The sequence below is a fragment of the Lissotriton vulgaris genome, chromosome 10, assembly GCF_964263255.1.
Source record: "Lissotriton vulgaris chromosome 10, aLisVul1.2, whole genome shotgun sequence".
Classification (NCBI taxonomy): Eukaryota; Metazoa; Chordata; class Amphibia; order Caudata; family Salamandridae; genus Lissotriton; species Lissotriton vulgaris.
In genome coordinates, this window is record NC_141698.1 from 834,876,841 (window position 1) to 834,948,929 (window position 72,089).

Here is a 72,089-nt window from a genome sequence, read left to right on the forward strand (position 1 = left end):
GAAAGCCTCCAGCAACGAGCGTTAAGCCTAGCCCACGTGGGGCACCAGGGCATGGCTAAAACGAAAGCGCGCCTAAGGAGCAAGGTGTGGTTTCCAGCGATGGACAGCCAAGTGGAGGAGATGATACGATCCTGCCACGCCTGCACAATCACCGGGGGCGAACCCCTTCCAGCACCCGTAATCACCGAAGAAGCGCCTCGGGCTCCCTGGACTCAACTCAGTATAGACTTCGGCAGCTTCCCGGACGGAAGGCACATGTTGGTGCTGGTGGATTCCTTCTCGAAGTTCCCAGTAGTAGAAGTCATCGCATCCACAGCATTCCCCCAAGTCAAGAGGGTACTAAACCGCGTGTTCGCCACAATGGGACTCCCCGAGGAGATCAAGTCCGACAACGGACCCCCCTTTCAAGGGAGAGAATTCCAATCATACCTTGAGACCCTACGAATCAAACACAGAAAAGTCACCCCGTTGTGGCCTCAAGCCAATGGAGAAGTGGAGAGACTGATGCGAACAATAAATAGAGCCCTTCGGATAGCGGTGGACAACGGCGAAGACCTGGAGATGGCCCTGGACCAGTTCCTAGGGGCTTATCGACAGACACCACACTCGACGACCAAATGCGCCCCAGCACATGTACTGTTCAAGCGGGCCCCCAGAGATGGCATACCCACAGCGAGCACATGGATGCCGGAAGAGAGAGACGCCGAGGCTACCCAAGCAAGGAGGCGAGCCACCAACGTCAAAGCAAGCCTGCATCGCCATGCCAAAGAACCAGACATCAGAGTAGGGGATGCGGTGGTCGTCAAGGATCGCCATCCCGGATGGAAGTTTCGCACGCCATTTGAACCCGAAGTGTGGAGAGTAGAAAAGATTCAAGGGACAATGGTCACTGCAAAAAGAAACGGACAGACCGTGACACGAAATATCTCATGCTTCAAAAAAGCAACTGAAGCAGCCGCTGGACATCAGCGGGCGGAAGAAATGGAAGCGGAGGAGCTGGCGCTGGAAGATTCTGACTATCCCAGCTCCCCGAGCCCTCTACCCGGACCGCCACCAAGGGAGAGTCATCCGAGGCCAATGTCACCCTGCCTCGGTAGCGGGCCAAGTCAACCAAGGGCAGTAGGGGAGAGTACAGATCCAAGGACAACCCCGGCTGGGGTTGTTGAACCGTCAGGGACCCGGAGTCGTCGCTACAGCCTGAGGCCCAATCCGATACCCAGCCAACGGCTGAGAGACTTTGCATGGACATCTCCTTGAACTGTGGTTCGAGTGTCTGGGAGCAGAAAGGACTAAAACAAAGGAGGGATGTAGAGAGCCACTCGGGCTCTCCACTACAATGTATCTTTTTCCCCCACGCACGCACAACCCCGGGGCGGGCTCGCGCCGGGGTATAAATAAACATGCGGAAGACCGCTCGGGGTCTTTCCGGCTAACCCTCTACCAGAGTCATTGTCACTTATTTGCCGGCACATCCGTGCCACGTGGTAGGTCTCACCTGCAACTTTACACACACATTTCGGAAGTTAATCTCAAAGTAGAGGATTCAGTGAGGCGAAGTGGCATCTTTAACGGCTTCGGAACTTGCGTCCTCCCTGCCTGAAGTGTTGTTTGTCTCACATGCTCAGTTTCTTTAAGTGTTCGGTCTGCGTATAGCACTGGACATCTTTCTTCACACTGCAGTAGTGTTTATGGCTCGGAAAATTAAATAGTAATACAACCCTGCCATCTAGTGGCCATGTAGCTCTGATGCAGCATCTTCGAATTTCTAATTAAAACACTCGTTGGACTGCGGTACATTTCCTGCTTTGTTTTCAGCAGCACAAGCGGAGCCTACGACTGTGAGCACACAGGTGGATTTCATTTGAGGTTTTAAGTTCTTCTAACTGATGGTTTTCAGATCTGGTTTGTTTCTCCTCTAACTCCGTGTCAACGGGGAGATCGTCCCAACATTACTTGGTATTTTTTCCTATGCCTAACGGAGCTGATCATGGTTTCAGGCATTGTGGCACTTTGTGTTTGGTATGTTTTATTGCCTTACACCTGAAAGTTTAATTTCTCTTAGTTTGCTGGCAATCATGTTGCTTCATGTTCTTATTCATTGGAGCAGACGATTGTTACTCGGGTGAGTAGTCGCTCACCGGCTTGCATCACAGCTCTATATTGTTCATGGACTCTAGGTATACACCGTCAGGGTACACACCATAACTTGATCACTGTCTCTTGCATGCCACTGGTCTCCCAACACCGGGATCGCAATGGGTTTATGTCCCATCTGCTCACTGTGCACCGTTTCTCATGTGTATGGTTTGCCCTCTTACAGGGGGATCTATACGAGGTGTCGGTCCCTTTTGCATTCCTTACTCATCTCTTTTCAAAGATACGAGTCATGGGTTCCTACCCAGTCAGTTCTACCCTTTTACATCATGCAAAGGTTACAGTCCTTTTGCATTAGTGCAGGTTCTTACCCAAATATTCCTTTCATTGTTTGGAATAGGTCATGAGTACCTACTCATATGTGCCGTTTATCACAGTTACATTACTTCAGTGCACAACATATTTTTCCACACAAAGTTTGTCCTCATATTGAAATGTTTATGGGGAGTATTACCAGTTGTGTACAACACATCTATCCCAAGAGATTAGTCATGGACTTACACCCAAGCATTCTTCAAGTTTACATATTTAGCTTAAGTCTTTCCCCCATTTGAGTGCATTTCATGCTGTCATTGACAATTAAGTTCAGTTTATATTGCTATATTTGCACTGTTATCTTTGTATTACATTCTTGTAATTATAATGGCATTTTGATTAGGAATCATCTTATTTTTCCTCATCTTTCTTAAAGTCTTTTCTTTGAGGGTTTCTCCTCGTGTCTTTTGGATTCTGAGCTTTCCTCTGCTTTTGTCGTGTTTTCTTCCTATGCGTTCATCACAGCCGGTAGCCCTGTGTTTTGCTAGTTTTCAGCCTCCATTCTTTCCTGTTCTGGCCAGTGGGTGTGCTTTGGGACACTCTTGTGTTTCCTTTCCTTCTCCGACACTGTTGCTTTTTCTTCTTTTCTGTTGTGTATAGAAGGGAGGATGGCATCTATGTTTGGTTTCCTTTCATCGGCTTCTTGATTTCCCTCTTGTTGCTCTTCTTTCGATTGTTTTGCTCTTTTATGGTTGCTCACTGTTCTTTTTTACTTTTGTATAATCATTTTGCTTTCACTTGCTCAGGTTCTCCTCTTCTGTTTCTAGCTTTTTGTTTTCCTGTACAAGAAAGGGTGATCGGTTATATCCTGCTAATGTCAATGCAATTCTACCACCAGTGGCATGTGATGATGCTGTCAGAATGTTGGGGATGTGTCCAAGAAGTCAGTTGATTGGGCTGAGCTGCCTGCTCATGGTGGGATCTTGTCTACTTATGGTCTCCCTGTGAATTTGTACCATCTTCAACAAAACCTCCTTGAATCATCTGAACTGAATGGACTTGATCACTGCAGACTTAACCTCCAGACAGCTTCGGCAACAAAGCAGGTTTTATCAGGGAAGGAAAGACTTCTGCAATCCTAGAGATTCTCATGTCCATGAACTTCTTAACTCCTTTACCACAACTACATTTTATTAAGACCATGAATGAGCATTCCAACGGGATTTTGAACTCTTTGCAAAGAACCCCCCACCCAAATTTTAATATCAAACTGGCTTATCAAAGGGAGCCATTTAAAACACTGCATGTCTATGTTGGGACCATGATTTACTTCTGGGCCCACACCCAGAGGCCTGGTGCCCCCCCACCCTAGGGAACCCTCCCTCACTGACAACACATGCAACCTCTGAATCATCCTGGACTGCAAACTCAAAATGGACTGTCAAATAAACGCAGTCACCTCCGGTTTCCACACCCTCTGTCTCCTACAAAAGATCTTCAACTGGATTCCCCTGGAACACAGGAAAACCATCACCCACACCAGCAGCAGCCTGGACTACAGCAATGCACTCTACACAAACAAGAAACTCACCCACAAACTCCAGAACACCTCCCCCAGACAGGTCCTCAAACTACTGCGCCACTGCCACATCACCAAACACCTGCGGACACTATACTGGCTCCCCAATGAGAAGAGAATCATTATCCAACCTCAACCACTCCCACAAAGCCCTCCACAACACTGTACCCGCATACTTGAACCACCACCTCTCGTTCCATGCACCCCAAAGATCCCTACCCTCAGCCCAGCTGTCCCTTGCCACAGTACCACACATCAAGAAGACCAGAACAGGAGGTCTCTTTCCTTACGTATCCAAGGCATGGAACACCCTCCCTCCCCAAGTTCCTGAGGGACCTCAAGACCTGGATCTTTGATGAATCACCGGGAACATCCAGGAGCTGCGCACCCCCCCCCCCCCCCCCCTCAGCATCTTGAGACCCTTTGGTTGAGTCGTTGTGCTTTATAAACCATTGATTGAGGTCATACACAAGTCAATCATTCACTTCAAGGCAGTCATTAGGGCTTAGACTAATCACACAGCTACATCCTGGCACTTGTCATTCCATTATTCCTAAAAAACGTTCCCTACCACTGTAAAAAAGAAAATGTAACTGCTTGATTCTTGCAGGCTTCATCCACCCATTAGTGGTGTCATTAGGACCCCAGTCCCCACCCCCAGCTATGTGAAGTATCTTCCCCTGCTAGACCAGCAGTGATAAGTGCCTCCAAACTAGGCAGAAGAGCTTTTAAGAGGTAGAGGGGACCCCCCCCCCCCCCCGCCTCCACAGCCTTGCAAAAGGCCTAGCCAGAAGCAGATACATGTACATCTTTGTTTTTAGGGACTCTGCCTGTAAACACAGGCGAGCCACACCCCAGAGTTAACTTCCCAATAAAGACATCCAGGCTTTCAAGGAGCGCACACTACAAGGCATCAACGTCAAAGGACTAGACGGACCGGTTTTTAAAAACCATGCCTTCAACCACGAGGTAGCAGCCACTATGTTATGTCACCATCATGGAATCAAAGGAGACGTACACTAAATAGTTAACGTGAAAACTGGTGCATCATCGCTCGACATTAGCTTTATTGCAAGTTGACGGGTTGTATTGCTCTATACGTATGTAGGCTACTCCGCACGCTGACAGTTACAGCGTCATGACTTCCTGCCAACAGTCGAGGCACAATCCCCCACAGCTGTAAGCACTCACACCAAATGACCTTTCCACAGCTTTTCACTCATACCCATTTCCACTATGGACACAAATTCAAGACAAAAAAAATAACCAAGACTTTAAGAAAAGGTTTTACTTTGAACCTTATGAACATTTAGTTCTCAGAGCACCAATTAAGAGTATTTGTAGTGCAAGTGCTATAGATGCAGGCTGGTTAAGCAGCTTTTGTTTCATGCCAAGCCTGAATTACAGTGCTTCAGTCTGTCCCTCGGTGCTGCAAGTGTAGAATGTCTCCAGGTCTTTTATATGATTCCATCTTTGCCCTTCAGCAGGGGGCGGCTCTCGTTCTTCCGGTTTATGAAGACAGCCTTCATGTTGCTGAAATGCACCCCAAGGCCCTCACCGGGCATGTTGTCACCAGCACTTTCAATGGGTTTGTATTGTTTGTATCGCCTGCAAGTAGAAAGGCACTTTTATTACCACAAATTACCCAGAAACCACACTGCCAAACGCTGTGAACGTAGATAAGCAACACTAACTTGATCAGTAGGACAGCTACTACTGCAACCAGAACCACCAAGATGGCTAGAGTCAAGAGAGCAGCCGTCGCTGTTCGTGCGCTTCCAGACCCTGAGACAGAATTACATTAGACATTAGACATTAGTTCAATGCGGCAGTCACCCAGCTATTCCACTCTATACTATTCACTAATGAGGTTATTCAAGGAGGCAAAGCCCTTCTCAACCCCACCTCTCAATAAGGCTGCACCTTTCATCACATGGAAGCCCAGCCACCACCGCCCGCACTAGTCAAGAATACAATGAGATTGGTCATCTGGAGCACTCACCATCCTGCACAGACACCATTATACCTCCAAGGACCTGGCTCGCATCATCACTTAAGGTAACATTCACGCAGTAGGTTCCAGGTGCGCTGAATGACCGATGCAGAGTCAGCAGACACTCGTCGGTGGTGGGGGCTACCTGGTCACATACTGTTCCCTGAGGCACCATGCACGTGGAGTCCGAAATGACAGTGCAGGCATCCTTGGGAATGCTGAAAAAATATAAGCAAAAATTAAGCATTTGTAATGCAATAGGTCTCGCATTTGCGAGCGTTTAAGCGATTGGCATTGTAAGTGACAATGCCTTTTTATCCATTTTGCTAATCAACACAAATATAAAGCATTGTCATTTACAAAGCCAATAGCTCAAACTCTTGTAATAGCCATACCTATTGAAATAAGCAGCTGCCATTGTCCCAGGCTGCTCAGAAAGCATGTTATGCCTGCAGTAGGAGAAACTCATTAAAGAAATGAGTGCTTACAGACTAAGACATACCACGTAACAATTGGATTAAAAAGGGCAAGTCCTCATGGGAGGTTACAAATAGACGAGGAGGTACGAAGGAGGGACTAACAAGCTTATTAAGGAATCAGAAGCCAGCATTTACAAAGGTCCATGAGAAATATGGCTGGAGCCAAAACAACAAAAGTGTGCCTTCTTAAGAGAAGAGCAAGGATGAAGAATCAAATTTGATTCTTTAGAAAGCCCTCACTCACCAACCTGGTTGGTGACATGCTTCATCAGGCCCCACCAGGAAGGTTGAGTACCTCCCCATTGTGCTTCAACACCAGAATTACTGCGGAACTGATTGGTAATTGTCTGAGTGGCAAGTGCAAGTGACTGAAGGGAGTTTAAGTGTCTGGGTTGTGACCCAAAATAATTGTATTCGTCGGCCCACCAGGCACGGACAAAAACAATGTGAGCGATGTATGCACTGGATAGATTGTTCAGCAATGTCTCACTGAACAATCTATCCAGCACATACATCGCTCACTGTTTTTATCCGTGCCTGGTGGGCCGATGAATAAAATATTTTTTGGAGACAACCTAGACATTTTTAAGCTCACTTCAGTCACTTGCCACTCAGAATTACCAACCAGTTCTGCAGTAATTCTGGCGTCCAAAGCACACAGGGAGGTACTGGACCTTCCTGGTGGGACCTGATGATGAAGCATGTCACCGACCAAGTTGGTGAGTGAGGGCTTTCTAAAGAACCAAATTTGATTCTTCATCCTTGCTCTTCTCCTAAGGTACACTCTTGTTTTGACTACATCTGGGGGACCAAGAATGATCCTTAAAAAAGTCCCTCACTTGTTTATTTAAATATGGTTGGAGCTTTAATTCCATACTCCAATACAGCATGCAGCAGGCTGCCCAGGCTGGACCTAAATACAACCCTGAATTATAAGTGCTCACTATGTTCTCAATAGTTCTGAACGAGGAACCGCAATCTGCAACATACATCAGGATAAACACTCAGACATGCAGCCACACTGCCAAGTCACTCCATTAGCAACCAAAAAGGTACCTAAATGGGCCAGACCACCAGTCCAAGCAGGTGGCTAGTCTCTTGCCCAGGGCAGACGAGGCAGGATTAAGGTACAGGACTTTACCCAGAGCAGGTTTGAATCAGTACATACCTGCCTTGGCAGCGTACAATGAAGACAATATTAGAGTCAACCAGTGCTGTGGCCATCTCCGCTCCAGTACTTTGAAGGATATTCATCTCCAGAATTCCCTCTAAAAAAGAAACAAGACAGTCATGAGCCGACACTACGGGCAGCACTACCATGCATCAGAATTCCAGCACCCCTGAAGACAATCCTACAGATGCCTAAACAAGGCATGTGGTACAGTTTAATGCAAGCCACAGTAAGGCCAACATTGAAAGGACGATTGTAAGGTCAGGGTCTCTTGCTAAACAGAGGGAGGTACATCTCGGGTTGCATTGCTGATGGAGCCCCTTTGTTCGGGGAGGGGGGTATTGGGAACATGTGAAAAGAAAAAACCTAACTTCAGTGACAAGTCAAAACAGTGACTAACAGGGCAAACAAGGAGGTAATGAGGCAAAGAATGCTTTTAGTGGATGTGCATAGCCCACCTTTACCAAGGACACAAATATATCGTTCAGGCACTAGGCAATCTACTCCCCTTCAGGTCTCAATGGGAAAAGTCAGAATTTACCCTTACTCAGTTTACCAACCTAAAAAAGCTGTGGTTTGGATGGCTAATTGATAACTTCGGAGTATAAATTATTATTCCAGTAAACCTAGACTTAAGTTGAAGAAATTAAAGCAGTCAATACAACTTTAAATCTATCTTCCCAAGGTGCTAGAATGGTCCATCTAAGAGCCCAGTTTATATTCTATAGCCAATGAAAGACTAGTGACTGCTTAGGGCAGCTCTCCAAGGTTTAGTAGCATCATACCGGGCTTATGTAAACATATCTGAATACTCTTGCTTGCAGCAGCATGCAGCACTCCCCTAGTCTCAAAGTGCAACCATAACCCACAAGGTCCAGAAGTCGTACCTACAATGGTGATGTTGCTAGAATAATACCCATATCTGTAGATGACGCATTCAACAGCGGGAGCTGAAGGACTGGAGGTTCCAGCGGGTGCAATCTGGACTCTCTCGGGGTTGACCACTTCAAAGAGTTCTAAAATAAAGAACCAGAGCATGCTACCATCAACACAGGCAAGTGAGGCTCTTCCATAGGAAGCATGTATCAACAAAATCGCCAAATACCGCCTCCTGTATACAGATCTGAACATTCAATAGGAGATGTTTGCAAAACAACCCTCCAAAGTGCAAGGAAAGAAATTCCCCCTACAAAAAAGGTACCAGACACCCGAGATCGAAGTATAAGCAAATACTCACTCAAATGAGCATTAGCTTCCAAGAGGGTTCGGTTTATTCCCCAAGTGATCACCCCAGGACACCCAATCCCACCATCCGAGCCCCACCCACTGGTAGGCCTCAGTACAGGATAGCACAGCACTTACATTTCACTCAGTCCACTTTACTTCTAGAGGGCATGATATGTCCTTAAAGTCAGTTACAAGAACATAACACATACCCTTAAGAATGCGCTTTTGCCCAATGACAGACAAAGTGGTCGTCACCCCTGAACTGTATCCAGAGTCGCATTCACCTCTTCAAACTTCTAGCCGAGGGATGCCTGTCACCCGGAGCAACAGGTGAGCAGCCCATTTAAGTTACCAGTACTAGAGCTGTGTGGACCCACCAATGGCAATAGAGAAGCAAATCTCTGGTGCAACACAATGGTAGGCTATCAACAAAAGTCAAATGCCAATTATAGTGGCAGAACAAAGTACTATATTGGTAATCCACAGCATGACCCAGCAGCCACAAGTTCAATGCTTCGCTCCTAAGATACCGGTGTGGCTCTTTGAAGCTGGAATCTAACATTACAATGACACCAATCCGTAAACTAGGGACATACTTGCTAGAGAATGCACTACACTGCATGGATAGCAGCACCTACTGTTGGCAATGTAATAACACAGGGTACACAAACACTACTGTCCCTCAAATGTTACTGTAATAACACAGGGTACACAAACACTACTGTCCCTACACGTTACCCAGGCAAAAGCAGAACAATCTTGGATTGTTCTGCTTTTGCCTGGGTAATGTGTAGCAGCTTAGTAAAATTGTGGGCAGTTGTCACTGGGCTCAGTCACACCATGCAACAGAATCAGACACCTTGGTTAGATTGTTTTCTAGAGTGCAGCTAGGCAGTGGCATAGGAAGGGGGTGCGGTGGGGGAGGCCCACCCTGGATGTCAATGAGGGGGTGACATAATTCCATTCCCCCAGCTCTCACCTGTAGTCTTCAGTGTGGCACTGCCGCGGGGCAGCAATCAGCCCCCCCCCTCCCCCTTCAAGGAGTCCCGACGCAGGGCAGCAAACGCAGGTACCGCCCGGGCTGTCTTTGGTCTATCTACGCCACTGCAGCTAGGACAGACTATTGGCACCACTGAACCAAACAAACAGCTTACCACAACTGAGGAGATTTGTCCCAACTCCAGCTCACTCAAAGTGCTCCAAGTAATAAAGGTTTAACGAAATAAAGTGCAGCAGCTCACTCCTACATACAAACCACCTATATTGTGCAGTTAAATTGCATTCATGCTCAATATCAAGAAACCTTAGCATCAGGTCAGGTTGAAGGAAGTTTGCTATATAGAAAAGCTGGTTTTAACAGTTAAGACATGTACAGTGCTTGTGGATAACCTGTAAGTGTAGGAAAGTGCTCCTTTTTGTATAGTCACCCCCCACTTTTTGCTCCAAATGCTGTTATGACTGATAGTACACTGAATCTGCTGTCCAGACCCTTGTGCCCACCCCTAAAACTTGTATGAGGCGTTTTAATCTCCAAATTGGCAAAGACTTCACCCCCTTCTAAGTCCCTAGTATATGGTACCTGTGATACCCAAGGCTGCAGCACGGTTTTGTAACACCTTTGGTGACCAAAGCAAACTATTGTCAGCAGGCCTGTCATTGCAGACTGTTGGAGCAGTGCAAACAGAACTAGACTGGCTTTACTATGTGTGGTACATACACGGCCTTTAATATATGTAAGGAACCCTTAAGGCAGGGCTCCTCAGCCCAAGAGGCTGGATGCAGTACATTAAAGGGGATAACACAAGAGCAAGCCTATATGTCCCTGTAGCGGTGTCAACCATTTGAAACTACTGTAAGTGTTAGCGGTCCATTGAAATTGGGATGCCAATTGGTCACTTGATTGGCAGTTCTATTATGGCACCTCTAAAATAAGGTATTTCATACCAAGCAGGACATATCACTCCTGACAATTATGCCCTGGGTGACACCACCTTTGAAGTTGCCCACCTGGTTGTTCTCAGCTGTACTGTGCTCAGACAAATCAGCACGTGCTTTCCCACATCTGCTGTCAAGAAAGAATTCCGACCTCCTGCCAGGCAGTGCAATCACTCCCAGAAGTCAGACAAGACTTGGAAGGTTATACCTCCCTCCTCCCAAGCAGGCTAGTGGCACAACAAGGAAGTGATCTTCAAAGGCTGCACTGCCTCCGATATGCATCAGGGTGACCCCTCAGTGGAAGACTTAGCCTTCACCATGCCCCAGGTACATTTGCCCCTGGGCAAAGCTTGAAAGGAGCCATGGAGTCGTTGTATACCTCCAGGATGGCTGGCCACACCAAGGAGGGCAGCCTGTTCTATACACCTAAAATCGAATTCTGCCATCATTAGGAAGGATGAATTAGTGATTTCTGGGTAGAAAAGGTGACCTACACCACTGGATGTGGTCACCTCGGGCAGATTAGCTGCAGCTTCGCTCCTAGTTCCCACACCGCTAAATCTAGACAGGTGGTCAAGTGCATTGTGGAATCAGTCTTGCCTGCCTCAAAGTTTCAGGCCAATATGTTACTTCTCTGGACCCTGTGAAGTTTCAGAAAATTTGCTGTGCTTTTCACTAGCCATGACTTGTGGCCTGGTCCGGGGGCCTACCTCACTGTAACTCTAAGGGTTCCAAAAACCAGGATCTGCCAGTGACTGATTGTCACTCAGTAACATTGTGGCCGATGGCAAAATCAACTAGTCTAGGCGTTTCACAGCATTGATTGAATCCTGCTTCAAAAATCTACAATACCCGTTATATGTATGCTATTCTAGTGTTTAAAGAAGAACAACTATTTTTTATAAATGTGATAGAAATGGAGTTGTGCCAATTACTTCTATTCCAGTTGGTACTCTGAAATGCTTAACACATGTTACTCCCGTAAAGCCAGACTGCCTTTTGAAACTCTAATAAATCCTTAGCTCACTCCTAGGAATCAAAGGAGCATCTTTGGGGTATTGCAATATAACACAACAAGGCTACCTTGCCTTACCACTTTCCTACAGTAGCTTTGTGAACTCTACATATTTTCCTTGGTGTAAGCATCAGGCAGTGAGAAAAATAAGAAATCTCAAATGGCCATTAAATATTGAACCAGGTCAGCCTATATAGCCAAACTCATTACTCCCCAGATTAACGCTTTGTGATGTGAGTTGTAATGCTCGTGTTTAGAAAAAGAAAAAAAAAATCAAGTGGAAGTTTTGGCTGACAATATACATAATAAAAAAATTATGGAATATTTGTTATGGCCTCCGTTTCCATCCGAGTAGTAAACGGTCCATAATTAAAAATTTCGACCCCCCCCAAAAATGCATTTATGCACAGTCCTCATCAAGAGTAGGGTCAATGGACACTAACAGAGCACCCTATACCAGCCGCATCCGATTCCTGAGGAATAAATAGATTGTAGCAGTTTCTACAGGTTTATTGGCCAACCAGGGTCAAAGGACAAACTAGCTTGAAAGGTTTATGGTATAGATCGGAATCTGGCATGGTGGAAATGCCAATGAAAGCAGCACCACAAATTGACACTTCAAACCACCAGCTCCACTAATCACTTGTTTGAACATACTACCATCCATCACCCCTCCAGGCCCTATTCTCAGTTTAGCAATGTGTCAACTAGAGGATAACCAGGGCTAACTTTGTTCCAGTCTGTACAAGGAACAGAGACCAGGGGTTGAAAGGCAGGGTCCCTGGTATCAGCTGCACCAGCTGGAAAAGTGGTTACACAGGGAGTGGGCTAGTAGTTATAGCAAGATGGTTCATTAGCTACTTACACAGGGTTTCTGGATCCTGTGGCAATTCTGAACAGTAAAAATATATCTAGCAGGGGGGAAGTACAAGGACAATACTTCGTAGCAGGGGGGGGGGGGGGGTCAGTAGTGGCTGCTATGTAGTGGGCGGTGGTAAATGAAGAAAAAACCTAACTTCCCAATACGGTCTGCTTCCTCTCCATCCTCTGGTGGAGTCCAGGAGCAGGAAGGAAGTAGGAACTAGGAAGCACCCAGAATCTTAGCCAAACAATGCTGTGCTACAGCAGCATTGTGATTGGTCTGAGCCCAGTGGTTCAGGAGGCTGGGAATGTTCTCCACCCAGGTTATGTATTACAGCTGGTGGAGAACATGCGAATGGTGCCGGATTGTTTGGCCAACCCAGAACGCCTGTCATGCGCAGTTAAGAGTGGCACCACTCCTCCCCCTGTTCCCATGACGTCCAGCCCCATCAGCCCAACCAGGATCAGAAGATGATAATGTTATTGCATTTCCTTTTTGAACTGCACAGACGAGTGGGGCGGCTGTCCCACACCTTTGTGGAGGGGAGGGGGGAGGGGTGCAAGGACAACCCTTCTTAGAAAAATTGGATGTGGTAGAGAGGCAAGTTGGACATTCTACGACTTTCTCAAACTAAAGGAGGGGTTATGTGACCACACATGGAAATTTTATTCATGAAAGGTAGACCACATGCGGTTATGCGGACACATTCTTTGTGGCTTCATAGCAACCGCCTTCCTTCTCCTCAAACTTAATTTCATGGTGAGGTGGAAAGGAGGATAGGGCATACAGCCAACAGAAAATGGTGGAAGCATTTGAAATCAGCAGGCTGTGCTGTAATTGGGGGGGGGGGGGGGTGCTAATCAACATAGCAGGGGTAGAGATGGAGTTAGAGAAAGATAATTGAATAGATCACCGACAGAAATCAGCTGGAAGAGAAGACTAGTTCAAGTAGGTGTTAAGTAAATTGTAGGCCTCTACATTAAGAGAGACTTTATTAGCGGATGTTCCCGATTTATGCACAAAACAAATCATTCATTATTGGGTGGACCGCACGCAAATATCCTCAAAGAGAAGGGCCAGCATGCCATGTAAGTAGCAGCACAGATAACCTGGCATGGTGCATGTCACATTCAGGACAGCTACACGAGCTGCTATCTAAATCTAAATAGACGTCCTGCTCCTGGAATGCTATACAGCGCACACCTTCATGGACAAACATCGGACACCCCTGGACTTGCAGCAAACCGGATGAGGACTAAAATAAGAGGATGTATCATGACTGTAAAGAATTACCCTGGGCAAGTCACATCTCTTCACACCTGCAACAAGTGGGAGCTCAAGTTGCACGGGGGCTGTCTTGACTAACTGCAGGAAGTAATAACTGTTCAAAATTAATTCCTTTTTCTGTAAAACCCTGCACAAATAACATTTAAGCTGAAATTACATTTGGCGACGCTGAATTCTGTGAATACAACCTACCTTCCAGCTCTAGGGAGGATATATTGACAGTGGATGGCACAGGCCCAGAAGTGGTTAATGGAGGCCCAGTAGTGGTTGGCATAGCAGTGGTTGGTGGTGGCCCAGTAGTGGTTGTCGCAGTAGTGGTTGGTGGTGGCCCAGTAGTGGTTGTCGCAGTAGTGGTTAACGGTGGCCCAGTAGTGGTTGGAGGTGGCGCAGTAGTGGTTAATGGTGGCCCAGTAGTGGTTGGCATAGCAGTGGTTGGTGGTGGCCCAGTAGTGGTTGTCGCAGTAGTGGTTGGAGGCGGCACAGTAGTGGTAGTCACAGGCACACATGGTCCTGGAACAGCAGCTTTGATGGTCAAGTTAAGGCTGAAATTCCCTGGAAGGGTGTAGGTGTGCATTGTAAGAGGACTATTGGAATCAAATGTCCCACTGCCATCTCCAAAGTTCCAGTCATAAGAGATAGCCGAAGCATTCAGGTAATGGCTCGGGTCATTAATGTTCACAGTGAATGATATCGGCGAGTCCTTAATAAATATGTTGTCTGTTGCATTACGATCATTCTTCTGAGAGAGACTCACATGGAAAGGAATTTTGTCTGTAACAGAAGAAAACAATGACAAAGTTTGGTTTGATCCAGAGCTAACTTGAAGTAGCAGTTAACTAGCATGGATTAGGAATTAAAACCAAGCACAACTACTAGCAAAACCCGTGGCAGGCCGTTTCAGATTGTTTCACTGCAAGCATTAGCCACATAAAACGCGAACAAATTAGCCGTTGAATTTACATTGTAAAAGGGAACTTTGCTAGTGCTTTCTGTGAAGCAGACAAGCTTAGAAAATGTAGAGGCCTATTAATACAGCTATCACACTAAAATAGTACTACTATTGGCTACGACTCAATTTGCTTTCTGCATTGCCCTGGTGTAGTACTAGAGTTGTGCAAACCTCTGAGTTTCCTCCCTGAATCCATTGAAGACACTTACCTTCCACATTACGAAACTAGTGAGCTTGACCAGACAAGTTACAAAGTCGGGGAAAAAACCCTCTAGTCAATCACACAGTGGTGGCAGCCACAAAGAAAGCGGTGGGACGGGTGAAGGGAGCATGGGTGTTTACATTTATTTAATAAGGATCTTACCTTAAGCTGCCAGCCACCTCCCACCTCGGCGTTCTTCCTGGTCCCATCAGGCACTGGGGCAGACTCCCTATGCAATCCCCACGCTGCTCTCAAGCAAGGTTGACGCGCTGCTCAGGACAGAGTCAACGTTTCTACAACCCAGCTGTTCAATACAGCCCAGTTGGAGAAACCTAAATGGGCATGTGTGTTGCGCGAAAAAAAAAAAGAAAAAAAAAAAAAAAAAAAAAAAACACACACAAACCAGTCCTCCCTCCTCCCATGGTCCTGGCCCTCCCTCTGCATGCTGGCTCAGCCAGTGAAAATTAAACTGATGTTAGAACAGGTTTTTTTACCTGCTGGCTTAAGCCAGTGGGCGATGCTCCTCAGCCATTGCGGAGGAGGCACCCCTATAATCCCATTTTTCAAAAATGGAAAAAATTACCAACATGGCCCATGCATCATAGCTTTAAGTTTTAAGCAGCAGAACTCTACAAGTCCTAATACTTTAAAGCCCAATAAGCAACTTTTAATGCTAGTACCTCAAAAACTACTGAATGGATGGTTTACTCTCAAATAAAAGCAAGACCCTAGTAAGGATCTACTTTCATGCAAAGTTTAGTGTAAATACTTTTAGCAGTTTGGATTTTAGGAGAATTATATTTCCCATGGAAGCCAAAAATTAGATCATTTCAACCCTTCACACACCTTTAACTCCCCCACCCCTCCCAATTATTTTCCCCAAAATAATGGACTTTTGATAAACCAAGTTATACATAATTAGAACAAAATACATTCCAGTTTTTACCCACACTGCAATTAAAAAATTCTACCTAAAGAACGTATATACAGCAAAATCAACCCATAGTGTTCACCACGTGCTCCAAATTCAATTGTTTCTGCAGGGACAACCCCATGTCCGATAGATTGGTGGTTCCAATTTTTGACCACCATCTACTCTCACTGGCCATTCTGATAATGTAGGTGGGACCAAAGTCATCCATGGCAATGCATCTTCAGGTGTACAGCGAGGCACTTGGTTGAGGTATCAGACAAGCTCTGCAAAGGTGGTAAGGCGTGTAGAAAGCCCCAGTTTCAGGGGTCCAATCCATCACTCCCATTTCGGAATTGGGTGCACTGGCTTTGAAGGTGTGTACAAGCATATTTAGATAATATGCAAAACCTCCTTCAGGGTAGAGATGCAGATTTTATCCTATGGACCAAAACCTTCCAGTCGCGCCATTGTGTTTGATGCAACTCACCCTATGACCAAGGAGATCGCTCTAGTCTATGAAGTGAAGGGCCATTCACCTATATGAGGACTGCTTTAGTGACATTGGTTCACCATAGAGAAGGCGAGTTACGGTCTAGGAGCGCGAGTTCTAGTTGTTATGCTGGGTCACCCCATGACAGCTTAATTGGACAGCCCAGTAGTGCAACCATTTGTTGGCCATGCCCAATCTTCCATCGTTAGTTTGTCAGAATTTGTTCCAGGCAACACTGAGGGAGTAACATCCTGGCCACAAAGCAGATGGCAGAAATTAAGAAATTATCAGGGAGGGGGGGATTGGGGGGGGGGGGGACTAGTCTGGGATGAAAGTTTGTAGTTCTGTCTAGTAGTTTCCTGGAAGGTTATCCATAGTTCGAAAAATCTCTCATTTTGGCAATAAGGTGGGCCAAGACTCCATGTAAAGTCAGGTATATTGGTTTGAAAGGCGGTAACCTCATTGTATCCCCACATCTGGTCATGAGGGGTATTGTGCAATAGGCCCTGTACAGGTAATAGGCACCTGGTGTCAGAGGAACTAGCCTGATTACCACAGCCCTGGGGAAGGGGGCTCCGAAACAGACAGCATGAGCAGCCAGTGAGGCAATCTGGGCATATCACTGGTAAACCAACTCCAAGGCTGGTCAAGCAAGATTGATGAACTGTGTTGCCAGTTAGCCCCTCCCTCCCAATCTTTATCATACAGCGGCAGACCAGGACTCTACTTCCCTTGGTCCAGCCGGCCTTTAAACTCCAGCAGCCTAAAGCTAGCCCTGTAGCTTGTTGGACCTCTTCTCAGAGGTGGCCCACCAGCCGTTGGATAGGATCACGAAGGTAGCAGATCCGTTGACGTATCTGGGATCGCAACACTGCTTGTTCCACTGTCCAATAGGTGGACTTCAAAACCCTGGGTCTGGAGAAACAGGGGGCTGCCTCTGCTGCGGGCCCATGGTTTGGTGTTGACATGTCTCAATGTCAACTGGCCTAGTCAATATAGGGGCCACTCACCACAGCTGCGCAAGTCTTTGCTGCAAAGCAGGGCAGAGGGTATAGCTGCAATACAGCAGGCAGCTTAGGCGACAGGATGAGCTGATAAGTGCTGCCACAGCATTGGCCACTCATGCCAGGTCCCTCCCGTATATTGATTTTAGTGTAGTCATATCACTATCCAGTTATGCATCGATTTGCACAGGGTTAAAACAAACACAAGTCTGCATTATTCAATACAGTTACAGGAGAGTAGCGGACTCCATGTTTAATGAAAGCCCATAAACATGCAATTAGAACCAAGGTCATTGGGGCGGGTGGGCAGAGAATTTTTAGCAGGTTTATTTGGTCCAGTACAGATACCAAATTGGAGTATCATAAGGTCTAGCTCTACAAGAATACAAATTCCCCTTGGCAGCCCAGCACAGGGGAGCATAGGTGAGATTATGCGAGTGTGTGTGGGGTGGTGGGGTGGGGTGGGGGAGGGGGGGGGGGGAAGAGTGCAAGGACCTGGCACAGCAATCTAGCCAAGACAGCCCTTCAAGGAAGACGATCAGGAGAGGACACCGCTTTCTGGGCTTGTACGAGGGTGTCCTAAAAGGTGAAAAGGTCAGACTGGAATACAGTGAAGGCTGCGCTTCTCATGTGCAGGGAGCAGTCTTCAACCTGCGCCAGGACAGCAGAGATGGGGCGCAGAAGATGGCCAGCCTCAGGTAATAGTTCAGCACACCAGCTGGAGTGGTCCAGGAACCTAGTAGTGAGTTTTGACCTTTCGGGTCGGGGTTTCTCCCCTTCAAAAAGGAAAAATCAAGAAGTCTCTGCCTGGCCATTCAGCGAAAGCAGACCAGAGCGGTCACAAAGTTAAGCATTCCCAGACCGTAGGAGTCAGATGTGCTGTGGTGGCATGGCGACAAGGGCACTCTGGGAAAGATTTTTATTTTCAGAGGAGTAAATTATGCCCTTTGCAGAATGAAAGTTGGTAAAAAAAAAAAGGTTAAACTGGTTTTGCGTGGAATCCGAGGTCTATTAAAGCATGACCTGTCATTCTTGGCCAAAGACAGTTTGGAGTGCCATCTCAAGGTACGTTTAGGGACGTGCAAGTAAACCCCGCATGGACCCTGGAGCCCTTTATTTAGCAAATTGATGACAGTAGGAAATTGGAGTGTAAAGCAGCAGGCGTAGGAGGTGCTTTAGGTGGAGCCAGTCAGGTCTGCTGGAGTGCAAGCTGAAACTTTCATAAGAAATTCAAACTGATCACACAAGGCCAAGAAGTCTTAAAAAAAGCCTTTCTCAAGCAGAAAGCATTTCAGCAGTCTCCCACTGGGTCAGATCCTCTAGTGCCAAACGTCAGACTAATTTGGCCAACGGGTCAAAAGTTTTAAAACGCCCTTTCAAAAGTGCTACTAAATCATACCTACAGTGGTGAGCCTTTTGCAATACACAAGTACATTATAAAGGTTAGATATGTTAAAATTAAGTTACCAAATCAGATTGTATCCATCAAGGTGCTCCTCATATATCAGTAGGCATCACAAGAGTTCAGCTCTGGGTGCTTTTCGTAACCTCGCCTCCAGATACCTTTCACAAGAGCTTATTGTTCACCTTCCATGTGGGCACTCAGACCCTTTTTGATCACTAGGGCTGCCAAACTGGACCACATGCACTTTAATCGTAAATATTTCAATTTGTTTTATCTGACTGCATATTCATTAAGGGCAATCAGCTTTAGGTGTAAACCTAAAAAGTACGCCACAAGTCTCACCACACGCATGTGGAACCCATGAACCTTTACGCGGACACCAAGACATACCCCAATGGTGTCAAATTAACTGGTTTTACATTGATCTATATCCAATTAGCTATAATCGTGCAATGTTGCATCAAGCTTTAGCTGCTGAAATTTCAGATTTATAAACGTGCATACCGATTGTTTCAAATCATGCCTTTCTCAACAAGCTAAATGCTCCCTAGGACCTTTGAAATGCTCCTCCAGCTATTGTGCTTCCTCGCGCCTCCCTCAGTTTCAAGCTTCCATTACGTTGGTCATGATCAGCACTTGTGGCCTTCTGTTACCGTATCTGCCTCTGGTTCGTGGCAGACGAAAATGTGATATCTTGATTTGCGCTTCAAAATGGTAGGTGTAAATGGGACAATTCATAGTTCAAACTTAAACAGGGCAAACAAAGTTGTCCAAATAATTAAATTTTCATTCAAGCATGGCATTTTAAGTTAATCATGGATTTTCAGGTAGTTTACATAAAAAGGTAGTAATCCGTCCCCTTGGAGAGTCTTAGTAAGATTGATAATTAAATCCAGGGGAAACTATCCTACTCTTGAAAATTTGATTGGTGAGATGTTTAACTACATGTGTTAGTCAAAAGGTGTTACTGGACAGAACTAAGGAGTTAAAAAATCTCGCAATTAAAAAAAGTGGAATAGCGTGGTATAATAGGTTAATAAAAAAGGTAAACTGCAAAAAGAGATAATTTAAATTGTGGTCAAATGCATACAAAGAATGTACAATGCAAAAAAAAAAAAAAAAGAAGTTAAGGATAAACAAAGAAAGGGGATGATAGTCTAAACGATATACTGTGAATTGACGACAATACAAGTCTATTACTCAAAAAGGTAAAAGCCCAAATGCAAAAATCTAACTGGGAACAAATGCTATTTTTAATAAAAAATGCACTGGATTTTTAATTAGTCTCGCATGACTAGCGGTACCACTACTTTCTCACATTGCATGGTTACTGAATTGCCTGTGGATAGGTTATTTGAAAGAACTCTAGTCAAACAATGGTCTGGCCCCTCAAGACAATCTTTACAAGTGTGAAAGATGCTCTTTTTACCGTAACTTTAAAATATTCTGTTCCCTTAATCAAGAGCAGCAGCTACAGACCATCTACCTGCAATAATGAAAGCAAAATCCTGAGTGGTGGAATAGAATATTTGTTTAGCCATATCGTACTATTTCCCAAACTTGGCAAAATCTGGGAAGCTGGAATTGTGCAATAAATAAGCCGATCCATAAAGAGATAACTACTCCAGTCTGAAACATTTAGTGAATTATTCTAGTAAATATACGAGCCAATGTTCAACCTGAATCAAGCTTTGAACTGGCTTGAGAATCATAATCTCAGATTGAATAGGCAGGCTTTAAAGGAGGACATGTGGCAACTGGTCACAGTTTTAAACATATAGCCCATAAGGTCACTGAACCAGGTGGCTCCCTCCTTTAACTTTCACACATATTAGATTTAGTTAGCCAAGATATTTTGTGACTCACGTAGGAACAAATGGAAAGTCACAGAAGCTTAGGGCTTCTGAAAGAAATACATTAGTTCAACTGGGCCAGGGTAGAGCTTGTTCTACACGACTCAGAATTCCCATTTAAAGCGCATAGCGTCAAGGAAGTGTTAGTGCCTACTCGATTTGCATTGAATCTAGAACATCTCCTGAATACTTCAAAACTTTGCCAAAAATGGGTGGGCACTATATACTGGTCTTACCATGCAGATTTGGTGATAACTGATAATACACAAATTGGGTTGCAAAGTAAATGGATTGTAACCATTGTAAATTAGCTACATTTGAAGTGAACAAAGGCCACCTTTGGTTCAAAACAAGTGTTTCACAGGGTCTATTGGTGATTTGAACGTTAGAGGAAGCTTTATAGATTTGGATACCACTTTGCAAAAAGTTACTTTGGACACTGCACCCACTGTAAAATCCAGGGCATCTTCAATTGGTGATATGAAATTTTGGTGGATCCTCTTTGGAGCCGGTGTCAAAAGTTTATAAAACCTTGGCACCACCGCAGATGTTAAGCAGAGTGGAGATTTGAATGAGTGGTAAATTGGATTAGGAGAAGGCAGGCCATTATCTGAAAACTTTGGAAACTCTTCCAAATTGTTCCATGGTACAAGCTGTTAGGGTGGAAACCAATTTGAAGCCCTGGTGTAGTGTTGCTTATAATAGGCAACTAGCTTCCAACCAGTTAAGTCTAGTCTTTGTAGACATTAACAGCAAGTTAAGCTCAGCAATAATTACACAACTGCTTGTGAATGGAAGATAATCAATTTAAGGACTGGAAATCAGATGGCTCCATAGAAGTAAAGGAGGAACTGTCTGCTCCTAGGGTTGTGGAATAAAGTGAAAGAACCCAGAGGTAAGAACCTTGGAAAAAAGATATGTATATCACCTATGTTCGAAAGACTGGAAAGCAACTTTGCCTTATGTGCATACTTAACCAAATAAAACAATTTTTGATGCCATGACATTTAGATCAGGTGTAAAGCCCTTGGTCAATGTTCTGGGTTTAAAATTATTCTTGGAAAGTGATTGGAATTTGTAGCTGTGGTTTTAACGGTTATATACAAATTAAAATGTAATGTTTAAGTTTTATTAAACAGGGAGTTAAACAATCTGGTTTGGTGGAATACATAGGATAATGGCCCACGTTGATAGTAGGGACATTTTTATTTCCGATTCAATGTTGTGTAACTTGTGCTTTGGGAAGATTTAATGTTTGTAAGTGATTTGTAAACTTATTGGGAAGTTAAACATTTTGCGAATGGTTAGGCTTGTGTTTTGAGAATATGGTCTCAAAGGCCTACAGCTACATGCTTCGTTCAGGTTTTTGGTTCCATTTTAAAAATTGCAGGTAAAGCGATATGGATGCCTCAAATCAGAGCTGAAATTCATCAGCAAATTACTGCCGAACACCTTTCTTTGGATCCCATGACTTGCAATGATCCAATCCATGGATCAGGTGTCAAAATATGTAAGAGGTACAGAAGGCTCCCAGTAACTGAAATGTTGGCCCCCTATATGCACCATTAGTAAAGTCAGGCGGTTAAACAAACTTCTGTTAGTTAAGTAATTCCATGTTTGGCAAACACCTGACAAATGGGGCACATGACAAGCCAGCCTACGCAAGAAATATTTATAAGCAACTACTTGCCATAGAGGGTGAATTATTCGACTTCTGGGAGAAGCAGTCCTAGATGCCTACAGAAATTGGAAACCTTAGTATCCAGCAAGTTGATACGGCTTGCAACTTTGTAGCACAATGATGGAGGCTACCACCAAGATGGAACCATGAAATGTAGCCAACACTGAAGTCCAGGTCAGTCAAAACTTCCTGCCCAGTTTAAGGATTTAAATAACAGGTTTAAAGTGCTAACCTGTACCTAGCCCATGTCCCATCTCCACTCAGCATCGGGGGGTTCTCAAGTCCTGGTTCTCCATAGAACTTCAATTGGCGAGCCACAAAACTGCATCCACCCTCATTCCAGTCAGCCTTAAATTGTGCTTAAAAATCAATTGTACTAAGTAGGATCACGGTCTTCCTCAGTTTTGCAAACTGGAGACTGTAGCTTTATTTCCCTACTTTGAGTTACCCATGGTTTTACATGCGTTCATTTATTTATTTAATGCCATTTATAGAGCGCGTACAATTACCCTTAGGCGTCTCGGCGCTGAAATTGCATTGAAGTCTCACCCTAGACAGAAAAAAGCGGAAAGTGAATTACTGATTAAAAAGCCATGTCTTCAGTTTTTTTCTAAACTGAAGAAGAGTAGAACTAGTTCTTATGTGGATGGGTAGGGTGTTCCAAAGTCTAGGGGCCGCGATTGAAAAGCGGCGATCACCCCAGGAAACTGTACGGCTACGTTGAACCACTAGCTGGTTAAAAGATGTGGATCTGAGCATTCTCGAAGGATTGTAAGGAATCAGTTGTTTAAGGAATCGAGGTCCTAAATCCTGAAGTGATTTAAAAACAGTGCACAGAGATTTAAATTTGACCCTATTGTGAATGGACAGCCAGTGGTATTTTTTAAGCGTGTCCGTGATGGGTGCAAATCTAGGTTTTTTTTGCAAGTACGCGGGCAGCGGCATTCTGAACGGTCTGTAATTTTTTGATGACTCTGTTCTGGGCATTAAGCAACAGACCGTTACAGTAGTCTAATGAAGACAACACTAGCGAAGAGACTAGTGTTTTTGCTGCTGATTCAGGTAGGTAAGGTATGATTTTCCTTACAATACGTAACTTCAAGTGAGCATTAGCAGCCACTTTATTCGCATGGGCCATGAAGTTGAGCTGGTTGTCAAAGGTGACCCCTAAGTTTCTAACTTTGACCGTGGGGCAAGGAGGTGTGCCCATGGCCGCTGGCCACCAGGTTGCCGACCAGGCTGGGGAGAGCTTACCGAAGATAACCACCTCTGTTTTATCAGAGTTGAGCTTCAGGCAATTTCTTGCCATCCACTCACTAATAGCAGTCATCCCATCTTGGAAACTCTCCGCCATCTTCTGTCCATCACCCTTTATGGCCAGAACCAACTGGGTGTCGTCGGCGTATGAGGTCAGGCCCATCCCGTAGGCTTTGATGACACTAGCAAGGTCCGACACGTATATATTAAATAGTGTCGGACTCAGGGATGAGCCTTGTGGGACCCCACACGGTAACGACAGATCGGCCGATTGGAAGGGGCCCAGGGTGACCGCCTGGGTTCTATTGGCCAGGAAGGAGGCCAGAAGATCTCTAGCAGTAAGCTGAATGCCCATCCTCTCGACACGGTCAACCAAGATCTTGTGGTCGACCGTGTCGAAGGCAGCAGATAAATCAAGGAGGACTAATACGGCAGTACCTCCTTGGTCACGGATGACTCTTATGTCGTCGGCTGCTTTAATGAGAGCGGTTTCCGTGCCGTGATGTTTACGGAAGCCGAACTGTGTATCATCCAGCAAATGATTGTTCTCTATATAAGCTGACAACTGCTGGTTCATGGCCTTTTCTATAACCTTCGCTAGGAAAGGGAGACTTGCAATAGGGCGATAATTTTTTAGTTCGCTTTTGTCTAACCCCGGTTTTTTAAGCAGAGGTTTGATTAGTGTATTTTTCAGCGAGTCGGGGTAGGATCCGGATGCCAGAATAGTGTTACAGAGAGTGGTTATAATGGGGATGACTATATCTGGTACTGTGGCAAGTACAGAGGTTGGGCAGGGGTCCAAAGCTGATCCAGCTTTAATCGTGTTAAAAATGCTTTTAACTTGATCAGTGGTAAGGGCATTGAAGGATGTCATAGTGGTACTAGCCGGAGTCAGTGGAGTGATCGGAGGAATAGTAACACTGCTGTGGGCCTGGTCAAGATTAAAAGCTTGATAAATGTCATTGACTTTAGTAAAGAAAAAGTCTGACAAGGCATCGCATAAGGTTTGTGATGGGGGTGGATTAAGATCCGGGGCATTACCCGCAAGGGTTTTAGCAACGTGATAAAGCTCTTTGCTAGAATTTGACAGATTCTATATGGCGAGTGTAATAATCCTTTTTTGCTGTTATTATCATTGATTTATAAGTAGCCAGGGCTTTCTTATAATGGTCCTTGGTTTCAGTGTCATAAGTTCTTCGCCATTGTCGTTCCTTATTCCTAGTAAGTTGTTTTTGGTCTTTTAGTTGTTGCGTATACCACTGAGCTTTAGGCCTATTTCTATTTTTAGAAATTGATTTGGTGGGTGCCAGCTGAGTTGAAGCTTCACCCAACCATTTTTGAAATTGATTAGTGGCAGTCGTTGGGTCAGTGGATAGGTCTGGGGTTGTAGTGTTGAGGAGCAACCTTAAATCATTGGGGTGAATGTCCTTCCACGCTTTGAACGTGCCCTTTATAGCAGGAGACATTTTGTTACTCTGCGGACCTTTGATAGTGAGTTTACTAAAGATGACTGAATGGTCTGTCCAGGTCATTGGAAGAACAGAAGTGATGGACAGTCCTTCCACATTAGTGAAGATTCCGTCCAGCGTATGGCCTGCCTGGTGAGTAGAGGTTGTAACCAACTGTCTAAGGCCCATCGTGTCTAGGTCTGATACGAGGGTTGTGGTATCCCTATCACTGTGAAGCTCTAGATGAAAATTGAAATCACCCAATATCGTGGTGAATTCTTCTGCCGCTATAGATTCGGTGATATTGGTTAGATTTGAAAAGGAACGCGGATCTAGTACCAGGGGGGTCTATATATCAGTGTTCCCTTAAAATTATACGTGGGGGCCAGATTAATATCAAAATGCATGGCTTCGCATGCATTGATAGGGATAGGTGAACAGCGCGTTTTGTATAGGTCTCTTGCTATGATGGCAATTCCACCTCCTTTACCTTTATGCCTGTCCTGCCGATAGGCACTATAACCAGGGGGAACTGCTATAACATAGTCAGGGGCAGATGCTTCATCGGACCAAGTCTCTGTGATATAAAGGATATCCAAATTATAATCATTAATAAGGTCGGCTATGTCCTGGCAGTGCTTACTCAAGGAACGCGCATTGACAAGTGCCAAGGAAATATGTGTGTCAGCCTCAATAGCTCGGGTTTGGATATGCAGCGTGGGGTTAACAAGCATGGACGGAGAAATACAATGTGAACACCGTGTACCTGATGCCGGTGGTGTGAGCGATACATCAGCTTTAGTACATAGCGGAGCATAGGAAGGGCACAGCTCCATGACTTCGTTGCGAGAGTAAATGGTGCGAGAAGCAGGGGTTATGGCCCTGGGCCCGGTCCCGGCGCGGACGGGCGCAGACGGGCCTGCCTTTGGCGCGCCTTCGGCGCGCCGCCGGCGCGCCCGCTGCGCCCGCCCGCTGCGCGGACGGGCGGTGTTGTTTTTATGCATAATTTGGGCGGGGTGTGAGGAGGGTGGGAGGGGCGCAGAGCTCTCGGCCAGCCTTCCCAAAGTAAGATGGCGGCCAAGTTCTGTTCCAAGCTTCCCTGCGCCTGACTACAGCGGCGCTGAGGGAGGGCAGATCGAGTCTAGGTAAAGTAATCTCACCACAGGGGACAACGTGCTAAAAACGGAGCTGGGGGTGGGGAAATCTTTCTGCTTGTGCCATGCCAAGTGGTGAGCTTGCAATTACTCCGTGAAAGCAGCAATTTCTTCCGGTTTTAAAGGGATTGAAGGTCAGCCACTGTACACATCAGAGTGATCCCGCTCCCAAAGATCCACAAATTGAGTTGTTATAGCATACAAGTAGAAGTCAGATTGATTACACTTAATCATGTCCCCGGCACTGATGCTTAAATTGGTTACTCCGCATACTATACCTCCCTTGCACTCTGCCGAAGTGCCAAAAATTAGTATAAGCAAGTTTAACCACTTTCATCAGCGCAGAGGGTACTGAGGGCAGACTATTGCCCCCTCCCATGAACATTATATATAGTGGCTTCTGCTTCACTTCCGTTCCCAGACTCCTCCCCAAAGACACGTCATTCGCCCCTGCCCCCAAGGAACAACTCCACCTTTAGGCCTAAAAAAAAAGCTCAACCATGCATTTGTAGTCCTAATAAACTATTATCCTGAAGATAAATCATGGATGTCCCTATACTGCCCTACTGAGATTCTGGCACCAATTTTCAAAATTTACAGTACTGCCTTAAACTGTAGCCACGCTGCAAACAATTCTAATATCTGTAAATACAGAGCAGCTACTCAAAGGAGATCAGGGTTTTGTAGCCCACAGGAATTAACACTCATCATTGTGTTGCTCACCTGTTACAAGATAGAGAGCACTTGCGTTTGCGACTGGGATGTGCTGCCGGCGTCCCCTCCTATATACAGACACTTCCATTTGTTGGGTGCCAAGGGGGATATCTGTAGTGTTCAAGGAAAGGACCACTGAAGACCCTCCCAGTTGCTGGAAATATTGACCTAGAACAAGACACAAGTTAGCAAGCATGGCCAAGAGAAAGGCAACTTGGACTTTCAGCCAATTACCACATTAGCCAAGATTCATAAAACCAAATTACCAAGTGTCTGGAAGATGTAGATAAAGTTGTGCCTCCGCCTGTCATGGTGATGAGGGAAAGGCTTGCCATCAGGGAAGTAGCCTGGTGAGCTGTAGTCCAGCCATTGCGTCCAGTTGTACACAAATGTACCTGAAAGCACTGATGGATCTGCAACACATTCAAGAATAGTTCCAACATAAGCAACAAGAGTCAAACACTTTAACTAGGTCTTCATAACTAAAAAGGAACGCCAAAGACCATAGTTTGCTGAAACTTATACATTTGTTGCAATCCAGCATCATGGCAAAAGGGCCATTCAGAAGCCCATGGGATGGACTGGGGTGGTGGCAGTCCGGCAATCTTGTTGCCAAGCAGTATATTCTTACCATCTCTGCATCTCCCACTGTGATCATACACTGTCTCCATTCTCATCTTCCTTCTGGCACCTGGGGAACTCCAGTGAGACTACAAACGTCACATTTGATCCCACAAGAGCTGGGCTGTCACTGGTCAAGCGTGCCACAACCTTTCCACCTATGAAATGGGAAAAGAAACACAAACGCAGGTCTGATAATGTTTAAACACAGGGCTAATATAGGAACTTCAGCAAACTGCTGACCAATAGAAGACTAAAATGAATGTCAGTAACCAGTTGTCACCTTTCCAGCTTTTGGCCCATCTTGAGTCCCCCTCTGCCCAGGCTGGATAATTCTTCTCATCCCAAGGGTTGCGGTTTGGAGACCAGCCATCCAACTTACAGCCATGACCTGGGAAACAGGTTCTGCGCTGTTGGGCCACATCACGAAAACCTAAACGAAAATAAGTGGTTTAGTCCACTTAAGGTACATAGTTTAACAAAAATGGGGTCACCCTGTGTCCCTCAGAACCTGGGTATACATTCTTAAACAAAAAAGTGGTTCTGTTGGGTTCTCGTAAGTTACTTATCAGCACACCAAGTGTCACATGCGTAATACAATTAAATTAAAAAAAAATTTACCATGAGTATCTCACGCCTAAACAAAGAGGCTTTTCAAAATAAAGACCATGAATCGGTGTGTACGTGACTACTATTTATGTACATGTATATTCGCGTATGCAGTAGATCAAGGCTGTCAACATGGGGTAAACTATTGACATAAAGGGTGATCCATGCGACATATGTGCTTAGTGCTCAATTGTGCAGTATACACAGAGTGATTAGGACTTCTGTACAAGGGGAAAAGAAAACAAATGGCTAGACAAAGGACCAATTGCTCTGTTAGCGGATAGTGCTCCTTTTGATCTGCAGAGCCTTGGTCAATCTGGGCCTTTCATTGTTTCAACCTATAGTGTGCTCCATTGGGTAGTCACTTAGGGTCTTCATCAGGACAGTGTGGGGGAGGGGCAGTGCTAGCCCAGTGCAAAGCAGACAGTCCTGGCTGCATGTGCCTCTATGGCACCTGGCGGTAGAATCATGATTGACCCGCGCGCTAAATTTCTTCGGAAGTGTAGAAGAAAATTCGGTGAAGGGGCGAAGGACAAACAGACAACAATCCTGCACGGTCTTTGCGATTTAATAAGGTACATAGTAGTCAAAAACCAGCAAAATAGAAGTATAAGCATCCTATTCAGCCGCAGCTCCTCTGCTGAGAAGTCGCCACATTGAGTTCAATGGAAAAATAAATAAAATGATAACAATGTTAATGTTACATAATTTTTTTGTTTGAACCAGAGCCAGGTTAGTGTGGGCTTCGCTGTCCTCACAAGGAGGAGTGGTTGCTGCACCATAAGTGCGTGTGACGGTTTGGCTGGGCACCTTGGCCCTTAGCCACAAGGAGGAGTGGTTGCTGCACCGTAAGTGCGTGTGACGGTTTGGCTGGGCACCTTGGCCCTTAGCATGTTCTCCACCTGGCTGTACTGCAAGACCAGGTGGAGAACATGCAGACTCACTCCGTGTCTGAGCACCAAACTGAGGCAGACCAATCACGATGCTGCAGTCATGCTGGTGATTGCTGTAATCTCCAGGAAGCACATTGACTGCCCTAGTCAATCATAACACTGCTGAGAGGTGGTGGCAACCAGCAGGTAAGTAAGTTTCTTTTTAATTTGTCCCACCACTACATTTACCTAGCAGCTGCTCCAGATCTTACAGTGTGGGAAAATAATGCGCTCTTGGTAGCTTGCGTGGCATTGCTAGCCTTGTAGCTGAAATGTCTGCTTCTCAGGCACATAACTTACCAGCAGTCCTTAGCAAGCGCAAACCAGAGGTTGACTTCAGCTTCAGAAGGGGGTGCATAGTGCAGCTAGTTCATGCAGTGTTTATGGGGACAGCAGCACAGGACGCAGTACACACACCCTTCCTCAACCTCTGCTACCCCACTTAGTAGTGCCAAAGTTTAGTTGGCAAAGTCAATAGGTCTGGCTTTTATGCCAGTGCCTGTAAAAAAAAAAAAAAAAAAAAAAAAAAAAAAAACACTACAAGGGATTTAGTTAACAGAGTCACTTCACTTAAATAGTTTTGTACTTATCGGTTCTTCAATAGATTGAACCAGGTGTATCCATAGGATTACTACACAGTTAAATTTCAAAATGAAAGGTAAACTAATACCATAAAGAGAAGAAATACACAGCAAAAAAGGACTAATATTCAAAGTTATTTATGTAAAAAAATTAAGAAAATCATGGAAAAAGACATAGAACAAAACTCTTCACATAAAAGTTATTAAAGGCAGTATATCCAAATCAACAGGTCAATTCATAACAGTACATCAGCTCCAATGATCACAAGGAAAACCAAAATCATAAATGTATCATGGTGTCCTTCTACACAAATGATGTTGAGGAGTTGATGTGAAAGGTAGACGTTTCGATCTTGTATGGTTTCAAGTGTTTAAACAGATACACAAGTGAATACAAATACAAATTGACAGACAATATACTTTGTAACCATTGGCTATATTATACTCACTTTGGTACATCAAATGTAGTGAGCTAATTTTCAAGGGTAGGCACTGTTGCAGACCTAATGCACAAAGTCGATCAGATCTAGAAAAGTGCGAGGATTGATTTAATGTAAGGGCTACTTACATTACGTAGTGTGATTGACATATTAAAAAAGACATAGGCGACATACCTTGTGCAGCTCTGTGTAATAGAGAGCTTGTTAGATGATGTTGGGCTGTTTACTGTCCAGATAAATCGGAAGTGTTCGCAATGTCTGCAGTAAAAAGTGTGTATATATATATATTCACTGAAAAAACCATAGGTTTCACACCAGTTATAGTTAGGAATTAGCATTTAAAAAACCTATTAAATTCACTGAAAAAACCATAGGTTTCACACCAGTTATAGTTAGCTGGAAATTTTACTGATATAAAACCATTGAAATTCCCACGTTATAGTTAGATGGACTCACTATAACTTGCGCGTGCAATGCACTGCTGATGACATCACATATTACATCACTCATGACATGGTGAGTGACATCACTCATGACATCACTGATGACACCATCCAGTGAATGTGTGTCTTTCTGAAAAATAAATATATTTTATATATGTATATGTAAAAGTTGATGGAAGAATAAATGTTTAAATAAGTGTCTAAATGGATGGTTTTTAAAAATTGATTGGTTAACTGGCTTAATAAGACATCATCAGCAGTGCATTGCACGCGCAAGTTATAGTGAGTCCATCTAACTATAACGTGGGAATTTCAATGGTTTTATATCAGTAAAATTTCCAGCTAACTATAACTGGTGTGAAACCTATGGTTTTTTCAGTGAATTTAATAGGTTTTTTAAATGCTAATTCCTAACTATAACTGGTGTGAAACCTATGGTTTTTTCAGTGAATTTCATAGGTTTTTTAAATGCTAATTCCTAACTATAACTGGTGTGAAACCTATGGTTTTTTCAGTGAATTTCATAGGTTTTTTAAATGCTAATTCCTTTGTATATCGAGTTTCTAACCTTTTTTTTTTTTACAATTTGCTGTTTTTTTTTAAGTATTCATTTTTTTTATATACTTTTTTTCTTTTGCGCTCTGGGTGCGCGCTCCGGGAAGCTTTCAGCTAAGCTCTCCTGTAAGCTTCTCCGAGAGCTCATCTGAAAGCGCACCCAGAGCGCAACTGTCGTTCGTGAAAAAAAAATATGAATGAAAAGTTAATAATAATGCAAAACATTTCGTACCATACAAATAAAATTTGTTTTTTTTTAATATGGTAAATGATTATGCATTTCTATAAAAGATTGATGACGTCACTTCGGCGCGCAACGTAAGTGCCCTCGGAAGCGCCTACGTGCGCGGCGCCTAAACGCACGCAAAAGCGCCTACGATCGCGCCACGTTTGCGCCCCGGAAGCGCCTACGATCGCGCTGCGTAAACGCACCGGAAGTGCTCCGGAGCGCGCAGCGTAAACGCGTCGGGTCATGTGACCCTAAAATAACACTTTTCATTGGTTGCTAACAGTTTTTTTTTACAATGAATGAAATCCCCACCCATTTCCTTCACTTCTTCTTTCACTTTTGTGACTGAAAGACCTGCCTTTTTTGCTGCTCCATATTCCTGGATTCATCATGGCTGCCAGACCATCCAGCAGTGAAGATGACTCCAATGATTTCATTGATGAAGAGCCTCCTCAGCCGAAGGTCAAAGAACATTTCATCTGGAAATTTTTTAAGTTTCCAGCAGACCAGAAGAAGGTGAATGCACCAAAAGTAGAGTGCAGGATCTGCAAACAGGTCCTGTCACGGGGTAACCCCCAAAAAAAATACTCTTTTGGCAACTTCACCATGATTCGCCATGTGGAGAGGAGGCACCCCCAGAATTTTGCCCGGGAAAGTGTCAGGGCTCTGGCACAAGAGGTTCCCAGAGATGGGGCCTCTACATCAACAGGAGGAGCAACTTCTTCTGGAAGAGAACAATCACAGGGGCAGGTAGCAAACATTCAACCTGCATTTAACCATGGGGTCGTCAGATGCAGATACTGCAATCAACTCCTCACCTATGGGGAGCAAAGTGTCCTGCTCATGGTTCGGGCATTGGAGAACCATCACTGCCCTTCCCACCCCTAATTTTTTTCTTTTCTTTTTGCTCCTGTTGAGCAGTTTCTATTCCCTGTTTTTGTTCCTGTTCAGTTAAAAGAAGAAAACCAAAAGTTCTTTTCAGAACTACCTCCAATTCTCATCAAAGAGCTATAATCTTAAAAAATGAAGAGTAAGTGAAATATAGTGCATTGATAATTGAAAGGAGAATGAGTAAGAAAGAACAGAAAGGTATGAGAGGTGAAAGGAAGTGAAGTAGGAGGAATGAAAGAAGGTGAGTGTTAGAAAAGAAAGTTATGACACAGTGAATAAACTGGAGGCCTCATTTCTGAAAAGTGACGCATCGCTACGTGAAAACAGCGATGCGTCACTTTTCTGGACGCACTCCTTATGACATTCCAGATATGTCATATTTAATATATGACTAATCAATTCGCAAGGAGTTACAGATATGTCAGTATTTCTGACATATCTGTAAACACAAAAGTAACGCATTGCAGGAGTGCGTCACAAAAGTGACGCAACTCCAGTAATGTGTCCTTTCACATGGAAAAAGCACCATGTGAAAGGTTTGCTGTGAAGCAGGCGCAAGATTTTGGCGCAACTGCATCCTAAAAGTGACGCACTGCGTCATTATTACCAAGCTTTTTGCAAGGAACACCCCCTCTGCATGCATTATACCTGACACTATTTTTTAAAAAGTGACGCATCTAGGTACATGGGTCACTTTTTAAAACTCTGCGCCATATTGTATCTGCATCAGGTATAATGTATGCAGAGGGGGCAATCCCTCGCAAAAAGCTTGGTAATAACGACGTACTGAAATCTATGAGATTTCTCTGCGTCACTTTTAGGATGCTGTTGCGTCAAAATCTTGCGCCGGCCTCGCATCACTTTTATGTTTACAGATATGTCAGAAATACTGACGTATCTGTAACTCCTTGCAACATGATTCGTCATACATTAAATATGACACATCTGGAATGTCATAAGGACTGTGGACAGAAAAGTGACGCATCACACCAGCAGTGTAATAAAATGTGCCTCGTTGCACTATATTTAAAGGATGCAACAGCATCCTAAAAGTGACGCAGTGAAATCTCAAACATTTCACTGCGTCGCTATTACAAAGCTTTTAGTGGGGGAACACCCCCTCTGCATGCATTATACCTCACGCAGATATAATGTGGCGCTTGATTTTAAAAAGTGACCCATCTACCTAGATACCTCACTTTTTAAATATAACGCAACGAGGCACATTTCTTTACACTACTGGTGCGATGCGTCACTTTTCTGTGCGCACTCCTTATGACATTCCAAGTAACGCATTGCTGGAGTGCGTCACAAAAGTGACGCAACTCCAGTAATGTGTCCTTTCAAATGTGGAAAGCAGCATGTGAAAGGTCTTGCCTCAGTCTAATACCTGCTGTAAAGCAGGCACAAGATTTTGACGCAACAGCATCCTAAAACTGACGCAGTGAAATCTCAAAGATTTCACTGCGTCGCTATTACAAAGCTTTTTGCGGGAGAACACCCCCTCTGCATGCATTATACCTGACGCTATTTTTAAAAAGTGACGCATCTAGGTACATGGGTCACTTTTTAAAACTCTGCGCCACATTATATCTGCGTCAGGTATAATGTATGCAAAGGGGGCATTCCCCCGCAAAAAGCTTGGTAATAACGACGTACTGAAATCTATAAGATTTCTCTGCGTCACTTTTAGGATGCTGTTGCGTCAAAATCTTGCACCTGCCTCGCATCACTTTTATGTTTACAGATATGTCAGAAATACTGACGTATCTGTAACTCCTTGCAACATGATTCGTCATACATTAAATATGACACATCTGGAATGTCATAAGGAGTGCGCACAGAAAAGTGACGCATAACACCAGCAGTGTAATAAAATGTACCTCGTTGCACTATATTTAAAAAGTGACGCATCTAGATAGATGCGTCACTTTTTAAATATTGCATAACAATGCGCATTTTTTTACACCGCTGGTGCGTCACAAAAATTGACGCACAAGAAGCGCAAAACTAACAGCGCAAGGCCTTCATAAATATGGTCCTGGATTTTCCCCGTGCTTCGCCGGTGCGCGTACCATGCGCTTCCCCCGCGCAAAACGAAAATTTTTTTTAATGCCCTGCAGGACCCTATTTTAGTCCCTACATCAAACCTAGGGGGTCAGAGGGGGTCTACTCTTCCCCCTTATGGTCATTTGCCCCTTTTTTTTTCAAACCCCTTGTGTCTCGATTTTACCGAGACACAAGATGGCGGCCGCTCCGGACTGTTTAGAATGTTTATAGACAACTGAGAGCCAATCAGCTTCCTGCGCGCAAGTCGCGTGTCGCGCCTGGAGCGCACTCCGGTGCGCGCACGGGAGAGCGCCTATAGATATATATATTTTTTTGAACCTAAATTACTCAAAATCCACTGGAGCACATATCTTGAGACATAGCAAAGGCACATCGGGCTACCAGTCCCTACAATTTTGCCAAGTTTCGTGGAAATCCATTCAGCCGTTCGGGCTAAAAGTGAAATCGACCGCCCTATGGAAATTAACATGGGGAAAACGCGTTTTGGGACCCCCCTTTTATCTCGGCCCCCGCTTAACGTATCCCCCCCAAACTTTCAGGGAAGGACCGGAACCCCGCGAGGCCATTTTCAGGAAATTTTCAGGCAGATTCGTCAACCGGCGCCAAAGTTATTCCAAATAGAATTTTGAGATTTAACATTGAAAAAAATCCTAACTATAACTACCTACTGGCGACCGCCAGTAGGTAATATATATATATATATATATATATATATATATATATATATATATATACACACACACACACACACATACACACATATACACACACCCTTATTTCGTGGTTTGTATATCACAATTAACAGCAAGGCAGTGTGGACATATACATATTGAATAATGTTGGGCTAAGGGAAGAGCCCTGTGGTACCCAGCACTGGAGGGGAATTGCTGCTGATCCGATGTTACTCTCCCAAACCTGGAAGGTGCGATTGCTCAGAAATGACGTGAGCCAGGACAGGGCCGTTCCTACCACCCCTATGTCAGTCGCTGGATGAGGACCTGGTGGTTAACATTGTCAAAGGCCGCACTTCGGTCCAGGAGGATCACTGCCACTGATCCTCCCGAGTCCAGAATGCATCTGGCCTCCTCAACTACTGCCAAAAGGGCGGTGTCCGTACCCTGTCCAGGGCGAAAGCCAGTCTGCGAGTTCCGGAGAATGCCGTTAGATTCCAGGAAGTGGGAGAGTTTTTTATTGACTAGCCTTTCCGTGACCTTGCTAAGTCCGGGGAGTAGGGAGATTGGCCTATAATTGGCCAAATTCGCTGGGTCTAGGAGCAGCTTTTTAAGAAGGGCTTTGACAATGGCTCTCTTTCATCCAGGAGGAACCACTCCCTGAAGCAGCGAGGTGTTAATAAGGTCAGTAACAGGTGTGGCGATTGTGTGTGCGATCATTTTTAGGATACGCATGGGTACTGGCTCGCTAGGGGAGCCACTTTTAATGATGGCCAAGGTTTTGAGTACTTCGTCCACTGACACAGGGCCAAAAGAATCCAGGTGGATGGCTGGTTGACAGTTTGGGTCTGTTCTGTGATTGACTTGGGGCAGGGTGGTTAAAATATTTGGAATTTTTTCGTCAAAATAGTTTGCCAATTTGTTACATTTGTCCTCAGAGGTGTCTAGAGCTCAAGGAGGGTCCGGTACTTTGAGCAGTTCCTTCATGATGAGGAAGGTTTCTCTAGCGGAGTTGGGAGGATTTTTTGATTCTTTCGTCAAAGAACTGACTCTTGGTATTACGCAGTGCCGTTTTGTATGTTCTCATGGCGGTGCGGTATACATCTTGTCTGGATCTTGTCCCGTCTTTCCTCCAGAAACGCTCCAGTTTTTTACATTCTTTCCGTAATAATTTTAGCTCGGGTGTGTACCAAGGGGCGGGGTTAGCTCTCTTCTTTTTCTGGGTGCTTTTTTTGGGAAGAATAGAGTCGAGTGAGTTACAGTGCCAATCAGAATGCTGGTAAGTGTATTCGAAGCCTACGCTTTGCGAGTAACTTTTAAAAATAGTGATTTAATTGGCACTAGTAATTCTAAAAAAAAAACTGACGGTATAAAAAATACTAAAGGAAAAATACAAGGCAGCAGAACAGTGCAGAAGTCTTAGGTAATTTGCATTAAAATTCACAGTTCTTTAATCCAAAATACCCCCAGAACGATGCCGATTGCCTCCTAAAGGCCGAATGCCTGGTGCACCCATGCTGCGGCCATGCTTTTATGCCACTATTTACTGTAGGCGCCTGAAACACTAGAGCGATGCCTCTGTTCAGTGTCCCAACCCTCTAATCTGACATCACCACAGCATAGAGCGCTGCAATATAGTGTTTCCCCCCAGTGCAGCTTTGTGGCATGGAGGTCACGTTGCTATAAAGCCTGCTGCTCACATGCACAGCAGATCCACCATGGAGGACATCACAACAACCCTGAACCAAGCACTAGTGCCTCGCTCTGCAGAGCTATGCGCAATGGTGACAGGCTTTGAGCAGTGGCACCTGGCTGACCCAGAGGAATAGCATGAAGCACTGGCCCCTGGGCTGGGACAGGCCACTCGCTGCAGTAGCCCAAGCACCACCTTGTGTCCCTCTATCTGAATGCCATGCACCAAAACCATGCAGCTGTTCTGTGCAAACAAGTACCCGGCTAGGGCCGCATACACAGAGTACCCTCACAAGGATGCCAGGGACGAGGAGCTGAGAGTTGGGCCAAGCTGTCCCCTACCTCCCACTGTCGGAAGATGCAGTCTCCAGTAGAGGGATCAGGCCAGTCTGGAATGGAGCACGACCATGGTTTTCAATCCAGAGGCCGGAGTGTGCACCTACTTAGGCCACCAACATGGATGAGGAACTTTTGGAATATTCATAATTGGTGACTAGTGCATGTGCAGTGGCGTGTATGGGGGGGGGGGGGGGGGGGAAATAGCACCTAGTGCATGCCGCCCATATGCCGTGGGTGCCGTTTCATTCAAATAGCAATGGTGCCACTTGAACAGCAATTGACTGCTGGTTAGGTTAATATTTAAACTGGTTAACAGCTGAAGCTACTGTGTAGTGGAAGGCGCCAATGCCCTCCATCCTGATTTTTAGGTCTTGCCAGGCTCCCTTTTCCAAAATAAAATCATGCATACTTTGCATAGATACTTTACATAGAGGAGCTGTTGGTCAGCAAGCTTATTCCATTGGTCTGTTAATTTGGAATTCAAGCTTTGCTTCTGCCTAGCAGAGCATACACTGACTGCACAAAGCTTGGGCACATCTACTAAGATATTCCTTTCTCTTCAGCGACATCTAGAAGAGTGTTCATATTCATTTTAAATACTAGCTTTCTTTTCCTGCAATTCAGGTGCCTAATAAAATGGCAATTTTTCTGTCTCATTTTTACAGTTGCCGCTATAAAGTACAAGAGTCGTCACAATGTAGAAGCCTGCAATTGGAGAGCTTAGTGAGGTGGCAGCTTATCCTCGTCTTCACAATCCATAAAATGCAAGGCACCACTAGGTTTTAAAAAAATGTCCCCATTAAAATTGCTGCTACAGGGTATATTTTGTTAATTTTATAACGTTATTGCAAGAATACGTCGGCCAAATGTAGGTTATTTCCCCTCGTTTATTTTGAAACATGCGGCTGGAAACAAAAATACTGGGGTCATTGTTTACGCACGTAAAGACCAGACCACTAAAGTTTTAAAAAAACTTTTGTAAGAACCAGTCACTGGTTGCTTATTTTTTTACATTGCCACGGGATAGTCTTAAAATAATCATCTTCATAGAAGTCCAGCTAAGGTTGCAGTAAACACCACAAAAAATGTATAAAGCAAGTCATTCGGGGTGTAGTAAGTAGCATGCCAGAAAACACTTACATCAGTAGAAGTTTACTTTGCTCAAGATGAGAAATCGTAATACAAGTGCATCTGTAAAGCACAAGTTCACCCCTTGGGTGACAAACATCCGTTAAGCACCAAGTTGGCCCAACTCAATGGTATTTGTTTTATTGACCTCAGACAGCCAAGTAGACCCACCAGGACTCAATCTTGTGACAAGGTTGTAAAAGGTTCCTGGATGTGAATGGTCCACTTACCAACCAGAGCCATCTCATCACTTCTTCTAAGCGGGCCAGTAACATCTCACCCATCACCTTTCATTATTAGAGTCACCTAATCTACAAATATTCGGGATCCAACAAGAGCATTCAAAGAAATCAGGCTTCATTTACCTCTATGCAGGACACCCATCTCACTTTTCCTGGAGATCTGAACCCCCAAACATTGAAAGAGCCTATTCATTCCAAAGTCAACATAGTTTGTCATGAATGCCTCGCCCTCAACCCAATGCAAGTCCCGATAGATTAATCATCTCACATCACTTCACATTCACCCTTCATGCTAACCGTAATACATTTAAAAGACTGTTTTTAACACCCCATGTTTTAGAGCAGGCAGGCCTACTGGTTTGCTTCCCCTCGAGACAGCATTCCTGTTTATGGTTGTACAATGGTACAAAGCGCTGGTAAATACATCAAATGCCTTTGCCTCGCATTTAGCACGCGTGTTCACATTTCATACCAATACCAGGCAGTGTTTTTAGATTTAAAAATATATTTGTGTGTGGTGGTGGGGGGGGGCATGATGGGAGACCAACTTACCTTAATTATGTGGTATTTCCATGCGTTGTAAATGCATATTTGTGGTAATAACATGCGCACTAAAAAATAGGAGGCAAAGGCATGCAATGCATTTACCTCATCGTAAAGGCTGTTTCCCCATTTTTTATGGGCTGGCCTGACAATGTAGCTGTCCCCAGACAATTTTGAGATACGAGAGGAGCTTTGGCTCAGCAAAAAGTGGGGATCAAGAAGTACACGTTTTGCAAGGGCTGAAGTTGTGTGCTTCCCTAAAACAGTACTTACCCTCCACACAGCTGTGCTTGTATGTTAATTTATCCAGCTGCCTGAAATTGAACTATCAGGGGCACACACACACGACATTGTAATGCTATTAAAGTGTTCAAGACAGCTAGATTATGTATATAGTGTTCTCTGGCAGTACAACAGATGGGAGGAGGGTAGTCATTAACGATGTTTAGGTCTGGCTTTAAAGTGCAACTGCCATCTGACCTTTTTTCCCCCCTACACCCTCTTTCCCACAAAAACATCCGATCCCATGCGGTTTACTTGTAAATCTTCATATTACCATACAACATTCCTTTAAAGCCAGGCCTGCTGGCATGGTCAACGCTAGTTAAACTTCATGCATGACCCTTTTTAACTCCTTGATTAGGAGTTCTGCTCCTTTAATATTGGGAAGGGCGTGTTCCAAAGTGCGGGAGTTGTTCCCCATCTTCAAAGCTTTAGAACTTAAGACTGCAATCCAATTGTTAGAGTGACCCCATTTAAAAAAAAATACAACTGGCACATTTCACAAATGTACCGAATTTAGTGGCATCTGCCAGGACAGGTTATGAAAACCCGTAAATGTCCTGGTTAGGCATGGGGCGAATCTTGTGAATTCGCAATTCGCGAATTTGTCATCTGCAAAATCCGCAAATTTGAGGATTGTGTGGGGCATGGCCGGGCGAGAAAACTGCACATCGCTAGTGTGAGGGGCAGGGCCAAACGGGCGAGGCTTATATGCGAGTTCACATGCCTCTTGTATGTATATAAGGACAGGCACAGATCAGAGAAGCTTGTGGTCACAGAAACTGCACAGGGATTGAGCTAGTGAAAGTCATTTATGCAAAGGCCTCCATCAATCATCATAGCTAATTTTCAACAATAGAAATGGGAAGAGCGCACACCTACCCAGCCTCGACAAAACACACATTTTTGGGGGGGCTGATTAACTTTGCCATCAAACCAAAGAGCGCCGGGGTCCCTCGAGTGAACTGTCCATCAAGTGGGTAAAGGGCCCGAAGACGGTGCACACCACTAGTGTGTGGGGAGGGTCCAAACGGGCAGGGCTTATATGCGAGTTCACATGCCTCTTGTGTGTATAAGGACAGGCACGGATCAGAGAAGCTCGTGGTCACAGGGAATTGAGCTCGTGAAAGTCACTTATGCAAAGGCCTCCATCAAGCATCATAGCTAATTTTCGACAATAGATATGGGGAGAGCGGACACCTACCCAGCCTCGACAAAACACACATCATCCTGCTGTAACTATTTTAGGATGGCGCCGGCAAGCTGCCAGCGCCATACTAAAATAGTTACTAAATTAGCTTCATCGGGGCACTAATAGATAAAATAAAGCAGGTGCTCGAGCACCTGCTTTATTTTATCTATTAGTGCTTCCTGTTGAAGCTAACTTTGTAACTATCATCCTAAAATAGTTAAAAGTTCAACACAGTTGAACTTTTGCCCCCTAAATCCGCCGCTCGCGGATCTCCTGTAAATTTGCGGATTTACCGAAAATCCGCGAGCGGAACGGATTTTCCGCTCATGTTTAGTCCTGGGGAATAAGGACCACCGCGATTCGTGTTTCCCCGGTGGCATAATAGAACACTTATGTATTTTATTGCGTTTTAGTCCAAATGCTGTAAAAAAGTTGGTTATTGTCGTTTGCTGTATTATTTATGGATGGGATGCTCACCTACATAATTGTACACCCTCAGTGTGCCTGAGGCAGCAAGAGTATCTTTCCATTAAATGTGCATTTATTTAAAGCCTATTTTAAGGGCACTTTCTCTGACTTTTTGTTTTTATTGATTTAGGAGTGTGAGGGTGTTTATTAAAATTGTTTCCCCGATCACGACCTAATTTTAGAGCCTTCTCTCTTTCTTTTCACAAACTCACTTTTTTCTAAGCACTGCTATTCAGTTTACCACTAGACACGCTATTCTTTTCACATCAGCATCAACACTGGGTTTTTCCTGTGCATGGTGTATTTACCTGCCAGCACAGGTTTTTTTACCCCTGATTGTGATTTATATATACACATAAGAGATCCCAGATGATGAAGGGCGGTCTCGATGGTGGACTGATGGGAACTCGTTCTAGTTAAAACTACTCCCTTTTTCTTGTATATTTAGGTACACTGTTCATGTTGGACTCTGTTAATTTTAGGTTGGTGTCAATTCTGTTCAGGGGGCTTAACAGATAGGGTCTATAAACTTTCCCCTGGGACCTTCGTGTTTGGCACTTTCTCTGACTGCCAATTTTTGGCAATTCGGTTGGTTCTCACGCTATGCCTTAAAATATGGTTTGCATTTCCTTCAGCAGGCTTGCTTTTTGAGTGGTTCTGTGCATCAAGTGGTCTATTTCACTATGAATGGATTAACTGCTCATAGCAGGTTGGGGGCAGTTCTTCCAAATGTCCATTCTAGATTGCGCCAGCCGTCCTTTGTCTAGTGAGGCCTCACAGCAGGCTAGTCTGGCCTGGAACACCCAAAACTGAGGCACAAAGGTGTGAGGTTTTGTACTGGCTAATATAAACCGAACAATGTGATCAAAGACAAAGGACTCCCCTTATGGCCCCATCATCTTGCACAAGAGAATCTGCAGTGCCACCCCATCACCTACCAGAAGCAGCACCCCTGAAAGTCTAATCATCAGCTGCTTTGCAACTGTTTGGATCTCACCCTCAACCCACAGAAATGCTGGCAACACAACTACACTGTAGGGAAGTTGTAAATACCCTCCGTCTTGTGCCATGTCAAACCTAAGGCATCCAAAATGGACCCCCCTTGGCTTTTCAATTAGTACTCTGAGCCAATCTCAGTCACCGCTCCAGCATTCGCAGAATCTTTCAAGCTTCGTGCCAGTCATTGTAAGCTTCCAACCTCCGAGCTGAGCGGTCCTTGCTAGAGGAGTGGCCTAGCAGGAACCTAGCATTGCCAGCCATTGTAAGCTTGCAACCTCTGAGGTGAGCGGTCCTTGCTGAAGGAGTGGCCTTATCTTAGGTGCTATTTGTAAAGCGCGCCGACGCCGAAGCTTCCTGGCGCTAATAGACAGTAGGTGAGGGGAAGCGCAGCGAGTGAGAACCTAGCTAAGGGGGGGGGGGTGGAGGTCGGTTTTTAACAATTTTCTGAAATTGAGAAGGGAAGAAGAAGATTTGATAGAGAGAGGGAGAAGGTTCCAGAGTACAGGAGTTAGGTAGGAAAAGCGGCGGCCGCCGAATTTTAGTTTTGTTTTGGGGAGTGACTAGCAGGTTCCGGTGAGCTGATCGGAGGTTTCGTGTTGGGTGGTGAGGAATTTGAGGAACCCGGGGCCAGAGCAATGAAGGGTTTTAAAGGTGAGACAAGCCACCTTGAAGGCGGCCCTTTGGTCTATTGGGAGCCAGTGAAGGCTATGAAGCAAAGGCTTGGCTGATTGCCATCTAGGGGTTCCATGGATCAAGCAGGCAGCTTGATTCTGTACGACTTGGAGGCGGTGTAACAGAAATTGTGGGAGACCGTGGTAGATTGAGTTAGAAAAGTCCAAGCGGGAGAGCACAAGTGAGATGACGGTTTGGGAGAGTGCCGCGGGGGGGAGAAGGTGACGGACTTTGCAGATCCTCCAAAGGTGGTACATGCAAGAAGAAACTACCGCTCCAACTTGGGCTTGGAGGGAGAGTTTGGCGTCAATGATTACGCCCAAACTCTTAACTGTTTTTGCTGGGATAGGGGGAGAGCCACGCTCGGGAGGCCAGAACTGTGGGCCCCAATGGGCATGACTGAGTCCAAGGAGCTTGGTTTTACTGGGATTCAGTTTTAATTGATTCTGGTTCATCCAGAGTTGGATATGAGTCATGACTGCGTGGAACGTATTGATGGCCTGTGGAGAGTTAAGTGAAAGGATGAGTTGTAAGTCATCGGCGTAATTATAGACTATGACGTCCCATTTTAAAAGGGATTGGATCAGTGGCCGGAGAATTAAATTGAATAGAAGCGGCGATAAGGAGGAGCCCTTGGGGACTCCACAAGATGTGGGGGATTTTTTTGCGGTGTAAGGGCCCAGGCAGACCGCCTGTGTTCTTCCAGTGAGGAAGGACCTGACCCACTCAAGGGCTGTGCCCTGGATGCCTACTCGACGCGGTGGAGAAGAATGTTGTGGTCCACCGTGTCGAAAACGGCTGATCGATACAGGAGGACGAGGGCTTGGGGACGGCCCGCGTCCGCGTTGCTCCCAAGTGTGTCAAGGACTGCCAAGATAACGGCCTCTGTAAAATGGGCAGGTCGGAAGCCAGCCTGATTAGGCTCAAGATGGCAGGAGAATTCAATAAAGTGAGACAGGCAGCAGGTGACATGGGCCTCTAAGAGTTTGGAGAAGTAGGGAAGGAGAGAAATGTGACGAGAATTTGATGGCTCCGCAGTGTCGGCACAGGGTTTTTTGAGGAGGGGTACTAAGATGGCATCCATGAACGAGGTAGGAAAGGTGCCACTACTAAGGGATATGTTAAGTAAGTGTAAAATACAGTCCGGTAGGTTGAGACATATGCTCTGCAGGACAGATGGTGGGTAACAGTCATTAGGGGAGCCAGATTTCACACGGGTGGCAAGTTCCGCTAGGGAAGTCGGATCCAGAGCGGGAAAGGTAGTGAAGGACAGGGAGTTGTTGGAGGAAGTATCCAGTGAAGATTACTGGGGGAGGGAGGGGATGGACTTTAATTTTTATGATCTTTTCCAGAAAAAAAAAAAAAAAAAAAAAAAAAAAAAGAGTTCAGAGTGCCGCAGGCCTCCTGGGTGGGGGTCTGAGCTGGGAGGGTTCCGTCATCAGTGGTTAGCTCATTCAGGACTCTGAACACCTCCTTGGATTTATCTGCTGCCGATGAGATCCTATTAGAGAAGTGTTCCATTTTTGCTGACCTGATGGCTACTTTATATTCTTTACGTGCGGCCAGATAGGACTGTCTGGCTGAGTCAGAGTAGTCACGTCTCCACGTGCGTTCGAACTGGCGCGTTTTTAATTTGTGAGCCTTGAGGTCGTCCGAGAACCACCTATGAGAATTCCGATGCCTGGTGCGAGGAAATTTAACTAAGGGAGCAAATAGGTCACTAGCCGACTCTAGCCAGGAGCCTATGTCTTGTTCTAGTTCGTCGATGTCCTTGGAGGGGTGAGGGCCTGGGCAGGAGTCGGCAAGGCGGTAAGAAAGCCCTGAGCATTGTATGTGCTCCATTTCCGCGACAGACCACCGGCCATCAGGGGGGGTGGCGGTCTGGCCGACGACTGATGGTGGTGTCCACCAGGTGGTGGTCTGACCAGACACAGGGGAGTATGTCTGGTAGGGAAAGGGCCAGGTTGCAGGACCAGATCTGGTCCAGAATGTGTCCCTTAATATGGGTGGGTTGGGAGACATGTTGAGTGAGATTCAGATTTAGAGTCTCGAAGAGCTCAGCGGCATGAGAGCCGGCGTTGGTGTCGTTAAACCAATAGTTTAGGTCGCCAAAAATGGCGAAACAGGAGTACATCGTTAACAGGGTGAACAGTTGTTCACTCATGATGGAATAGAAAGAAGGCATAGGATGAACAATTGTTACTTACCTGTAAACAGGTGGTTCTCCAGTATTGGTGTCTTTCATAGATTCACATGCTTGAATATTCCCCGTCGTCGAAGTGGGAGTCCCACGGTAAATAAAATAGCAATAATGCTAACAAATATATATATATATATATAAATATATAAATTATCATATAAGTAGTAAAACAGATAAAATATATACTGAAAAACCTTTACAAAGGTTACTACATAGGAATGCATTAGAGAGAAAAAACTCATTTGCAACATATCAGTGTCATTATGTTAGTCCAAACTGCAGCCAATCAGGCTCAAGCACCCCCTAGAACCTTCTCCTCAGAAGCTCAAGCCCTCAGATTTTCTACCGCACGTCGTGTGAAGGGAGTCTCCCTGAGCTCTGCTCAGTTCTTTTCCACTTATCTACTCTTCTCAGTTTTTCACAAAGATGTCAAGTAAGAAGTCTTTATTTAGACCTTGTTACTCCTGTGGGAAATTGCGTTTATTTGAGAAGGACCCTCATGACAAGTGCATTTACTGCCTGTACCCTGATCACAAAGTGGTTGATTGTAGGTTATGCAGAACTTTCAATCCTAAAACCCTTAAGGACAGGGAGGGTCGCCTTTTATGGCTTAAGCGCCTTCAAGATAAGGACACAGTTGTTTCTGACGCAGAAAGCCTTCAGTCAGCTCCTTCTGTGGCTTCTAAACGTGGCAGTGTTCAGGAGTTACCATCTCCTTTCCTGAAGAAAAGAAAGCTGGCTTTGACTGTGGCTGCAGTGCCACCTACTACTTCTGTGCCTGTTATAACTACGCCCACGAGACCTGGCTCTCAGGCGTCTTTTCCAGCTTCTATTAAAGTGGTTACACTTTTAACAGCGCGGTCGTCGACGGGCTCGTCGACAACCATCCCGACGACGAGATTGGCTGCTGTGGCTTCGTCTACAACTACAGTCACGACGACATTTGCAACATATCAGTGTCATTATGTTAGTCCAAACTGCAGCCAATCAGGCTCAAGCACCCCCTAGAACCTTCTCCTCAGAATCTCAAGCCCTCAGATTTTCGTAGCACTAGTAATAGCGCATGAGGAGAAAAGAGCCTCTGAGGGGAGGATGGGTGGGTCGCATGTGAATCTATGAACGACACCAATACTGGAGAACCACCTGTTTACAGGTAAGTAACAATTGTTCTTTTCCAGTATTAGGGGTGTCTTTCATAGATTCACATGCTTGAATAGAATAGATAGCAGTAACCTCCTAGAGCTGAGATTGCAATATTTCCAAACAATTGAAGAACAATATACAGCATAAAAGCAAGGCAATCTCAAGGATGGAGGAGGGAGGAGGGAAAGAGGCTCACCTTATTTGAAAAGATGACGAAGCACTGCTTGCCCCACTGCGGTATCCGCTTCGTTGACAGCTTCCAAACAATAATGTCTGGTAAAGGTGTGCCTGCTGGACCATGTCGCTGCACGACAAATCTGGTGTAGAGGCACTCTGGCAAACAATGCGATGGACGACGCCATCGCTCTCGTAGAATGTGCTCTCACTGGAGTAGGTAAAGGCCTGCCAGCCTGCTGATGGCAAAACGATATGGTTGAAGAGAGCCATCGTGTTATTGTCTGTTTAGTCACCGAGTGTCCTTTGCGCAGTAGTCCATATGCTATAAATAGCTGATTGGATTTACGGAAAGGGGCTGTCCTAAAAATGTAGAATTTTAGACACCGTTTGATGTCTAAAGAATGTAGTCGCTGTTCTGCAGGGGATTTAGGATCCGGGAAAAAAGTCTTTAAGAAAACTGGCTCGTTTAAATGGAAGTCAGTAGGTACTTTTGGGAGAAAAGAAGGATTGGTACGAAGTGACACTCCATCAGGTTTGAACTGCAAATATGGAGGTTTGATGGTGAAAGCGTGCAAGTCACTTACACGACGAGACGAAGTCAAAGCCAAAAGCAAAGCCACTTTCCAGGTTAGAAACTTGAGGTTTGAACGATTAATTGGCTCAAATGGAGGTTTCATAAGTTGTGATAACACCACGTTGAGGTGCCACGCTGGCGGAGGGCGCCTTAACGGAGGGAACTTCCTGAAAAGTCCTTTAAAGAACTGTCGGATGATTCTGGATGAACAGAGAGACGTAGAGCCATCATGACGGTAGCGTGAGATGGACGCCAAAAAGACTCTCAATGTGGCATGTGAAAGACCAGACTGAGCAAGACTTAAAAAGAACGGTAACAGTTGGTCTGGAGTGGAACTGATAGGATGTATGTTGGATGCTGCGCACCAATGACAGAAACGTTTCCACTTTAACCTATATGTTTTGATTGTTGACGGAGCTCTAGCTGACGCTAGAATGTCTCTACAGTCTTGAGGTATATTTAAAGAGGCAAATTCAATGAATTCAGGTTCCATGCCCACAATTGAAGCGTTGACGGGTCTGGGTGACAAACTTGTCCTCCGTTCATTGTCAGAAGGTCCGGACGTGGATGGAGACGAATGGGTTTGCATTGGGACATTCGAAGGAGTTCTGAAACCACGCCTGTCTGGGCCAACGTGGGGCGATTAAAATCAAGCGGCAGGGTTGTCTGCGCATCTTCCACAACGTTCTTGGCACCAATGGGAGTGGTGGAAACGCATAGGCAAATAGGCTGGTCCAATCCATGAGTAGGGCATTGCCGCTGGATTCCGGATGTGGATGCCAACTGGCGAAAGTCTGGCATTTCCGATTCACTGGAGTCGCAAAGAGGTCCATCTTGGGAGGACCCCATTGGTGGAACACGAGGTCCAGAGTCGGCTGGTGTAACTCCCATTCGTGAGTGGATGACGCAGACCTGCTTAGGGAATCTGCAAATATGTTTGACGCTCCAGGCAGATGGACTGCTGTCAAAGAAATGTGGTGGCGAAGTGCCCATTCCCAAATCCTTTGGGCAAGACACGACAGGGACTGAGATTTTGTGCCTCCCTGTTTGTTCATGTAGTGCATGCTGGTGGTGTTGTCTGTTTGAACCAGCACCGATTCTCCGTGCACCACTGGTAAGAAAGCCTTTAGCGCCAGGAAGATCGCCAGCAATTCTAGCCTGTTGATATGCCAGGTTTTCTGAGTCGCCGTCCACTTTCCTTTGATGGAAAGGTCCAGGAGATGGGCTCCCCATCCGTCCATGGACGCATCCGTAGTCAATGTCAGATCTGGAGTCTGGGTAAGGAAAGAGACCCCTTGGCTCAGATTGGTCCGTTGCTCCCACCACAGCAGACTGGTCTTCATGCAAGCCGTGACTGTCACTTGGTCGTTGAACGACCCCGACACCTGTCGCCATTGTAGGTCCAATTCCTCCTGAATAGGACGGGTACGTAACCTGCAATTCGGGATCAGTGCGATACAAGATGATGCCATCCCCAGAAATGATTTTAACATTCGCACTGAAACTGACTTTCTTGATCTGATGGTGGAGACCAGATGAACTATCTTCTGTCTCCGCTCGGTGGAGACGAACGCTTTTGACACGTCAGTGTCTATAACAGCCCCGAGGAATGTCCTGCTTCGCCGAGGTGTGAAATGTGACTTCTTTACATTGATGGTCAACCCTAGAGAATTGAAGAGGGTAAGGCACAACCGAGTGTCGTGATGCAGCTGGCTTGCGGATTGGGATTTTAAAAGACAATCGTCCAGGTAAGGAAATATTTGGACTCCCTGAAGACGCAGATAAGCCATGACCGGGGCTAGAACCTTCGTGAACACACGAGGAGCTGATCTGAGGCCAAAAGGTAGGACTTTGAACTGATAGTGATTGTGTCCCACTTTGAACCTCAAGTACTTTCGATGTTGAGGAATGATTGGTACATGAAAATAGGCGTCTTGCAGGTCTATTGTCGTCAAAAAATCGCCGCTGCAGAGAAACCGCAAGACTTCTGACAACGTTAACATGCGGAAGGACTGTTGTTTCAGGAATAGGTTGAGATACCTCTGATCCATAATGGGACGCCACTCCCCCGTCTTCTTTAGAATGAGGAAGAACCTCGAATAGAAGCCTTTCTCCCGCTGAGATACAGGAACCACTTCGACTGCACCCTTTGTTAATGATAGTTGAACTTGATGTTGTAGTTCTTCTAGATGGGGAGGTGGCGGACCCGAAGGCGGAGATGGAGGAGGAAACTGTGAATTCCAAGGCGTGACCCTTGCGCACAATGTCCAACACCCATTGGTCTGATGTTATTTGAGACCACTGAGAGTAGAACTGCGAGATTCGACCTCCAACATCCTGTTAAACTGGCAAGTCATTGTCGTTTGTTGGCGTTGTTGGCACCTCTATAATTGGACTTCCCTCTATAGGGTCTGGATTGTTGTTGACGAGCAGATTGTGGATTTGAGTACCGTTGGTTTCGCTGATTGTACTGGCGGTACTGTGACTGTCCTCTGGAAAAATTGGACGAGGTGCCCCGCCCCCGTGCTGCACGAAAGGGCTGTTTCTTAAATTGTAAGGAACCAAGCGACTTTGCCGTGTCGGTATCCTTCTTAATTGTTTCCAAAGAAGCATCGATTTGGGAACCGAACAAAGATTCGCCATCATACGGCATGTCAATCATCATTGACTGGACCTCTTGTCTGAAAGATGTAGATTTTAACCATCCCTGGCGTCGGAGCGCCGCCGCACTGGCAAGGATACGGAATGCAGTATTCGCCACATCTACAGCACAGTCTATAATCTCCTCCGAAGCTCTGACCATCCTGAAGGACCTGGAGCGCTTCCGCTTTGGATGACTCTGGAAGCTGCGCAAGAAAGATGGACATGTCTGACCACATTTGTCGGTCGAAACGACCCAAAATTGCGAGAGCATTCGCAGCACGGGCTGAAGTTGAAGCCATGGACGAAAATTTCTTTCCGATTCCATCCAATCGGCGACCCTCTCTATCGGGAGGGGAAGTGACAGGCGCTGTAGGATTACGTGCAAGACGTTGTGCTGCCTGAGCCACCACTGAGTCTGGCTTTGGATGAGAGAGCAGACAAGCAGGCGAGCCAGTTGGAGCCTTGTACTTTTTCTCCAATCTAGGTATTTGGGCCGGCAAGGAGTTAGGAGCCTTCATAATCTTTTGCCCTTCCTTCCAAATAAATTCAATAATTCGTATTGTATGCACCTGCTTATAAGGCTGATTTTTAAAATCATACAGAAAACAATCTTCGTCACGCTGGACCCTTGACAACTTGAAGCGGTCCGCCGCTTTGTCCATAAGCTTATGAAAACTAGCGATGTCCACAGGAGGTGAATCACTTGAAGTGCCCTGTTGTGGCGAGGGTGTTTGAACCAGATAGTTATCAAATTCCGCCAAATAAGGATCCTGCTCACCATCTGAATCCTGATAAACTTCTCCTTCCTCTCTCTCAGGCTCTGAGTCAGTGTCCGTATGTGGATTAGGAGACAGAGGAGCACTCAAATGTACTGACGGAGCCGACTGTCTAGGAGATGTTTGTAGAGGTTGATGCGAAAGTGCTACATCAGCAGATTCATGAACCGGAGTACCCTGGGGGGTAGGTGGAAAGCGTCTATTATAATCGTCCAACATGTGTTGGAGGTTAGAGAAAAGTGTCATTGGAATAGACGTCATTGGAATTTGCACGCATTGGTCTTCGTGCTGATCTACCTGCTCAACTTCTTCTTCTTCATCAGAAGTAGTGTCCTGGCATTTAATGATCAAATCTGATGGACTCCGGGCATCCCCATAAACAGTGTCATCCGGAACAGAATCAGTCTCATGGTCAGACACGAACAACTGAAGTGGCGGTTGTAGAGCAGGGGATTGAAAGTGGAAAGCGGAATCTTCCTCCTTATTGAATGAGGACTGTACAGCAGAAACTGAAGTGTCCAAGGACACTAAAGGCATGTTGGCGTAGGATGAAGAACTGGAAGTTGCTGTCAACGCAGAGCCCTGCGTAGACGATGACGATTTTGAAGCAGTCGCCGTAGACGGTGAGTCTGTAGGCGCCTCCGTGGACCTAGAAGGCTTAGGCACTACTGTCGCTGGTTTGCTCATAGACGAGCCCGTCGATGATGCTGTCGTCGACGATGTAGTAGACGTCGACTGGGCCGTCGACGGTGACTGTTGTAGGCGGCATCCTAGACATCGACGGCGCCTTCGTCGACGGAATCTTCGTCGTCGCCGGGAGCTTCGTCGACGGAAGCTTCGTCGACGAGGCCTTCGGCGACGATGGGATTGACGACGATGGTTTCTTCATCGACGATGGCTTCTTCGTCGAGGATATGATAGGGATCGTCGACGGGATTGAAGAAACAGAGGCTTTCGTCGACGTGAGAGCCGTCGTCGAGACTCTCGTCGACGATGACGACGATGTCGTCGTGACTGTAGTTGTAGACGAAGCCACAGCAGCCAATCTCGTCGTCGGGATGGTTGTCGACGAGCCCGTCGACGACCGCGCTGTTAAAAGTGTAACCACTTTAATAGAAGCTGGAAAAGACGCCTGAGAGCCAGGTCTCGTGGGCGTAGTTATAACAGGCACAGAAGTAGTAGGTGGCACTGCAGCCACAGTCAAAGCCAGCTTTCTTTTCTTCAGGAAAGGAGATGGTAACTCCTGAACACTGCCACGTTTAGAAGCCACAGAAGGAGCTGACTGAAGGCTTTCTGCGTCAGAAACAACCGTGTCCTTATCTTGAAGGCGCTTAAGCCATAAAAGAAGGCGACCCTCCCTGTCATTAAGGGTTTTAGGATTGAAAGTTCTACATAACCTACAATCAACCACTTTGTGATCAGGTTACAGGCAGTAAATGCACTTGTCATGAGGGTCCTTCTCAAATAAACGCAATTTCCCACAGGAGGAACAAGGTCTAAATAAAGACTTCTTACTTGACATCTTTGTGAAAAACTGAGAAGAGTAGATAAGTGGAAAAGAACTGAGCAGAGCTCAGGGAGACTCCCTTCACACGACGTGCGGTAGAAAATCTGAGGGCTTGAGCTTCTGAGGAGAAGGTTCTAGGGGGTGCTTGAGCCGGATTGGCTGCAGTTTGGACTAACATAATGACACTGATATGTTGCAAATGAGTTTTTTCTCTCTAATGCATTCCTATGTAGTAACCTTTGTAAAGGTTTTTCAGTATATATTTTATCTGTTTTACTACTTATATGATTATATATATATATATATATATATATATATATATATATATTGACGCTCACGGGGAATGACCAAACAGCGGGAGGAACTCGCACACCACAACGGCTTTTCCCCAACAGCCTTTATTAGGTTCAGAACGCTGCTTTCACCGGTAAGTGGGCTGCTTCAACCGGACGCGTTTCGGGCATCTCCCTTCCTCGGCGGCATACAGTCCCTGAGACACCATGAAGCTCCGCCTCCATATAGAGCCATATCGCAAGCCAGGGATTGGCTGATCTGGATGATCGGATTGCGTTGCTTTGTGGGAGGCGTAGTCCGTAGTTACATGATGCTCGAATGCACTGATTTCAAAGCTCTGGATGAGCCCCAGCGTGGGCAGCGTGATAATGTCCTTGTTGCAGTGTCCCACAAGTGAAGCCACTGGATGTAGCTTCGTGGCCTCCTTCTCTTGAGTGGTGCCTTCCCAGCGGCAGGACGGCCGCTAATTATTGACGCTCACGGGGAATGACCAAACAGCGGGAGGAACTCGCACACCACAACGGCTTTTCCCCAACAGCCTTTATTAGGTTCAGAACGCTGCTTTCACCGGTAAGTGGGCTGCTTCAACCGGACGCGTTTCGGGCATCTCCCTTCCTCGGCGGCATACAGTCCCTGAGACACCATGAAGCTCCGCCTCCATATAGAGCCATATCGCAAGCCAGGGATTGGCTGATCTGGATGATCGGATTGCGTTGCTTTGTGGGAGGCGTAGTCCGTAGTTACATGATGCTCGAATGCACTGATTTCAAAGCTCTGGATGAGCCCCAGCGTGGGCAGCGTTATAATGTCCTTGTTGCAGTGTCCCACAAGTGAAGCCACTGGATGTAGCTTCGTGGCCTCCTTCTCTTGAGTGGTGCCTTCCCAGCGGCAGGACGGCCGCTAATTATTGACGCTCACGGGGAATGACCAAACAGCGGGAGGAATTCGCACACCACAACGGCTTTTCCCCAACAGCCTTTATTAGGTTCAGAACGCTGCTTTCACCGGTAAGTGGGCTGCTTCAACCGGACGCGTTTCGGGCATCTCCCTTCCTCGGCGGCATACAGTCCCTGAGACACCATGAAGCTCCGCCTCCATATAGAGCCATATCGCAAGCCAGGGATTGGCTGATCTGGATGATCGGATTGCGTTGCTTTGTGGGAGGCGTAGTCCGTAGTTACATGATGCTCGAATGCACTGATTTCAAAGCTCTGGATGAGCCCCAGCGTGGGCAGCGTGATAATGTCCTTGTTGCAGTGTCCCACAAGTGAAGCCACTGGATGTAGCTTCGTGGCCTCCTTCTCTTGAGTGGTGCCTTCCCAGCGGCAGGACGGCCGCTAATTATTGACGCTCACGGGGAATGACCAAACAGCGGGAGGAACTCGCACACCACAACGGCTCCAGATCAGCCAATCCCTGGCTTGCGATATGGCTCTATATGGAGGCGGAGCTTCATGGTGTCTCAGGGACTGTATGCCGCCGAGGAAGGGAGATGCCCGAAACGCGTCCGGTTGAAGCAGCCCACTTACCGGTGAAAGCAGCGTTCTGAACCTAATAAAGGCTGTTGGGGAAAAGCTGTTGTGGTGTGCGAGTTCCTCCCGCTGTTTGGTCATTCCCCGTGAGCGTCAATATATATATTTGTTAGCATTATTGCTATTTTATTTACCGTGGGACTCCCACTTCGACGACGGGGAATATTCAAGCATGTGAATCTATGAAAGACACCCCTAATACTGGAGAAAGGGAGGCTGGTACAGGTGGAGGAAAGTGAGGGGGCCGGTGTCAGTTTGCACACTGATAAGCAAGTTCTCCACCTCTGGGAGGGGAAGAGTGTAAGAGGAGATGGAGGGCAAACGTTTAGATATGATGGCTGCCACCCCACCCCCAGGCCGGTCGTCAGGGCAATCGGCGTGAAGAATATAGTAGTCAGGAGGGAGGGCAGCCAGAATATCTGGAAAGGACTCGGATGTTAGCCAAGTTTCTGTAATCAGAAGCATGTCAGGATTGTAGTTAGATAGCAAGATAAAAATGTCATGGGACTGCTTCACTAGCGAACGGGTGTTCAAATATAATACCCTTATGGGCGTGGAGTTCCTAATCGGCACCGTTGAAGGTAAACGTTCGCCTAGATGGGGTTGGTCAGGGCGCGTGAGGCCGACAGCAGATATGCGTCGAATGGCCGTTGGGGGTGGCGTAATGGCGGTATGTTGCAGCTCTTTAAGGGATTGAGCAGAGTACATGATCAAATGGTCGGCGTGGCGTGCCCTAAGGCCCGTCCTGGCGCGGACGGGCACAGACGGGCTTGCCTTAGGCGCGCCTTCTGCACGCAAACAGCGCTCCTATGGCCTAGCAGGAACCTAGCATTGCCAGTCATTGTAAGCTTCCAACCTCTGAGCTGAGCGGTCCTTGCTGAAGGAGTGGCCTAGCAGGAACCTAGCATTGCCAGTCATTGTAAGCTTCCAACCTCTGAGCTGAGCGGTCCTTGCTGAAGGAGTGGCCTAGCAGGAACCTAGCATTGCCAGCTTCCTGTTGCGTGCTTATCTAGGATCCTGATCGATACTGTGACCTTATGCCCCTATTCGGCTATAAATCCATTTGTTCCCTATATTGGCATAACCGTTCAAGTGCAATATTCAGTAACTCATCTCTGGCCTCACACGAACAGAGCCACATTCCAGAATAGCTTTCTCTGCCACTTCCTTTGCAAGCAATTAGTGCAATGACAGAGCAGAAGCCACTATCTGAGATTCCTAGATTAACACTCTGAGTTCTTCAACAAGATAAAAACTCAGCAAACCTGGAAATCCCCGCTTGCTGTGTTTTGATTAGTAATAGAACTCTAATGAGCACTGATAGACGATCACTTCCTAGTGACATCTTATTGACGTCTTGTGTCCAGCAAACTTACGTCAAACAAGGCACCTTTCAGGTATAAATACTACCAACGTGGCCTTAAGCAAGTCCCCTGTTGCCCGTCGCCTGAAGCTGCTGGTATGCTGAAGATATAGCTGCTATCGCTACTGCTATCGCTGCTAACTAGCGAACGATGGTGTGGTGAACCTAGGAGCTGAACAGCCGTTCCCCTGCAAGAGCCCAGCAGATGCAAGCTGCCCGCAAACGCCGTCCCCCTCCTTCTCCTCCTCGACGCGCTGAAGACGAGACGCTGCCTTTCTCCTGCCGAGAAATCCAGCTCCAGCGTTTCTGGTCTACCCTTGCGGGTGACTGGGATATCGAGCCCTGAGGGAGATACCAGACCTCTATCATTCTATTCCAGAGGTATGGTGTTGACTAAACCCTTGAGAGAGAATTCTTGAAGCAAACCTTGGCAAAACCAACTTAACTTAAAGCTATTTACTTACTCCCCTCCCAAGTATTAGACTTAGGTCAGGTACACTGGGGTAGGCGTAGTTAGAAGCACCAGTTGAGTATTTTAGCCTAATGTATATATGACTGTATATAGGTTTTATTACTTTTAAACCATTGTATGGCTAAGAAACCATATCAATGCTTTTACAGTATTATTTCGCAATACTTATCTTACTGTACATACTTTTTATAATAACAAGTCTTGCAATTGAGGCAATTCATTTCTCTTGTACGAGAAGAAAGACTGTTCAATAAATGTTAACCCTTTATTGACAAACGCCCGTCTCTCTGTTCTCTACATATTGTGAAAGTAAACTGCACCAACCTGACTGAGTAAAATAACTGTCTATTGTTTCACACGACCCTAGAGATTGACTCTTGATCTGAGGAGCAAAGTTGTCATGTTGCACGGTTGTTGGAAAACGGAATCCCTTCTTGTCCGTGCCAGGGAAGCTGATCACTTCATATTTCAGTCAAGAAAGTTTCCAGTGACCTCTGAGCTAGTTGGTAACAAACCCAATTAAGTTTAGCATAGTCAATGGACGCCTGGAAGATCCGCACTTCTACGTCGATACTACTGTTTATGTTATTCCAATACGCAGGGCCTATTGGGAAAATCGGAACTACGCTACATTCCAACCTCCGAGCTGAGCGGTCCTTGCTGGAGGAGTGGCCTAGCAGGAACCTAGCATTGCCAGTCATTGTAAGCTTCCAACCTCTGAGCGGAGCGGTCCTTGCTGGAGGAGTGGCCTAGCAGGAACCTAGCATTGCCAGTCATTGTAAGCTTCCAACCTCTGAGCGGTCCTTGCTGGAGGAGTGGCCTAGCAGGAACCTAGCATTGCCAATCATTGTAAGCTTGCAACCTCTGAGCTGAGTGGTCCTTGCTGGAGGAGTGGCCTAACAGGAACCTAGCATTGCAGACTGTTCATCGGATTCTAATGAATCCGAAAAGTACTGCACGTGCATTATCGTGACACTGAACTACTGTTGCTTCGGTCCAAGTTTTGCATCCTCAAATTGCGTGTAGTTACAAAACGAGCCCTCCATTTATAAAATCCAGCATGAAAACCAGTCACTTAAAATCGAATTAGAACCCCTTTCAAAAGACCTTTTCTTTTCCCCCATCCACTGCATGTCTTCTCTTCACGGGCACAATCTTCTCCAAGTCACGTGCATGCCTGAAGCTCTATTAAAGCATTTCTGCAACTTCCGCACAGCTCATTTCAAAGATCACTAGCACAACCATCTTGAAAGCCAAACCCCTCATATGCAACCTCTTCTAGCTCACCTCCCAATCCCAAACACGAACTGCCATACAACCTCCACTCACTAGTGACAACACCCAACTCTTGATAACTTATTCTACCAAATTACACGAGTGAAAGCATGAAATGGTTTGCTTTAGTGCCCAAGACTTCCAATAAGACTGCACTAAGCCCTAACCTTTGGGTCTGGAGTAGTGTTGTCCATCATAAAGTGCTTCAACGCACTGCCAGGGGGGGGGAGGGGGGGGGGGGGTATGAGCTATAGAAATGAATGTCGAATGTCACTCCTTAACATTGCAGGAACACCATCGGCACATGCCTGATAAACTCAGCCAGCTGTACCATTGCCCAGAGTAGGATTCTGGAAGCAAAATAGAACCAAAAAGTCGTTACTCAGATTTAAACAGTAAGAAAATCAACCCCTGCCATAGAACACCTGCAAGTGAAGCCAAACTTGCAATAGTTACACAGCAAGGAGTGCAATCTTGAGAAACAATTTGAATTTGAATTTGAGAAACAATTGCCTTACCGTAGCCTTCAGTGATGGAGCTTCGGAAGCAGCACTTGGCTCTCATCTGCATTTTTAACACTCGCTGACCTGATCCAATGATTGGTGAAAGCAACATTCGTAAGCCCTTTCCACTTGTGGATGAGCAGAACAAAAGCTTAGCAAATTTTTTTTAATAAACACGTTATGGGTGATATGGTTTACAATAACCAGAAACGATAAGGGTAGCTCATTGGAGATAATTAAACGGTCCTACGATACAGGTTGGCACAAGGAGCTGCAAGTTATGGCTTCACTGCAAAAAGAGTCTTCGGCTTCAAGGAAAGGAGGCCAACCAAGTCAAAATTCTCCACTAAGGGCCCCAACTCTTCTGGTATCTACTCAAACCCCATACATTTTCCATTTACATAGGGCTTTAAGTGGGCCGGGTCTCGGCAGTGTTCTGCACCGGTGCCAAGTGCAGTGCCTATTGGAAGGTAGATCACCCGACAGTGATCTGAATCGGCAGTGGGGCAGGAGGGGTGAAGGGCAGAGGTAAGGCTCTAAATGCAACAGCTCTACGGCGTTAGAGCCGCTGCATATGAGCAGCTTCTAGATATCTCAAGCCCACCATAAATAAAATTACAGATTAGAGTTTAATACAACATCCTTAATTGGGCGTTCGTTATTCAGTACTGAAGCATTTTCAATATTATTTACAACAGTTATTCTTATGCAGCTAACAACCTTTGACAACGCCAATAGTCCTGGCATGTGTTCTGTCAGTCGTATTGTACCTGGATGCAGTAATGAAAAGAGGAAGTAAAATACCAGTCTGGAAACATTTTGGTAATCAGAAAGTTAGGTTGTGTTTAAGCTACACCTCACTACAAACTAGCAGCGTCAGGAGTTGCTTCGTTTATAGTTATCCCCACACAAAAAGCGAATTTAAGTAGAAGAGGGTCTCTCTCTCTCCTCGCATCTAATGACAATGGCGGGTCATCCGAGGGCTGGGCTGCTCTTTTCGTTTCCAGGACCAGGACTCCAAGAGGCGTGATCTGCCCACCTCTGAAGCAGCAGAGGCCGCGCACCCATTCAACTAAAACCCCACATCATACCGACGAGCCCGTCGTAGGAGCTGCGAGTCCTCATCTCCCCTCACCGGCAGGGGGCGCACGGCACTGTAGGACTGATTCTTAAAATCAACTACATTAATTCAGGTGCCCAGGCGTCAACATTTGCGAAGGCACTCCTGCGTTTCCACCAACTGTCCGTCAGATTTCAGGGAATACATTTCCAAGTAGTCAGAGATGGTCAAAAGAAAATAAAGAAAAGTACGTTTAATGTCTTTAATCCCGCATTATAGAAGGGAGCTCTGAAAAAACAAAAGCGCATTTCAGGCAGTAACATTTTTAAACTGCAGATATGATTGCAGGTGGGTCCTAAGAGCCGCACACTACAACGGGTTGTTGTCTACCCCGCCTGTGTAGAGTACCACGAGACCCAGAGATTGCAACCTCACAGCGCCTACCTGGCGGGCCAGACACTGTGGAGAGAACTCCTAAAACTCGCCTGCCGCACCTGACACTTAGTAGCGCCCCCCCTCGCCAACTAGCACCGCTGATTTTACGCTCCTCTCACCCACAGCAGCAAATACCGCGCAAACGTCTGTCACCAGCGTGAAACCACTCACTCGTGACCGCTCCCACGCCAAGCACCAGCTGCAGGACCCCGAGCAGCACCACCGCCGGCTTCATGTTGAAAGAGAGAAAATGAACTCCCGCCTCTCACGCCCCCTTTAAAGCCCCGCGAGGGGCGGCAGCTGAGGCTGATTAGAAGCCTGCCCCCTCCCGCCCAAGGAGCGCCACTGCTGCGGGGCCCGTCATGTGATGGAATTAGGCCGGGACGCTGCCGCTTCTCTGTACCCCCAGCGATCCCGCGCTCATGTGCCCCTGAGAGAGGCTTACGGAGAACGCCGAGTCTGAGAATCCAAACTGCCTTGCCCAGGGGCGTAGGAGACACTAAAATTCTGGGGGGGACAGGGACAACCTTGTGGATTTTCCATTGACCCTATACAAATCACCGCCCGTTAAACAAATACAGTCGCATAGTTTTGAAGTGAAATATTGAGAAAAGCAGGCATGTAGTCACAGTTTGCATGTATGCTTTATTGTTATTTACATTCACATAGTAATCAGACCTAATGTTAAAAAAACATGTATATGAATCTTGCATCTTCATGCACCAAGCAAAAAAGGTTGCTGACTTCGGGTGAGGGCGTCATGTTTGTAAGTGCATTATGGTTTGAAAAGTACCTGCTGCTGCATTCCTGGTCTCCAGCAATTTTCAGGCAACAATTAAAATGTGAACATACCTTTGGTGATTAATGATCTTTATTGAGAGAGATCAGAGGTCTGACTACTGGAAGTTTGTCACATGGTAACGTAACCACGTGTTAATATGCCTGCTGCAAAGAACATGTACCACGCAGATCAAAAAATGCATATAATTTAAATAGGTCAATGAGTTATTGCTTTTGTCTGAGAGATTCTTTTGCTATTTGCAGTTTATAAGTTAAAATCCTAACATTGAACAGTGAGCTATTAACCGTCATCAAAGAGCTGCATGAAAACTGCAAGGTATAGATTAGAACGTTATGATTTTTACCCAGTCTTTCATTATCCGAAGGTTGGAAAATGGGTTCATTAGGATGGAAATCAATTCTGATTATTAAAGAGAACCCCCAACCATGGTGTTATGTTTTAAATTCTGGGTTTGTGCTTCTCTAGTGTTGCAAAGCGATCTGTGCCCTGGGCAGTCCCCAACTTTTTGCTGACTGGTACTGGTGGTACTTGACTCTGGCTGACCCTGGCCTATGACTAACCAGGCCCAGGGCCAGTGCTATGTTGAAAGAGACACTTAGAAATACAGTAAAAACACCTACATACACTAGGGTGCACTACGGGTTAGAGTACCCCTATGATTGACATGACCTCTCCTACAAAGGCCCTAGTACATAATAGGGCATGGGGATTGAAACTACCTTTAAGTCCCTAGTATATATTAGGGCATAGTGGTTTAGAGGCCAGCAGCCCTTCCTGCACTTGCATGTGTGCACTGCTGTAGCCTGAGGTCAGTTTAAAAGCAGGCCCATGTTGGAGGACTGCTTTTAAAATGCAAATTGTGCCCTGACTTTTGGGTTTGGGGCACTTACAAATTGATAAACTACAATGTTGGGACATATTAGGTATCCCCAGGGGTTCCCCTAGGTGTCCCAGGGGTTAGAGGTAAGGTATCTACAAGGAGGACCCTTATAAAATGAGTGTTATATGCCCTGGGTTTAGTGAAATTGCACATTTCACTGCCTACATTGTAGTAAAGTGCTTCCCCAAATCGGCTTTTGTGCTAGGAGCACTGTGAAGTGAGGATCTGCAATATTTTGATATAATCAGAACCCCTAAAGTCTTTCCTATGTATTCTAGGGGTGGGGGTCCTGTAGGTATAAGGAGGATCCTCATATAGACCCTGGTATTGGATCAATTGGCCAGTTAATTTTTCTATTGCAGATCCCCAGCCCATAGGTTAACGTTGCAAGAGGTTATTAATTAATAACTGAAGCAAGGATAGCCATACAACTAGGATTAAACGACTCAGAAGAATGTTAATGATAAATGCAACAATGTGGTATTGTTGAATTTATTCTAAAATGTACAGACAATAAGTTATAAGACTTTCTTGTCTGCAAGCCACAATTTAGCCCTCTAGTTCCCTGCCCTGATTTGTCAGAGGTAAGTGGATTGGACTGGCTGTTTTAAGAGGTGATAATTGACCCCTGGAGTTAGGAGACATATCTGGGAGTAGAGGTTGCTGGTCATGGGAATGCCAGAGCCAGGGGGAGGGATAGTACATAATGCTCTTCAAGGGATAGAAGAGGCAAGCTGGGGTAATCACTTTACATTTCTCTCCCCACAGTCGGATGAGGGGATTAAGGAGGAATTCCCAGGTATAAGGGGAGTGGACCTAGGTAGATGAAGCCATCCTGTAGGCTGGTTTAGTTATTAGTTCTGCTCCCTCTGCTGGAAAATCAGCCATGATGAATTTTGGAGAAATTGTGCTCTCTTTGGGAAAATAATGCCACACTTTAGAGGATGTGGTCATACCCTGGAGCAGTCCCCTGCACCTCATTGGACAGCAGTGTCCTCCTTCTTGACCCAGAGAACTTGGAATACGTATCTGAAAGGGACAAAGCCTCTCAGATGATGCTGCTTCAAACTTGGGAGAAGAAGGGTCCCTGCTGAGGAGTTTGATTTGCACCAACCAAGCCCTGGACTCTGAAGATTGTGCCTGGTGCACAATCTGGAATTACAGTCCTATGGACTACCTTGCTTCAAAAAGACTAAATAGTGGACTCCTTGCAAGCTGAAGGTTAACAGAGCACACCTAGACCACCAAGAACCCCCAGCCTGGAGAACTACCAGTTAATTTGAAAGGACAAACGTCCAAGTGGATTGTGGTAACTGAAGTCCATTTCAAGGACCATCTTGGAGATTCTGGACTCTTGGAGTAAGTTTTGGACACTTTGAGACCCTTTGAAAACTTCAGGAAGAAGTTCAAGAGGTTTGGAGAAGTTTGGAGCAACTTTGGTAAAAAGCTCTATAAGTGGACCGACTCACTTTGGCCAGCCAGGCCGACAACCATCAACCATGAGTTGGCCTGCCGCCCAGGTTCCTCTGGCTGAAAAGCTCCAGGCGGATGTAGGCGGAATCCCAAGCTGGTGAACCCTCACCGAATCCGGCCTAGTGAAAAGCATTGAGGGACCATGCAAGAAAAAGCTCTGCAAACATTTCTAATTCCAAACTTAGAAAAGGTGACCGGGGCCAACCATGAGAGCCAAGCCACCCACCATCAACTGTGTGCCAGCCTGCATCCCTAACTCGTACGGCTGGAAAGCTTCGGAGGTTGGACTTCCATAGGTTTGCCTGGGACTTCGTTGCAAGGCAAGCCGGCGAACCCTCCGCGAATCAGGGCTGGCTGAGAGCTTCGACGGACCCCGTGAAGAAAAGCTCCAGAAAAGTTTTTAAGTCAGAAGGTAAAAACTTTGACCAAGACCTACCACAAGGAGTAGTCCCGCAGGGCTTCATCATGGTTGGTCTGAAACTTTGACTTTGAGCAGGTCCAGCGTGACCAGATGTACCAAAAGGGGATATACGTTTCTATGTGCTACATCATGCTACATTTTTTAAAAGTCATATTCCCGGTTCCCTACATTGGATTTTTTTAATTTTAAAGAAAAAAATATTTTGTATTTTTATAAATTGGTGTTGGATTTTTATTGTGTGTTGTGTCTTAATTACTTACTGAATTGGTGTTTAAATGCTTTACATACCTGCTCACAGCCAAGTAACCAAGGGTTGAGCATGAGAATACTTTTCGAAGACCGGTACGGAGCTATATATTGAGGTAGTGTCCTTATTGCCGGGGACAGATATACATTTGCCAGGATGGACTGGTCATGAAGGCTGAAAATGGTGCTCCAGTTCCAAATTTGGCAGCTCTGGCCAGAGTGCCACATCCTCTCCCCCTCTGAACACCATACTGCCCCACTGGGAGAAACTGGCACTGCCTTCAGCTACAACCCAATTGTGCTGAGATTCAATTCAAATTGTGCATTGGACAAGAATAAAATGCTTTCTGAAAAAAACGTAACACCCTGTAAAAAGCAAACACCGAATGCAAGGATGAGCAAAGCATGTGAAATGTAAGCAGCATGTAACAACGTGGTTACCTTAACGGTTTTAAACTCATTATTCAGAAATTAGTAAGTGATTTTGCCTGAAAAGTTCAGGATATGACTACAGGACCAGGAAGGGACCCGTTTCAATGTCCATTGCGTATATCCTTTCAAAATGTAAGCACTTTGGTTTAAAAAAGACTGTGGCCCACATGCATCAAGCATTTTTGTAGTCGCAAACGGTGCGATTCCTTAAAATCAGCCGTTTGCGAATGCAAAAGTGCTTTTTGGGATGCATGAAGCAATTTTAGAATTCGTAACATGTTTGCGAGTTCTAAAATTGCGGGTGCTTTTAAGAAGTCGCAGATGTGCGATTTCTTAAAAGCAATGCATCATTAAATTTAAAACTGTAAATTCGCAATTAGGGTGCCAAATTTACCGAGTGGTTGAACCACTCGGTAAATTTGGAAAAAGTGTTTAAAATGCTTAAAATGTTTTTTTTTCAACATTCATGTTTCACACACACATGTCCTTAGGACATGTGTGTGTGAAACATGATGCGAAAAATACATTTCAGGGGTGCATGGGGGGTCCTTTGGACCCCCCCCCCTGCACCCATGAAATTTTCAAAGTGCCACTCGCAATTCCCATTGACTCCTATGGGCCTTTTGGCCCATAGGAATCAATGGGAATTGCGAAAATTAACTTAAGAATTCGGTATTCATTTGGGATTCGGTAAAAATTGCGATTTTTACCGAATCACAAATGAATACCGAAAATAATGATGCATAGCATTTTGCACTTCTTAATTTGCGATTCCTTATTTTTCGCAAATTAGGAAGTGCAAAATGTCACAATGATGCATGTGGGCCCAAATCCTTCAACACAGAGCTGCTGTACACATTTTATAGGCTAAAATAATTATAACAGTTGAAAACGCTCATATTAAACGTTTTTCAGTCCACCTCTGAACCAGGTATTGCAGTCCCTTTATGAATGGTGCACTTCCCCACTCTGGGAAAACAATGTTGTTCAAAGAAAGAAGATAAAAAGAAAGTAGCGCTTCACTGGAAAACTCTGTAAAGCACCGCTAAGGTGCATGGGTGTAAATAATAATCTGGCCTGTCTGCTGATCACTCTGTATTGCTTTATTTGGTTATTTAATTATTTTTCTTATTTTGATACTTTTTTCTCTCCGCCCAAGGTTGTACTTTGGGATAGAACCCTGTCGGAAAAGGAGGACATTTCCAGCCAAAGTGTTCTGCTCGTTTTTGGATCTATTTCACGGGGGAACAAATAAAGAAAAGGAGAGGCAATAGAGTGTATGTAACAGCTGTCTTTTGAAATCAGCACTTAAGGATAAGCGAGAAAGATACAGAAAGAGAGGGAGGAATAAAGAGAGAGAGAGAGGGAGGGGGAGGAGGGAAGCTACCAGAGGCAGAGCAGGAGAAGCGGACACTGTCCTTGCCTTCTCTGGGCATGAAAGAAAAGAGACAGAATTGTTTTCTTTCTCTGCCCTTCCCAGACTGGCCAAGCCTTACATAGCTGCCAAGGTCTCAGATTGATATGTGTGACATTTTCATAATTTCAGTGTAATTATGAGTGACATTTCAACAACTATGAGTGACACATTCTCATGAGCAAAATCAAGACGAGGGAAACATAGAAATACCCGCAATTACACCGATTTGGGCAACGAGAAACTCTAATAAGATCTTAAAACTGTAGAAAGGTACCAGGAGAGGAAGGGCCCTAGTATGGTGCCCTTGTAACCCGATTGTACTGTTAAAAACACATGTGTACCATGATATTAATCAAGTCTTTCAGAGGCAGTTCTTTATTAAAGTTCTGTGCACATATGCAGACACAGGCAGTTAAATACATGATATAATACATACTGGATACAACAGATTGTGATTTGCATTATAAAATTGACACTATACTTTTAAAGTCCATATGTTTTGGGGAGAGTGTTGGGGTCTGATGGTAGCCACACATGCCTAAAAATCTCCCCAGACGCCTAAAATGTCCCCAGATACTTCTCTGCAACTTTGAGAAATTACTAAACAGCTCACTGGCCTTTGTTTCCATAAGCGGCACAAAATCACACTTTCTTCCGTGATTTTAAAGAGAAACTCATAGGTAAAGTCGACATTTTAAAATATATTTTTTCAATTCCCTTTTTCTTTACCCAGAGGAATAGTCTCTGTCTCCTACAATGTAACAATAGGGTGTCCGCAGCAAGAAAGCTCAGAGGGTTGAGCACTTGCTGGAGTGATGTGTTTATGCCATGAACTGGCCTTCTGGGCTACTTCCCACAGTTTGGCCTGCTAACGTAGACAGGTGTTGGTGGCTGCACTTCAGTAACGTGGCTTCATTAGCAGAGTTATACTCTGGGGGTACGTGGCTTGTGCGTCATCAGTCACACAACAGGAAAATCAAAACAAACAACACAGGCATTTAAAATCGAAACTGAGTTAAGGCACAAAAAAAGCAATGCTTGTTCATTCTACTAGAGCATCTTACTGATCCGCAGCTTATCAAACAACGGGGTAAAAGGTAGCTGAGTTATAACCCAAAAATCAATAATTACTGCACACACGGGTCACACGCTGGGTGACTGTTTTATAGCTACGAGTGGGAGGGACATAGGTTACATTTTCTGAAAATATAAATACACCAGCGGGGGCGGGGCTGAGGAGGCATGTCTCTTTTTGTGATCCTTTTACTCCACACATGGACCACCTGGTGGCGTAGGTTTGGTAATTACTGTGTGTTTATGATAGCACACGGGTCACCCACAGGAGGAGCAGGGGTATTGTCTGGTTTCTGACCTGGTTATCGCACACGTGGGTTAGAGTGAGTCCGTAAGTGCCCTGCGTGCTGCATGTTTTACTATCACTGAATAGTATGCAAAATATTACATTTTTTACGTCTCACATAATTTAGTCAACTCTGCTACATCATTTGAGCCTCCATTACCTTAGGGTCCCTGGCACTAGATGCAGCATGTGCATGGTAACCTTGATTTTCTGTTTCGAATGAGTCGATCAGAGGCACACTTCTTGCAATATTAATGTACTGAGCAAAGGCATCTGTGCTCTACCTTTTATCTTTAAAAGTGCGAACACCCACATTTGTTTGTCATGATTGCTTGTGGGGCGTCGCGCTAGCTTCCCTCATTGGATGACTGGGAGAGGAGCCGTAGTGCGGATGGCTGGAGGAACCACCAGCTAATCAACGAAACTAGATTAAAACTCAAATTAGGGCTCAGCAAAGTAAAGCCTATTTTTAAACACGACGGTCACTTTTAAATGAGTGTTTTATGAGGCGCATTTGTAAACATCCGCCGATTATGGGAATAAAACACTAACACATGAGGAGGGACATGAGATACAGGTTGACTGAATGCGTGTGACTGAAGATCTTCAGTAGTAACAGCCTTACTGCAGAATAACAAAGGGCAGAGGGCGGGTTTCCTCTTTGACTGCAGGGAGATGAGGTCACGGGTCAAGTACAGGGCCTTGCGCTGTACTTGCGCGCGCTTTCGCGCGCTAATGGCCCTGCGAACAACAGAAGGGAGAGGGGAAATTCTTTTGTCCCCTCGCCCCCCACCCTTGTCCCCCGTGTCCGCCCCACTCAAAAATCTGGGGGGGATATGTCCCCCGCGTCCCCCACACTTCCTACGCCCATGGCCTTGCCGTCTTGCTTGAGGGGTATTTGCTGACCACGTTGGGAGTTCGCAGGGGAGAGCTGCATCAGGGCATCTGGTCCCCCCCCCCCCCGCTGCCGCCTACAAACCGCGGCCGACGAGCGGGGGGACTACAGCCCCCACAATCCCTCCAGGCCACACCCATTGACTCTACCAGACGCGCCCTGGGGCGCACAAAAAGAGCGAAGCTCCTCCCGCCTTGCGGGACGCGCGCGGGACCGCGCAGGGCAGAGGGCCGTCCAGGGACGACCAGGGACGGGACGGGCCACCCCCTTGACACGGACTATTGCGACAGGTACTGTTGAACTTGGACTGGCTGTCTGTGCCTGATAGGACATTTGAACTTGTTGATACTTAGCTGTTCAACAAGGAGGAGGGGGGGTTGGGTAAAAACATAGTAAATATAGTACTAGATAGATTTAGCGATCTACAAGAAGGAAGCTTGGCCTGTTCTTTGGGGAAGTATATGAGCTAGCCAACGATTACATTCACTATGTCTAATCACCCCAAAACACGCTCGGCTATGAGCAAAACACACCTAGTCGAAACTCCTAAACAAACTCTGGCTGAAACAAACATTTCTGCTCCCAACAAAGCTAAAAAAACCACCGCAATTGATTTGATGTTGAGGAAGGTATCTGGGGAGATAGAACGTATGGAAAGGAGCTTATCCGCCTCACCCAATCCAATAGTAGCTACCCCAACGCAATCTAGAGATCATACGATAGCTGACAGCCCCAACATGATTGAAAATATAGTGTCAGCAAGTAACCCGTTAGAGGGCGTTCCCTGTGCTCACCCCTCTCCTTTCTTTGGGCAGAAAACTCAGGGCACAGGGACCCTATCCCCCTTAGTAAACCTAAACAACGGGGGAGGACTAAGGGACAACAGAGAAAAAACAAGTCACTTATACGAGATGGTCGCCCCAAAAATAGACAAGAGGTCATCCTGGTAGATAACAAGGTGCACACAAACACAAATCCACCAGGTTGGATTGAGGAGGTTATAGGAGAACTCAAGAAACACATGGAAACTTTTATTATCGCCCAGTTGAAACCAATCATAAGTAGGGTGGACAAACTAGCGAGCGAATTGACCAAACAAGGCAAGACAATAGACCTGACAACTAAGAAACCCCCTTCAGGTCCAAATCAACCCATAAGTGTGGCCACTAATAATACTAATAATACAATGACAAATAACAACTGTGTTAGCCATATCCAACACACGATTGCCCAGGTACATGATGTCCCGAAAGTTTCACAAGATCTTAGAGGGGGACTAAATCAAAAGACGAGCACCAAAAATATTGATAAAGCCCCCCAGCAACCGCTCACACAAAGGGGCCAGGAAGACCATCATTTACGAAATGGCCCCTATAGCCCACCCTACATGGACTTTGACCCTTTCTACAGCCCAGATAGCCCACCCACATAAACATTTACAACCAGAAGCCAGTCCCTATGTAATAGTATTTGCAAGGGTACCGGAACTCAGGGCATTAGACAAAGAATCACATTCTCAACTACATGCTAACATTTCAAAGTGGCTGGATCTTCACAGACCATTGAACAACGGGGAAGGGGGGAGATAGTGCATGTAAGAAGAGTTAACTGGCTTGGAGGTAGGAAAAAAGATATAAGAGGGGATTGCATTGTGACAAATTTCAGAGATGCTAGATTGGTGGATTATATACTGAGGAACTCTAATAGAAACCACACTAGTACAATTTGTTCGCTCCCCCTTGGGTACTTTTACCCAAGGAGATGGAGCAGTAATAATTCTGACCACTCAATGTGGAATCCTAGAAGACCACAACATACCCAAAGGGATAGAGCCACGAACTACCCTGACCAGTTTCTACCTCCCCGAGACTATCCCCAGTGGAGAAACAGATTTGCCCCTCTGCAGTCGCTCGATGAAAATGATTGACTACCCCCTACAGACAAAGAGCATGTAACAACTACTGCATCAGGGGAACTAGCAAGTCCTGTAATAGAGGATGGAATTGTTAATAGTAGGAATGGGTTAATAATAAGGACAGAAGACCCCCCAAAACAGTAGGAGGAGAACGATAAGCTTTCCGAGACCTATAAAATAGGAGAGGGTAGAGTAAATAAACACAGTATAGTGGGAAAGAAAGCAAACAGGGCAGGATTAACATTTTTGTCTTGGAACGTAGCAGGCCTGGGGGGCAAATTCGACAATAAAGAGTGGAAAGAGTACATAAGGGGCTCTCATATTATAGCCTTACAAAAAACATGGGCACGAGACCCTGACTCCTGCCAATTGGAGGGCTACAAATGCTTCTTCAGGCCAGCCCAAGGAGTGCAATCTGGGAGGGCGAAAGGAGGGTTAGCGATATATGTCGATTTAGACCTAAAAGGCACTTGTTCACAACCTTTGTGGGTGTCAGATACTATACAAGCAGTGATATCACAGGGACAAGGACAGAGATTTCTAATTCTAAATTTTTACAATTCGGGGTCAATTGAGGGAAACCTTCCCATACTTCTAGAGTTAGAGAGAAGGCTAAATGAAGAAACAGACCTAAGGCAGGGGGGGCCGAACCAATTGTCCTGCTGATGGGGGACTTTAATTGTCACCTGTGCCCAAAACTATTCCCTATGTCCCCTGATTGGTCTTCCTGCCCTGTTGAAAGTGGACCACACTTCGAACATAACAGAGAAGGCACACTGCTTATGAACTTACTAGATAGCTTTGCTCTTACCCACACAATGGACCTGTTGCCAGTGAAAGCAGGGGACACCCTCATACCCACATTTAAAGGAAGAGGTTGTGCTTCTATAATAGACTTTATAGTAATCTCTGCCTTTGCTAAAGAGCAGATTAAAAAGGTAAGAACGGAGTGGAGCCCCTTTAGCGACCACAACCCCCTAACTCTTGAATTAGAATATAATGATTTACCGGTAGAACATCTGGGGGGACATTGTAATTCGACCATCGGATCAAGGGAGGCGCATAAGATGGGCAAAGATTAACCCACAAGAATTCTATAGCACCCTAGTGGAAAGAGGGAAGGAACACATAGAGATCTGTCTTGATCTTGCAACAGAGGGTAGAGAAGTGGTCCTGGCATTCGAATCCTTAACTAGGGTAGTCGAAGGACTATTAAAAACTAAGCGGCCTACTAAAGAACTGACAACTCCAAGATGGTTTAATTCGAATTGCCCACGGGCACTGAGAGAACTAAAACATAGTCTAAAGAAGTCCCCGAGAGAAAAGAATGAAATCACCCTCTGTAGACGCAATTACAAAATACAGGTTAAGCAAAGAAAGAGTGCACTCCAAAAGGAAGGATGGGCAGACCTTAGAGAAGCAGGAGAAAACAGGGACTATACTCAATTCTGGAGAATTATAAATAGACCCTGCTACCAAGACTCTAGCTCCCCTGTAATCAGCACCAACATACTCCCCGAACAGTGGATTAACAATTTTAAAAGTCTCTATAACCAACAGGAGGTAGAAAACGGGGATGGAGAGTGGGAGGGTCCCAGAGCAATTGAGTTAGAATTCTCCTTACTGGAAGTCCTAAAGGCAATGTTAGGGCTGACGCGTAATCAGGCGCCAGGCCCGGATGGCACCCCCCAGACCTCTTTTTAAGCAACACCGACCTATGGGCACCGATTATGACCAGAGTACTTAATGCAGCAATTAAATCTGGACTTCCGCGATCTTGGTCAACTGCATTGTATGTTCCTATATATAAGAAAGGCTGTAGGGATAATCCACAATGCTACAGACAGAGATTGAGGTCTCAGCTAAACTACTAGGTAGGGTAATTCTAAACCGCCTTACAGAGTGGACTGAGGTACACAACACCCTGGTGGATACCCAATATGGGTTTAGAACAGGCAAGTCAACTAGTGACCAATGTCTCAACTTATACCTACTAGTTGCTAAATACACCAAATCCGATAAAGGAACAATGTAAATGGGGTTTATGGACCAGGCAGCTGCATTCGATAATGTAAATAGAACTAAACTCTGGGCACTTATGTACAGATTGGGAACTGACCCAGACCTGATAAACAAACTAAAGGAACTCCACTGGAACACCACTGCCAAAGTCCGCTATAGCGCGGGAGGGGTGAGTACTGATCCCTTCCTGTGCACTAGCGGGGTGAGGCAGGGGTGTATCCTGGCTCCCTTCCTATTTTCCCTTTACATAAATGGCCTGGAGAGCGCACTGATGACGTTGGGGACTGATTGCCCAAGAGTAGGATCGCGTCACATACCGGTACTTTTGTACGCGGATTACGCGGTCCTACTCGCACGAACAGCAGTGAGCCTGCAGCAGCTAATCAGTGGCTTTGTAAGGTTCATGGAGAACCTAGATCTTTCAGTAAATCTAAGTCCTTTATCATGGTGGCAGGAAAGAAACCGGCCAAGAGATTTGTGTACTAAAATTGGAACACACGTTTTGGACACTGTAAACACTTTCTTATATCTGGGTCTCTTGTTTGATGGAAATATCGGGTTTGCCCCATTGATGGAGGAAAGGTGCAGGAAACTTGTTTCAGAGAATGGCGCCATCTTAAACTTTGCACGTAGGCTGGGTCGTTGGTCTCCTGAACAAGTAATGACGCTGTATAGAGCGGTCAGCACTTCTAAAGCCATGTACGGGGCAGAGGTGTGGGGTTTTAGGGATGCACACCAGATACAAGCGGAGGAAGATAAATTCCTAAAGAAATTGCTAAAGTTACCACAGAGCATCTCGGCAGCAATTACACACAAGGAGCTTGGCACCCCGTATATATCTGACTTGATTAAAGTAAGAACAATTCTGACCTGGCTTCGAATCTGGCTAAACCCAAACGCTGAACTAACTCGACAGACTATTGAAGATTGTCTCCGGAGAGATAGGTGGTTACAAATCCCATGGCTTAAATACTTTAAAGAAACCCTAGAGTCTATTGACCACCAAATATTGTTTACTGACCCATCAAAGATGGATACCTCTTGTAAATATCGCATCCAGAAGCTGCTACTGGACAAATATGAATATAGCAGGAATCAACTTGACTCTGAAAAAACTTCTGTAGTAGCACATTCTCTCGTGAGCAATGAAATGGGTATGGAACCATATCTTTTTTTAATGCATAGCCAACAAGAGAGGTTTTTAATGTGTCGTTTTAGGCTCAATTTGTTACCTAACATTTTAGCTTATCCGTCTGGTTTTACTTTAACAATTGAGCAGAAGGTTGCCTGCGGCTGCGACAATAGGTCTACGCAAGACACCCTTCATTTTGTACTATTATGTTCTTTTTATAGAATCCCGCGCCGAAGATTTATTGTGGATGTTTTAAAGGAGTCTAAAATTTACCATGCTAAATCTGCTTTATTATTCTTGCAAAGGGCAACTGATATGCGTACTCTGTGTTCTATCATGAGCTTTTTAAAAATTGTAGTCAAATTAAGAAACACCAGGGGTTGATGCTGAGGTAGGAGGAAATGAATTAAATGCTCTCTCCCTTTTAAGTAATGTTAACAACATTTTAAAATTGTTTTTACATTTTTTTTTTAATATTGTAAAGTTCAGAAATACATTGGAATTTGTTGTATGT

At 45.5% G+C, this 72,089-nt stretch overlaps 1 pseudogene across 1 annotated transcript; it reads right to left on the reverse strand.

Annotated features, from left to right (window-relative positions):
- Positions 1 to 5,261: 5,261 nt before the first annotated feature.
- LOC147688858 (protein QNR-71-like) lies at positions 5,262 to 58,837 on the reverse strand (annotated as a pseudogene). The gene is made up of 11 exons (XR_015300713.1): positions 58,752 to 58,837; positions 27,932 to 28,081; positions 27,659 to 27,806; positions 27,294 to 27,440; positions 27,037 to 27,195; positions 14,150 to 14,728; positions 8,519 to 8,647; positions 7,629 to 7,728; positions 5,991 to 6,199; positions 5,683 to 5,773; positions 5,262 to 5,596 (listed from the first exon to the last, which is right to left on the reverse strand). The product of XR_015300713.1 is annotated as a protein QNR-71-like (transcript).
- Between the last annotated feature and the right edge of the window lie 13,252 nt (positions 58,838 to 72,089).